At 44.5% G+C, this 58,747-nt stretch overlaps 2 protein-coding genes and 1 non-coding gene across 6 annotated transcripts in view; 2 read left to right on the top strand and 1 right to left on the bottom strand.

The window, feature by feature from the left end:
- Positions 1 to 5,466, top strand: part of PRRT4 (proline rich transmembrane protein 4) — an 11,591-nt gene extending 6,125 nt beyond the window's left edge. For both annotated transcript variants that reach the window (XM_035254823.3, XM_035254821.3), the window contains exon 5: positions 3,106 to 5,466. In XM_035254823.3, the coding sequence (XP_035110714.2) occupies positions 3,106 to 4,931 (1,826 nt within the window). In that variant the 3' untranslated portion in view covers positions 4,932 to 5,466. The remainder of the gene's footprint in view (positions 1 to 3,105) is intronic.
- Positions 5,467 to 11,317: 5,851 nt separating this feature from the next.
- On the bottom strand, positions 11,318 to 11,379 carry LOC118143966 (U7 small nuclear RNA). The gene has a single exon (XR_004728444.1). It is a non-coding gene; the product is annotated as a U7 small nuclear RNA (small nuclear RNA).
- A 145-nt stretch (positions 11,380 to 11,524) lies between these two features.
- Positions 11,525 to 47,314, top strand: RBM28 (RNA binding motif protein 28). 3 transcript variants are annotated; one of them, XM_009003118.5, is made up of 20 exons: positions 11,525 to 11,771; positions 15,645 to 15,803; positions 16,120 to 16,214; positions 16,633 to 16,708; positions 17,087 to 17,179; positions 18,225 to 18,296; positions 19,369 to 19,567; positions 19,736 to 19,875; positions 22,075 to 22,147; positions 24,467 to 24,576; positions 28,932 to 29,005; positions 30,398 to 30,533; positions 31,987 to 32,051; positions 34,109 to 34,267; positions 37,288 to 37,437; positions 37,658 to 37,732; positions 40,351 to 40,607; positions 41,884 to 41,983; positions 43,127 to 43,274; positions 47,224 to 47,314. In XM_009003118.5, exons 1-19 carry the CDS (start codon positions 11,654 to 11,656, stop codon positions 43,256 to 43,258), a joined length of 2,283 nt encoding a protein of 760 aa, XP_009001366.4. In that variant the 5' UTR covers positions 11,525 to 11,653; the 3' UTR covers positions 43,259 to 43,274; positions 47,224 to 47,314. The 3 variants fall into 3 exon arrangements, with proteins under 3 accessions (XP_009001366.4, XP_002752086.4, XP_035110715.3); XM_002752040.7 differs by lacking the exon at positions 47,224 to 47,314 and having other exon boundaries at positions 43,127 to 43,715; XM_035254824.3 differs by lacking the exons at positions 37,658 to 37,732; positions 47,224 to 47,314 and having other exon boundaries at positions 43,127 to 43,715.
- Positions 47,315 to 58,747: the final 11,433 nt, after the last annotated feature.

A 58,747-nucleotide genomic window follows, 5' to 3' on the forward strand; every position in this document is an offset into this window, starting at 1 on the left:
GTACAGTGAGCAAAGAGGGTGTGGTGAGGGATGACAGCCTCGGGCAGACTTCGGGCTCCCAGGGCATATCTCCCTGCCTCTCTACAGAGCCCACAGAGGCCAAAGAGAGACGGAGCCAACCCAGTCACTTTTCAGAGGAAGTGGTTGGGCAAGGGCATCTGAAGGGACCAAAGAATGAGGAGTGAGGGAGTGTGTACATTTGACCCTTCCATTGCTAGACCCATGCCACCTGATCAGCGAGCTCTCCATTGCCAGCTAAGTAGTTTCTCATTTAATTGATGGCTGGCGTCTTTATTAGTGTTAAGGGGTGGGTAGGCCATCAGAAAGATATTATTTAAACAGAGTTCATAAGGTGAGAAAATGTGTTGATGTTCACTATTTGACTAATTGTCTTTCTAAGCAAGTTTAGGATTTTGAAAAGCTTTGAAAACAGTTGAGTCAAGAACTGGTTTGAGACCAGGTGTAGTCACACTGACAAACACACAAGCTAATGATGGATCAATGATGAACATTAGCTGATGATCATGATAACGACACAATCTTGATTAAAGGATCATTATGCATGAGGCTCTCCAAAGAGTTTTATAACATTATCCCGTTTTCCCTCAAAACAGCCCTATGCAGTACATACTTTTACTCATTTCAGATTGAGGATGTGATGGAATGGGAACCAGGGTGCCTGCTGCCACTTGCAGTTGGGAGTAAACTGTGTATATTTCACGTTTTGGGTGCTTCCTTTCTGCCCTCCCACTTGTCCAATTCTATCTTCCTTTTCTTTCTCTAAGAGCTACCTCTCAGCCCCCTCACTTCTTCTTTTTCCTTGTTCTCAGAACTGTTAGGTGTTTGTTTACCTTTTATGTATTTATTATTTTTAAGAACTGGTTTTTTTTTTTTGAGCCGGAGTCTCACTCTGTCACGCAGACTGGAGTACAGTGGTGAGATCTCCGCTCACTGTAACCTCCACCTTGTGGGTTCAAGTGATTCTCCTGCCTTAACCTCCCAAGTAGCTGGGATTACAGGCATGTGTCACCACTCCTGGCTAATTTTTGTATTATTATAGTAGAGATGGGGTTTCACCATGTTGGCCAGGCTGGTCTTGAACTCCTGACCTCTGGTTATCTGCTTGCCTCGACCTCCCAAAGTGCTGGGGTTACAGGCATGAGCCACCATGCCTGGCTTAAAACTGTTGTGTTTTGAGTGTTCCCTGTATGAGCCAGCCCTGCCTGTGTTTGGGGTTGCTCCTGGCGTCTTTCTGTGTTGTCCAGTGGGGGCATGGCCAGGGCAGGGCCAGGCAGTTGGGGCAGGATCTGATTGTCAGGCACCTTCCCCCCCCGACATTCCACATCTGTCTATTGTCCACCTCCCCAACCCCGCCAGGCTGTCCACATCCTTCACCACCACCTGTTCTTCCACCCTTGCTTGTGGCTGTGGTCCTGCTGAACCTGCTAGGTGAAGGCAGGGAAAGGTTCAGCTTCCAGCATCTTCCCTTGCTGCCTGGCCATGGGGAGAATCCTTGAGTCTAACTCTTCCCAACTCCTCTCTTGCTCCAGGAGAGAATTAAGGATCTTTCTCCTCACCCTCTCTTAGTTGATTTCCCTCTTCCCAAGGGATATGGGAAGGTGTTGGAGCACAGGATAGGGACCCAAGATAGCAAACCCCAGAGCAACTGAGAGGCTCACTTACTCAGATGGCATTTTATCCCTCTATGATGTCCCCAAGAGTTCCTCCCTGGGAGTTCATAAGGGCAGCTTCTGAGACCTGGGGGAGTCCATCTCAATGTCACCTTCTGTACAGTGTGGGGAGAAGCAAGGGGACATCTATATTAAGAAACTTAGACCAATGGCTTTGTGGATGAGGCAGGATGGGGGTGACTGTCATGGATAGGCTAAGGGTTGGCGTATAGCAGGCAGGAAGGCCAATGAATAAGGAGAAACGATGTTTTCCTCAGAGTGCTGAGACAGCAGTGTCTTACCATTCCCCTGCGCTCTCTCTCTTGTGTGTGTGTGTACACATGTGTGGACTTTCCCTTGAGATGGAGACAGGTGGGGGAGTAGTTGAAAAAGGGCGGCAGGGCGCAGTGGCTCACGCCTGCAATCCCAGCACTTTGGGAGGCCGGTGGGTGGATCACCTGAGGAGTTTGAGACCAGCTTGACCAACATGGTGAAACCCCGTCTCTACTAAAAATACAATATATAAATATATATAAATATATAATATACATATATATATATAGCTTGGCTGGTGGCAGACACATGTAATCCCAGCTACTAGGGAGGTTGAAGCAGGAGAATTGCTTGAACCTTGAAGGTGGAGGTTGCAGTGAGCTGAGGTCGCACCACTGTATTCCAACCAGGACGACAGGAAAAAAAAAAAAGAAGAAAGAAAAAGAAAATTAAAAAGGCAGGGGAGAAAATTCCTCCTAGCACTAAGTTGGGGGTTGGGAGTTAGGGGTGCAGAACAAGAGAGAGGCACAGTAATGTGAGAAAGAGGCTTTGGAATCACAGAGAGGGGCTCAGACTGATGTTCAGATCTGGGTTCTAGGTGCGGCTCTGCCCATTTGTGACCTTGGGCAGGTCACTTTGGCTCTCAGAAGAGCTTCAGTATCTTCATCTGGCAAGTACAGGGATTCATTTAATCAATGAATATCCGCTCAATTCCAACTGTGTGACAGAAACTAATTTAAGTATGGAGATTCAGATGTGAGCAAAGAAACAAAAATCCTTGTTCTCATAAAGCTTCGTTTCTGGTGGGAGGAACTGGAGGGGGTGTCTAAAGCTCCTTCATACAGAACTTGTAAAGTTCTGTAGCTTCAAAGAAAAACTCTTTAGTAGAATCACAAACGAGCCAAGCTGGGAGCTGGGGGGCCAGGGTAGAGGGAGAGAAGCAGAAGGAGGAGGAAGGATGACAGCTGAAACTCCAGTGAGGATTTTGAATAGGGGAGCGGGGTGGGGAAGGTGAAAGGCCAAGAGCAGGGATGAATCTCCTATGTAAGACAAGTGTGTCCTGGATGCTTTAGGAGACTCTGACCGGCCTTCAGCCTACTGGCTGTGGGGTGGGTAGGGGAGGGCTGTATGATTGCCTCAGCCAAACGTTCTTTGCCCACAGACCCCACAGTCCCCACCTCTGGCCCAGATGACCTCTCTCCTCCCTCCAGCCTTGGGAACCCTTCCGGGCAGCCAGAGTGTGGGCCAGAGTCCTGCAGCCTGGGAGAATTGCCTGAAAGCGAGGGTCAGCCTCCCGAGGCGCCAAGGCCACTCTTCTTCCTGACCCTGGAGGCCGACTGGGCAGAGGCCAGGGCTCGCTGGGGGCTGGCTTGGGAGGCCCACGTGTACGGGGTAGGCGCACTCTTCGGCCTGGTGGCCCTGCTGGCGCTGCTGGCTCTGGCCCTCTTGCCCTGGCGCTGCCCGCCCGGCGCCCCCTGCCTGGCGCTGCTGGACCTGCTGCTGCTCTCGGCCGGGACCACGCGGGCCTTCCCGCTCTTCTACGACGCCTATGGGCACAGGGACCGACTGCCCGCGCTCGCCTGGCTGCTGCTACAGGACCTTCCGCTGCCCTGCCTGGCTGCCGGCCTGGGGCTGGCCTGTCTGCTGCTGGCCCGGCCGCGCCCGCCGCGGTGCCCCGCCGGCCTGGCCGCACTGCTGCTCCTGGGGCTGGGGCTGGCGGCCGCCGCCGCCCTCGGGAGCGCCGCGCATCGCCCGCTGCGACACCTGCGGCTCGCCTCGCGCGGGCTGCACGCCTTCCTCGCAGCCTTCCTTTCGGGGTTGCTGCTGGCGCTCTCCTGCTGGGGCGGGCGGCGGCGGCGGGCCGGGGTGCCCCTGGGCGGGTCGGGCTTCAAGGGCGCCACCCCCCTGCCGCAGGCGCGCAGCCCCTTTGCCCCGCGGGAGTCCTGGCGACGCGCGGCGCGCACAGCCCTGGTGGCGGGCACCTTCGGCCTGCTGAGCGGAGCCCTGCAGGGCTATGAGGTGCTGCACGCCCTGGGCTACGGCGGCCAACCCGGCCTGGAAGGGCCCTGGCCCTGGTGGACGTTCCAACTTGGTCTGCGCCTGGGCGAGGTGGGCGTCGCGCTCCCGTTGGCGCTGCTGGGCCTCTACCCCGCGCTCTGCAGTCCACGCGTGCCGCCGCGCTGCTGGGCCAAGCTCTTCCGCTTGTCCCCGGGCCACGCGACCCCGCTGCTTCCGGGAGGCTGGGTCACTGGGCCCCCAGACAAGGAGTCCCTGGGGAGCGCCATCGCGCGCGACGCCGAGCTGCTGCAGCTGTGCGCGCTGGCAGGGCCAGGCCCGGATCTCCTACTCCAGGGCGGAGGCTGCCGGGGCTTCGAAGGCGCGGCGGCCAACCCGGCCCCGTCCCCTGCCTCCTCTCCCTGCAGCGATTACACCGTGGACTTCCGCCCGCCCTCCCCAATCAACCTGCGGCGCAGCATCGAGGAGGCCCTCTGCAGCGAGGCCCTGCTAGCGCCTGGCCTCTTCCAGGGCCCTGCCTTCGACGACGCCCTGCCTAGGCTCGGCCTCTACCGCACCGCCTCGCTGGGGACGAAGACCCGGGGCGGGCCCAGTGAGAGATCAGGGGAGGCCCCTGGCTCCCCGGCGCCCCCGGATCTCCCCTCCCCCGGGGCTTGGCCCGCAGGCAGCAGTGCCTCATCTGGCTCTTTGTGCGGACTTTCCCGGGACAGCTCGTCCATGCTGCTGTGTTCCAGCCCCGACAGGGCCCCGCGCTGTCCTCTGGTCTGCGTCCTCAGTCCCCCGCGGCCCTCAGGAAGCAGCCCCAGCCTCCCGGCCTCAGGATCCTACCACGCCCTGTCCCCACCCTCTCGCGACTCCCCAGAGCCTGCTTCTGAGCTGCAGGCGGAGGAGGCCTTGCTGCAGGAGCAATTCCTGGATGCCTGCCGACAGATCGACGAGCTGAGCATGGGTAGCGACACCATAGACCTGTGAAGAGGTGGCCACCTTGCTACCCTGCGATACACCCCTTTCTGGCACCTGCCCTGTCCGAGACCTGCACACTGTAACCCTTCCCCAATCCTGCCTGGCTCAGATACTTCTCCAGATTCCTTCCTCATTCAGGGGCCCCTGGGTGGGTGGGTTAGCAGCCAGGCTCTATTGATTGGGAGTCAGTGCCACCTTCTCTGGAGCCCTGAGTGCTGATTCCTCAGCTGCAATTCTAGGCTGGCAGGGGTCCCATTTTCCTTGGCATTCACCAGCAATAAAGCTCCAAGGTGCTCCACTCCTGACCACCACTCCCCACTCTGGTGCTGAGTGAGAGGGGCTGTCCTCAGAGGACCCCGGGACCTGCCTCAGGCCCCCTACCCACCTCTGCCATGACTAGGAATTCTATCCCTGTGTGAGTGGGACTCCCTGTCCTCCATGTGACACCCACAGGGGTCCATGACCCATCTAGGAGACTTTATAGCAGTTGGGTGGGAGGGGAATGCTCTTAAAGTTAATTTATCAATAAAATATTTTCAGAGGACCAAGGTCTGACTTTCTTGGGAAAGCTTGATTGAGCAACAGCAGCAGATATTCCATCACAAGTGGAAGAGAAGCAGCTCTTGGGTGGGGTGGGTCCCAGGGACCTTCATATAAGACCAATGAGTCTTGTCCTGTATCTGGAATGAGTGGGGGTCCTGGGAGCAGCCCCTAGAAGCCCTGTCTGAATCACTGGGAAGTGGCTTTTCACAGAGATGGGACATGACCCTGGGAGGTGAGACAGAAACTCTACTACCGTCATCGATGGAAATGCCTGCATTCCTAGGAGCCTGCTTCAGGTCCTTGTGGACAACTGGCTGGGACTAGTTAGGGGTCAAGTTCTTCCTGGAAATATTGAGACATATGTAAAAGGGCCTGGTCGCCTTGAGCTGGGATCCCCAGCAACCTCCCTGTTCCCGCAGTTTGGGCTCCACAAAGAAACTACCTTTCTACCTTTTCACCCATCAACAGACAGTCTTCAGGGCCGGGATCACAACTCCTCCCCTTCTCCTGAAGAACTCTCCTCTCTAATAGGTGCAGATCCTCCCTGGAGAAAGCCTGTCCTGCCCAGCCAGCTCCCAAAGCAACATTCACAGTGCAGAGACCCACAGACTTCTCCAACCACCAGGCACTCTCTAATCCCTCCCTTGCCTGGGAGCATTTGGCTCTGTGCTCTGTGGTGTGTGTTTATCATTTGGCTAAAATGCCGTGGTTCTGAGTGGCACAAAAACAGGTTGTGGATTAGGTTTGAAAACAAAAATCTGACAGTGTTTTGGCAGCTGTCCCCACATCACAGGGAGACCTGCAGGAGCATGCACACTAAGCTCAAAGTGGAAACACAGGAACTTCATGATTTTTCTTTCAACTTTGCCCATCAGCTCCTGGGACTGGAGAAGGGAGTCTTGGAAGCCAAGAGGGAGGCAGGCAGGGAGGCTGGGAGCGGGTGGAGCCCTCAGACCAGGCCCCCTGCAGGAGGGTGGAAGAATTCAAGCACTACTCTCCTTGCAGATGAATGTCTGTCTGTCTTGGCTGAAAGGAGCCTCCTGGCCTGAGACCTCAGATGGAGGAGGGGAATCAGTTGTGTTTAGGGGAGAGGAAGAATCGTTGTGGGGAAGAGAAATGGGAGGGAGATGTTGCTGGTGCAGTGGAGGGATGGGACTAGAATGGTTTTGATTGTGTCTCCTCCATCACCTGGCTCAGCTTGGCTCAGAAATTCTTGCTGCATCCTCACTCTGGGCTGAGGCCCAGAGAACTGCCAACCTCCTAATTACAGGCATTTCTCACTGGTGTCATAGTGGCTGCAGTGGGCCCAGCATCAGAGTTGCTTTGTGTCATGCAAGGAGTGCTTGCTGCTCTGAGCAATCGCTCCCTTTCTTTCCCACTCACCCTTCCATCTGCCTCTCATCTGCCTCTGCTCACACTCAGCTCCTCAATGCCATCTCTTACTCACACTGGTCCTTGCCAGCTCCTCTCTCTTTCACTCACTCTCCCCATCAAGGATCCTTGGGTCCATGCACACACTTCCCAAAAGAGCAATCCAAGCCCTGCATACCCAGCCAGTCTCTGTTGGCCTGTCTATTGCTTTCTCTCTCTCTCTCTGTCACACACATACACACTGCACACACACACACACACACTTGTGCACATACGCTCCTTTGCTGTGTGGCAGCTCTAAATGGATTTGGGTGGGCCAGGAGGGGGCTGATTGAATACAGCTCGTTGTTCACCAGCTCCAACACTTCTTTGATTTTCCTCAGCAAGGATAACCTCAGCCCTTTGACTTCAAAGAGCACAGAGGCCAAGACTTTGGAGGACCCTTCCCTTTTGTCTCATGCCTCATCCCTTACCCAAAGTGGGTTTCCTGGAAGGAATCCAGGTAGATCCTAATGCCTACACCCTTCAGTTCCAAGTCTTGGTATTGTAAGGACTGAAAGACAAGCTCACCTTCATTCATTCATTCATTCATTCATTCATTCATTTATTCAATCAATCTCTTAAAAAAATATTTACTGAATGCTTACAATGTACCAGATGCTGGGAGTAGAGAGGGGAACAAGGTGGACACTAGCCATGAATTTATGGAATTGAAAGTCTTTTGGGGGAAGGCAGATGTTAAACACCTAGTGATCTAAATAATCACAATAGCAAAAGTAATTAATTATAGTTGTGACAATTGCTAGGACTGAGAACTATTCTGTATTATAAGAAGGTTTGGCTTGCTAGGGGGAGTGGAGCTAGAGGGATGGGATCTGGAAGAGGCTGGCTAAGAACAGCCCAGGCCTCTCTTACTTCCTTTCCTGGCTCCTGCACAGTGATGGATGAGGAGGAGGCCAGCAGTTTATTTCCCCTGGAAGCTACACTGCTGGTGTGATGCAGGGTTCCACGGCTCCTGCTGTTTAATAAAGAATGCTGCGTGTGTCTTGGGTAGATGGATGAGCAAATATTCCTGATGAAAGAACCATTGCCTGCCCTGATAGAAATGGATTGGAAGGGATAGGGCTGGGAGACAGATCGGGAAACCAGGTCTGAACCATGGGAAGGGTAGAAAGGGTCAGCTGCACTGTTGTCCTCCCAGAGGGTCACAGAACACTGCACTGTGGGTGGCTGCTGACCCCTGATGGGCATAGAGACACAGTTTGGTTTTGTCCTTTAAGGAAGATTTGGGTCAGAAGTACTTAAAACGTAGCATTTGCGGAGGGTCTCACAAAGAGGATATTGGAACAATCTCAGGATTGCTTTTCTTGTACAGACTGCAGCCTGGATCAGGAAGGTTTCCTCCTAGCTGGGGTTCCGAAGCTCACAATTTAATCTTTGGGGGTGGAATTTTAATTCCTAAGGTGATAGGAGTGGTCAGGAGGGAAGGAGAAGGAAGAGGGAGGATGCGGAATCCCAAACCAACTTTGTTAGATGGTCCACCCATTGCCTTTGTCTATTTGTCTCTCTTCATCCTGGATAGGATTAACATAGTAGCCTTAAAAATCTGTTTTGTATTTTAAAGCTTCCTTTCCTGACGTGTGTCTGTGTGTGTGTGTGTGTGTGTGTGTATGTGTTTCCAGACAGTTTTGCTCCTGTTGCCCAGGCTGGAGTGCAATGGTGTGATCTTGGCTCACCACAACCTCTGCCTCCTGGGTTCAAGAGATTCTCCTGCCTCAACCTCCTGAGTAGCTGGGATTACAGGCATGTGCCACCACACTCGGCTGATTTTGTATTTTTAGTAGAGACGGGGTTTCTCCATGCTGGTCAGGCTGTTCTCAAACTCCTGATCTCAGGTGATCCATCGCCTCAGCCTCCCAAAGTGCTGAGGTTACAAGCATGAGCCACTGTGCCCAGCCCTGAGTTATTTTTTAAAATTTATTCTGAAACTTTTATTGTTGTTGTTGTTTTGAGATGGGGTCTCATGCTCATCTAGGCTGCAGTGCAGTGGCATGATCTCAGCTCACTGCAACCTCTGCCTGCCTGGGTCAAGCAATCATCCTACCTCAGCCTCAGAGTAGCTGGGACCATAGGCACACTCCACCACACCTGGCTAATTTTTTGTACTTTTGGTAGAGACAGAGTTTCATCATGTTGCCCCAGCTGGTTTTGAACTGTTACCTTAGGAGAATCACTCTCCTTGGTCTCCCAAAATGCTGCGACTACAGGTGTCAGCCAACTGCACCAGGCCTACAAGGCATTTTTCTTGCTGACTTTCTGGAGGGCCAAAGAATGATAACATCTGCTTATTGTGAGGGTGTTCTGAGAAAGTTAGCCAAACCTTTAGCAGAAAAACGCCTGAGAGAAAGCTTCAACAGAGAGCCCTTCTCCATCACAGTGCTCCTGCTCACTTTTCTCATCAAACAAGGGCAAGTTTTCAAGGGTGTTAATGGGAAATCATGAGGCATCCACCTTACAGTCCTAATTTGGCTCCTTCTGACTTGGTTTTGTTTCCCAGTCTTAAAAAAAATCTTGGCTGGGCACAGTGGCTCATGCCTGTAATCCCTGCACTTTGGGAGGCCAAGGCAGGTGGATCACCTGAGGTCAGGAGTTTGAAACCAGCCTGACCAAGATGGTAAAATCCCGTCTCTACTAAAAATACAAAAATTAGCTGGGCGTGGTGGTGTGTTCCAGTAATCCCATCTACTAGGGAGGCTGAGGCAGGAGAATTGCTTCAACCAGGGAGGCAGAGGTTGCAGTGAGCCAGGATTGTACCATTCTACTCCAGCCTGTATGACAGAGGGAGACTTCATCTCAAAAAATAGTAATAATAAAAATAAAAATAATAAATCTTTAAAGAGTTTTTTCAATTAGTGCAAAAAATAAAAGACTGCATTGACATGCTTAAATTCCAAAGAACTGAAGTTCTTTATTGATGAACTAAGTGGCTGGTATCATTGCTTACAAATGTGTTTTGAACTTGTTGGAGCTAATGTTGAAAAATAAAGTTTAGACTGGGCATAGTGACTCATAGTGATTACATATTACTGGTGCCTGTAATACCAGCATTTTGGGAGGCTGAGGGGGGCTGATTACCTGAGGCTGGGAGTTCAAGACCAGTCTGGCCAACTTGGTGAAACCCTGTCTCTACTGAAAACACAAAAATTGGCTGGGCATGGTGGCAAGCGCCTGTAATTTCAGCTACTCTGGAGGCTGAGGCAGGAGAATCGCTTGAATCCAGGAGGCAGAGGTTGCAGTGAGCAGAGATCTCACCACTGCACTCCAGCCTGGGCGACAGAGCAAGACTCCATCTCAAAAAAAAAAAAAAAAAAAAGTAAAAAATGGCCTTGGGTACTTTTTTTGTAGCTAGCCGTTCTGCAAGGTGTAGCTGTCTTACACCTATTCAGGTCCTGAACCCAGTGGCATGGCAAACACTCTCTTTGTTCCAGAATCCAGGAGCACCCAGATCTCCCAGCCAGTTAAGCTCTCTCAGTCTTGGGTCTGTCTGATGAGCCGACTTGAGGAAAAGATCTTCTGTTTCTAGGAGGACCTGCATTCTAGGTCTCTGTGTATAAGCTGGATGTTACGTTTCCTTTGAGTGTGTTCAATGTGGTCCTCCAATGTGTGTGCTGTGATTTATTTTTAAGTATTTTTGGACTAATATCTGTCTTCCCAGCAGATGTGGTGGCTCATGCCTGCAATCCTATTACTTTCAGAGGCTGAGGGAGGCGGGTTGCTTGAGCTCGAGAGTTTGAGACCAGCCTGGGCAATATGGTGAAACCCTGTCTCTACAAAAAATACAAAACTTAGTCAGATGTGGTGGTGCACCTGTAGTCCCAGCTACTCGGGAGGCTGAGGCAGGAGGACTGCTTGAATCTGGGAGGTCGAGGCTGCAGTGAGCCGAGATTGTGCCAATGCATTCCAGCCTGGGTGACAAAGTAAGACCCTGTCAAAAAAAAAATATATCTGTTTCCCCCATTAGACTGTAATCTCCATGAGGGCAGGGACCCAGTCTTTTCTTTGCTCACCAGTTTTATCTCAAATGCCTGGCTCATAGTTGGAGCTCAGTACATATTTATTGAAAGAATAATTGTGTACAGTCTGTGTCTATGTGTACTTTAGTAGCAATTTATTTCTGAGGCTGGGGTGACAGAGAGCTAATGTCCTCTGAGAATGAGAATTGTTCAAATGACGTATATGACATACCTATGTCTAGTCTTTGTGTTCCGATTGTGTTTTATGCATGTAATCTGGAAATTTGTGGAGGCGATTCAGAAAATAGCAAACACCCATTATGCATCAGATCCTGAGTTAGGCCCGGGGCAAAAACGACTTCTCCCACTGGTCCTGCTAACTGTGGGGAGGATCTGGAGGTGAGATTTTAATCGGGGTAGAAATTGTTTATTTATTTTCATTTTTTATGTTAAGATTATTGCTTTTGGGGGGGCTTTCTAGCAAAAACCAGAAAGCCTGCCGGGCAAATTCTAAAAAAGCTGTAACACTAGGGTAGAAATTGTTGATGCCAAGTTTAGGGCAGGGGGCGGAGCCTCGCTCCAGAAGCTCCGCCCAGGGCACCATTTTTTTTCATTCCGGAACCTTTTATCCCCCTCCCCACCGTGTTTTCCTCCGGTGCCTTTTGAGCAACGAGCACTTCCGGAGTCTCCCGGCGGGTCTTCCTACCAAAGTCAGCTTCTCGCCTCGTGTGCGCCGGCACATTTGGCTCCCGTGCGCCGGCCGGGTTAGCTCGCGTCCTCACGCACTTTGGGTTTCCCGGTCTCATGGCCGGTCTGACCCTATTTGTGGGCCGCCTCCCGCCCTCGGCCCGCAGTGAGCAGCTGGAGGAATTGTTCAGTCAGGTGGGGCCGGTGAAGCAGTGCTTCGTGGTCACTGAAAAAGGTAGGGGGCGGGGCGGTCGAGAATAGGGCTGGGGTTTCCTGGGAGCGAGATGGGGGCGAGGGCACCTTTCCAAACTTCAGGGAGTCGTATCATTCTTTACCCGCCCCGAAGAGAAGGAACTGGGAACTGAGTTTCTTTTCCAGACTGATTCTGCTTTAGATGCGTTCATAGGGGTCAGTATATGAAAAACAAAGCATTCCCTTACGTTTCTATAGCGCTTTCTGTTGAGTATGCGCGCTATTGAAAATAGTTAAGTAGAGCATCAGTAAGGCTTATTGAGAGTCACTTGATTGCCAGATACAGTGATCAGTTTGATACAGTTTATCTCATTTCATTTTCTCAGTAATCTTACCAGATGGTGAATCTTAATCTCATTTTACAGACAGGAATCTGAGATTTAGGGGAATTTAGTAACGTTAGTAAGTTCGTACAGCTATTAAGTAGTGGACCCCGAATTTGATCCTCAGACCTTTACATCTTAGCCAGAATGCTACCCATTCGTTCATTCATTTATTCAGCAGATACTTAATGAATACCTACTGTGTGCCAGGAAGTGTTGTAGGTCCTGGGGATGCAGCAGTGCACAATACCAAACCAAAAAACTTTGCTCTTTTATCTTCAAGGTGGGGAAGACCACCAGTAAGCCAGTTGTGTAGTGAAAACTGTGTCAAATGCTAAGGAGAAAAATAAGTCAGGGAAAGGGGTTGGGTAGTCTATGTTCATGTGTGTAGTGGGGAGAGGGAGTGAAGAATGGCAATATAGATAAGGTGGCCAGAGAAGGACTGACTGAGGTGAGAGAGTGAACATATGCCTCTTGGGAGGAGAAAATTCCGGAAGAGGAAACAGCAAGCGCAAAGATGCGGAAGCAGAGATATGCCTGGTATATTGGAGGAGTAGCAAGGAGGACAGGGTGACTGGAGTGAAGTGAGTGAAGGGAAAGGGTCAGGAGACAAGAGGGAGAGTAGCAGATCATGTAGGATTTTGTGTGTGTGTGTGTGCGTGAGACTGCTTCTTGCTCTGTCTCTAAGACTGGAGTGCAGTGGAGCCATCTCAGCTTACTGCAACCTCTGCCTCCTGGTTCAAGTGATTGTCCTGTCTGAGCCTCCCAAGTAGCTGGGATTACAGGCAAGTGCCACCATGCCCGGCTAATTTTTGTATTTTTAGTAGAGACAGGGTTTCGCTATGTTGGCCAGGCTGGTCTCTCTCTCCTGACCTCAGGTGATCTGCTCACCTCATGTAGGATGTTAGAGACCATTGCAAGGACTTTGGCTTTTACTCAGAGATAGGAAGCCACCGATTTTAAGCAGAGAGTAGTAAGTATGATCTGACTTTCATTTTGGAAGAGTCTCTGGCTGGTGTGTTGTGAATAGACTGCTGGAGAATAGGACAGAAGCTTAAATACTTAAAATAGAGACTGAAAGTGCTGTACAGTAGTGTTTATTAAACACAGATTATTACCTACTAGTGGGTCTTGAGTGGGTCATGACTAGAGTTTTTTTGTTTGTTTTGTTTTAGAAAACAGGGTCTTGCTCTTTCAACCAAGGTTGGGGTGCAGGGGTGAGATCATAGCTCAATGTAACCTTAAACTCCTGGGCTCAATTAATCCTCCTACTTCAGCCTCCTAAGTAGCTAGGACTACAGGCATGCTTCACCATGCCTGGCCAATTTTTGAATATTTTTGTAGAGACAGGGTCTCACTATGTTGCCCAGGCTGATCTCAAATGATCCTCCTGCATTGGCCTTCCAGAACACTGGGATTACAGGTGTGTGCCACCATACCTGGCCTAGAGTTTTTAACAAATTAAATAGTATAGTAGTAAATCCATATATGGTAAAGTATAAATATTTGTAAAACTTTTAAGTTTTAAATAAAGAATATATGTATGTACTGGGTTTCAGTATAAGTTACATTCCGTACAGCGAGTACTATGCAGTGCCAGGTGATTGTATTCCAGGGAAGAACAGACCATTGAATGGAAGTTCTCCTTTGAGTCCTCAGAATATAGGCTACATGTAACCTTACCTTAAACCTTGTCTACTTGGTCTAAATCCTTAAAAATCTCTTACTTTCTTTTTTAAAAACTATGCACTTTCCTCTCCAGACAGCTGAGATGCACTGGAAAGAGTGCTGCTCTCAGTGAAACGGGAGGGAGGGTATGTGGAGTGAAGTCTTCCTCCATAGCAGTGCAGGTCACTTCCGCTCTTTAAGATGGGAATAATTTCACAGGGTTGTCAGGGACTCTAAATGTATGTGAGCATGCTTTATGCAGACATGTAAAATGTGTGGTATTTACTGTATGTCCTTTTATTTGGGTGTCGAACTCCTTTACATTTTCAGCTGCTTTACTTTTGATAGTACTGATCAGGAAGGGCTATGAATTTTCTTGTTCTCATTTTCTGAAAGGTGAGCAGGCAGCTTTTATGACAGGGGGTTCCAAGAGAAGAGAAAAACTGATGTCATGTTGCTTTAACTAGTTTACGTAGATCAGTGTCCTGCGTCAAAGGGCTTATACCCTAAAGCAGATTCAAATGTAGTGGGAACAGAACCAGAGCAGTTGAGCTCTGTTTCCTTTTCAGGTAAAGGCAGACTGCTCAATCTGTCCTTTTCCTTTTTGATGCAGTAAATTATTTAAAATCTATCCAAAATGTTAAACCAGAAAGGGCAAAGGTGGGTTACAGTTGATATTTGTAATTTTCATCTGCTTGGTCCTCATACTGTTTTTTGTGGAGTCCTATGGAAGAACATGGGGGCTGGTAAGGAGGAGTTAATTCAGCTGCTAACACCGTACGTGACCTTAACCAGTTCACTTACTTTCTTCCGTCTCAAATTATTTATTTGGAAAGGAGTGGTAATATTTGCTTCACCTATTTTGAGGTGTTCTGAAGATAAAATCGATAAGAATTCATAGCTGCTTTGGAAAAGGTTTAATTTGATATTGACAGCTAAGGCATTGGTAATAGTGGTCATAACTTCTACAGTCTCTCTGGGCAGTATTTATTATTTGAGGTTCTTTGTCAGGGCCTCAGGCATTTATTATTGCTGATCTGTTTTGAGGAGTGACTGCATCATTGTGTTCTGATTTTTGAAGCTACCAGACTCTCTTAGTCCATTTTCTGTTGCTTATAACAGAATGCCTGAAACTGGGTACTTTATAAAGAAAAATTTATTTCTTACAGTTCTGGAGGCAGAGAATTCCAAAGTCTAGTGGCTGTATATGGTGAGAGCCTTCTTGTTAGTGGGGACTCTGCAAAATCCCAAGACGGTGCAGGGTGTCACATGGCAAGTGGGCTGAGTATGCTAATGTGCTTGCTCAGATCTCTCTTCCTCTTCTTATAAAGCTGCCAGCTTCACTGTCATGATTGCCCGTTAATCCATAATTGATTAATGCATTCCTGAAGACAGCCCTCTGATCCAAAAACCTCTTAAAGATTCCACCTTTCAATAGTGCTACATTGGGGATTAAGTTTCCAACACATGAAATTTGGGGGACACATTCAAACCATAGCACATACTTACCTTTCTTGCCTTCTCTGATGATGTTTTGTTCTTTGTGATGCTGAGTTCTTTGAGGGCCTAATATATTATGGAACCTCTGTGCTCTTGGGATTATCAGGAAAGGGGGAAGAAGAGGAGCTAACAGCCAAGACACCAAATTAAGAGTAGGAAGGCTAATGGTTTCTAAGCAAAGTGGGAATGGAACCACTGATACCACCCTTGTTTCTTTTCTTCCTGAGACTTTTAGCAAACTGATAGCAAGGTGGGTTGGGAGTATAGCCTCTAGCTTAGACTTTGAGGATTTTCGAATTGAGTTCTCTTGGCTTATGATTTTCTCTCCTTTTCACACTGCCCCTCCCCGCACTGCATTATTCCAGGGAGTAAGACCTGTCGAGGCTTTGGCTATGTCACTTTTTCTATGCTGGAAGATGTTCAGAGGGCCCTCAAGGAGATTACCACTTTTGAAGGTTGCAAGATCAACCTGACTGTTGCCAAGAAAAAACTGAGGAACAAGACAAAGGAAAAGGGGAAAAGTGGTGAGTTCTAGTAATTGAAGGAAGTTTTTCTTCCAGGCTGAGGAGCACTGTGAAACTGAGAGGGAGGCATGGTGATAGCTTCTAGAACTTAAAGCTTTTGGCATTTGTTTTTGATCTCCAGAATCATCCATTGTATTGTGATACTCATTTTAGTTCTTTTGTTGCATCTCAGTCTGAAAAATCTGGTATTCCTTGGTATTGCCACGCTTAACCCTGTGGTAAATGGCATCTGTCACCAGGAGCTTTTGTTCTGTGATGTTCTGGCCTAGAAGTGGGTGATTTTGGAGCACTTATTCCATTACCTCTTATTTTGTAGAAAACTCAGAGGTCCCAAAGAAGGAGCTGAAGCCTAAAAAAGCCAAAGTGGCAGATAAGAAAGCCAGGTTAATTATTCGGAACCTGAGCTTTAAGGTAAGTGAGAGAGAAAACAAACATTGCATGTTTGAAGGCTTTTAGAGCCAGGATGTGATCATTAGTAGAACTCCTCACCAAGATGGTATAATTGGGCTGAATTCCTTCTGGGAATGAACCTTACCCCTGTTGGATTCAGAAAGTGGGCCTGTGTAATACGGGTATTAAGTGTGAAGCTGCTTTCCTTTTTGGGGAAACTACTGCTGAGAAAGAAAAGATAGAAAAAGCTCTCAGATGTCTGTCTTTTCGCCTCTTAGATACAAAGTAAAACGTCTTCTATTTAGAAACATTTGATGTTTCAAAAGTAAAAGAAGTGAACATATTCATGTTTTTCATGATTAATGAATTAGTAATTGATACTTTATGTTAATTTGCTGTGATTGTATTTCTCTTTTTCTTTCTTAACTTTTGGCTTCAGTGTTCAGAAGATGAGTTGAAGACAGTATTTGCTCAATTTGGAGCTGTACTGGAAGTAAATATCCCTAGGAAGCCAGGTACTAATGAACCTTCACTTGATGTGAATTATGTTAGTTGGCATATTACCCTTGAACAAATATGTGTGATACATGTAAAATATATGGCTCAGTGCTTGACAACTAATGAAAACCCAAATAATGGTTCTATCCCCCCAGTGACATTTTCCGTTGGATCACAATTAGTTTCAGAAGACTAGTTAGAGAAAGTGCATTGCTCTCCCCAAGTCCAAGTCAGAGTATACTCAGTAAGAAGATGTAAGCAGTTGCTTTGGGGAATGGGCTGGCCTGCTGGCAGGATTTGGGCCATCTTGCAGGCCCGAATTGCAGTAACTTCCTTCTTAGTATTCTTCTGGCTACCTCCTGCTGCCTCTCACTTCTTTGTACATTTGCACACAGATGGGAAGATGCGTGGTTTTGCTTTTGTTCAGTTCAAAAACCTCCTAGAAGCAGGTAAAGCTCTCAAAGGCATGAACATGAAAGAGATAAAAGGTAAGTTTTCTATTCCCATGTCATTGACCCAGATATTTTTGGTGTCTCGGTGAATTAGTATAGTAACCCACTTTCTGCGTTTTCAAAAGATGTTTGCGTTGTTGAGAGTCTCATTGCTAATATGGTAGCTATTTAGGTGAAATATTCCTGGAACTTGATCTTAGGGTTAAACTTGAAAGAACCCTTGCCAGTATTCTTTCATTTATTTGGTGAGAGTGTCCTTTTAAATCCCTAGTGAAAAATGTCCCTGAAATAATTGCTGATAGATACAGGTTGGTATCTAGGTTCCTTCTTAGTTATGATCATCTGTGGCCTATTTATTAAACTGACTGTGAGGCTACTCTACATAATGACTTATCAGGTATTGTGCCTAAAGAAGTTATTGCCGGCCAGGTGTGGTGGCTCACGCCTGTAATCCCAGCACTTTGGGAGGCCGAGGTGGGTGGATCACCTGAGGTCATGAGTTCAAGACCGGCCTGGCCAACATGGCGAAACTCTGTCTCTACTGAAAATGCAAAAATTAGCCTGGTGTGGTGGCATATGCTTGTAATCCCAGCTACTCGGGAAGCTGAGGCAGGAGAATCGCTTGAACCCAGGAGCGGAGGTTGCAGTGAGCCAAGGTCGCACCGCTGCACTCTAGCCTGGGCGACAGAGGAAGAATCCATCTCAAAAAAAAAAAAAGAAAAAGATATTATTGCTGTAGAGACAGCCTAGCTTCTGAGGAGGTTCAGGTGATTCCAGAATGCCTGTTTTGATTCTTGATACTCTAACTGGGAACATAGTTCTAATTCTTTATGTTTTTACTCCGTCTCATCCCAGGTGTGGTGGCTGTGTAGAAAGGCAAAATTTCTGTTCATTGATAAAAAGGTTAAGGGTTAAGAGGAGTAGGCAGCAACTAGGAGCTTTATTTAAAGACCGGCATTCCTGAATTGACAGTTTCTTTGTCTCTACTGGTTCCATTATTGTCTGTGATGACTAGGGGTCCTTTACAGAGGTAGGGATGTTAAAACCACAGCCTTTCTGATACCACTTTTCTGTTTGACAGGGAGGACAGTGGCAGTGGATTGGGCTGTGGCAAAGGATATATATAAAGATACACAGTCTATTTCTGCTCTAGGTAAGATGTGGTAGTGTTGGGTGAGTGGGGGTGTCGTATAACCTGGGCAAGAGTAGCGAAACAACTGTGTTCATGATAAAAGTGTAAGAAAAAGGCTAGGTGCAGTGTCTCATGCCTATAATTCCAGCACTTTGGGAAGCCAAGGTGGGTGGATTGCTTAAGGTCAGGAGTTTCAGACCAGCCTGCCTAACATGGCAAAACCCCATCTCTACTAAAAATACAAAAATCAGCTGGGAGGTGGCGGGAGCCTTTCATCCCAACTACTTGGAAACTGGGAGTCAGAGGTTGCAGTGAGCCGAGATCACCCCACTTTACTCCAGCTTGGGTGACAAAGCAAGACTCTCTCAAAAAAAAAGTGTATGAGAACTTGCTTGTCAGAGTGAGACTATTGTAGAAGATTAACCAAAAGAGTGAGACTGAGCTTTCAGGGAAAACTCTAAATTCTTGCTGGCTCAGAAGAGTCCACGTCTGTTTGTCAATTCATATTGTACCATCTGGTGTTCTGGTCCCAAAACCTAGGCTCTTTTGAGTCTAAACCCCCTCCTGGGAGTGGCTGTGAGTGAGCCTGAGCTCATTGTCCCCTTTACTTGCTGTTCTTTCCAAGCTTTGCATAATAGGAGTTATGGAACATTAAGAACAGAGAAACTTAAAACTTGAGTTTTATTTAGAAAACAATTGGCTGTTAAGCCACCAGGGTCTCAGAGAATAGAATGCACTGAGATTGAAGTTCATGGCTTGGCTTTGCCCCCTAGTGAGCATTTTGATGGCTGTGGTGTATGAATGGTTGGCTGTTTGCAGAGGCTCAGTTGCCACTTCTTTTAGTCTGGGCCAGATGAACCTTCAGGGTGATGAATAGGACAAATTCTAATGGAATCTGGGTGATGGGAGTTTTGTTTATTTCTATTTTTGCTTTTTTTTTCTTTATACTTTCTCCTGTTATATACAGTAAGAAAAATATATGAAATTCTGTAAAACCAAGGAAACCACCAACTTGGAGTATTGGTTACCCTTGTTAAAATAACATCATTTTGGATATTAAATGAACTTTTTCTTTCTTTACTTCCCTCCATAGGTGAAGAAAAGAGCCGTGAATCTAAACATCAGGAATCAGTTAAAAAGAATGGCAGGGAGGAAAAGGATATGGAGGAGGAAGAAAATGATGATGATGACAATGATGGTGATGATGATGATGACGAGGTTGATGATGATGAAGATGAAGGGGAGGAGAATATAGAATCAAAGGTGACCAAGCCTGTGCAAATTCAGAAGAGGTAAGCAGCTCAGCCTATTCTGAGACAGCAGAGGAAAATTCAAGATTGTCTCTGAGAAGAAAAATTCTCCTTTTTCTGCCTGCATCATTGCAGAATTGACATGTGTAATGAAATTGAATAGGCCCCTCTGTCAGCGCACAGCCTTAGTTCTGATCTGTGCCTTTGCAGAGCAGTCAAGAGAACAGCCTCCGCAGAAAGCAGTGAAGATCATTCTGAGGAGGACAGTGACCTGGAGGAAAGCGATAGTATTGATGATGGAGAGGAACTGGCTCAGAGTGATAGCAGCACTGAGGAGCAAGAGGATAAAGGTTCACTTGGGTTTTCACTTTAAATGGTCTTTAGAAATTACTGAAGTTACTGAAATGAACATGAGTTCTGCTTAGGCCTCTTTTTAAATAGGACTCTGAGGTGGTCTATCAAATTGTGTTTAAATGCAGAAAAGGAAACTTTTATACTCCTTTCTTCCAAAGATTTTTTTGTTGTTTCCTTTTTGTTTTGATTTTTAAATGAGTTTTGGAGTGGTGTTTGAGGGTTAAGATTCTTAGAGAATTTAAGACCTAGCTTAATGGTGAGGTTCTGCCTCTCTCTGGATTGTCCAACTTGATTGAATAACCAGATAAACAGCATCTTACACAGATAATATAGAAGAAACAGATGATATAACAATCTGAATTCCAAGGTAGATTTTAAACAACTCCTTTGAGTTACGGTGAGGATGAAGAGCTGTATAGTCAGCTTGCACTGCCATAACAAAGTACTATTGTCTAGGTGGCTTAAACAACAGAAACTTATTTTCTCACAGCTCTGGAGGCTAGAAGTCCCAGATGCCAGCTGATTCCATTTTGGGTGAAGCTCTCTTCCTGGCTTGCAGACTGCTGCCTTCTCACTATGTCCTTGCATGGCGTTTTCTTTGTGTGCTTGAATTGGGGGAGAGAGAGAACGAGTAACAGTGAGCTCTGGTCTCTCTTTTCTTATAAGCACAGCAGTCCTATCAGATTAGGGTCCCAACCTTAAGAGCAAGCTAGCCGCAGTTACCTCCCTAAAGTCTTTGTTTCCAAATATAGTTACGTTTGGGGTTAGGGCTTCGATATATGAATTTTGGGGGAACACAGAGCATTTCATAGCAAGGAACTCTTTGAACATGTTGTAAAACTTTAGCCAATCCTTATTGCTGCCTTTATTGAGAATAAATTCAACTTGTTTATTGAGGAAGGCAGGTCATTACAGAATGAGAAATGGTTAATAACTGGTTGTTCTTTGATTTGTCTGGCTGGAGATTTTTATTCAGCTATTTTTATTCTGATTCCATTTCAGTAAGTCTGGAATGTTGGTTTGACCATATAAAAACATCTGAGGAAATAAGCTTTTTCTGTGAGGAGAAAATGGTATATGCCTTAGAATCAAAGAAGCTTTTACACTGAAGGGACTATGAGGCTCTGTATTCTATAACCCAGTCAGCTGTCTCATGCCATTCTTTCAACTGAAAAACTTATAGGACAGATAAATGATAATGAGAGAAAGTTAATAAAAAACACAATACAGAAGAGTGTAATACGCAAAAGTTCCTCACCAATCCCAACAATTCCTCGAAGTAATCACTGTTGTTTCTTGTGTATCCTTCCAGATATTTTCTTTGTATATAGAAGCATATATGTCTGTTCTTGAAAACAAACATGAGTCTCCCTTATACCCAGATCATCAGCTTCTTAGGGAGCTTCCTCAGAGACAAACAAGGTTATTTGTTTCTGGTGTATCTAGAGATATTTTAATACATTTATAAGCAAACTGCACACATATACATACATATACACACTCGAAATAGTGGTTTTTTATAATTTGTGTGTGACTGTGTGTGTATGTTTTTCCTCAAAGGTTCCTGTGTCCTGTACAGTATTTCCAGAAAGTTTACACTGTTGTCATAGTGTACGGGAATGTCTTTTTCCCATACCCTTACCACATTGGATTCCATCTGTCTTTTTGATTTTGCAATCTGTTGGTGAAAAATAGTATCTCATTTCTTGTGCTATGTTTTCTTTAATTAAGAGTGAGTTAGAACATCTTTTCATGTACTTAATTGCATGTCCTCTGCCTACTTTTATTTATTTTTTTGAGACTGAGTTTCACTCTTGTTGCCCTGGCTGGGATGCAATGGCTCAATCTTGGCTCACCACAACCTCTATCTCTCAGGTTCAAGTGATTCTCCTGTCTCAGCCTCCTGAGTAGCTGGGATTACAGGCAGCTGCCACCACACCAGCTGATTTTTCTGTTTTTAGTAGAAATGGGTTGTTGTTTTGGCCAGGCTGGTCTCGAACACCTAACCTCAGGTGATTCACCTGCCTCGGCCTCCCAAAGTGCTGGGATTACAAGCATGTGCCTGGCCTCCTTTGTCTATTTTAATTGTTTTTTTCTTTTAACAGTTTATGTAAGATCTTTATGTACAGAAGTTAGCTCTTTGTCATGTGCTTATGCTAGTCTCTTTCAGTTTCTTGTTTTTCTTTTTACCTTAGCTGTGCAAGTCTCAAACAAAAAGAAGAGGAAATTACCCTCTGATGTGAATGAAGGGAAAACTGTTTTTATCAGGTATGCCTTTCTACCTCCAGAATTGCTTTTGTGTTGTCTTCATAGATCTCTCCTCCTCCTTTTCCTTCTCCTTTTGGCACCAGTTCTGTTACCTAGCCCAGAAAATTAGATCAAGCACATCTGGTCCCAGGAACATACCAAACAATGAGAAATGTAGGACAATCAGAACTATAACACAGAAGACAGATAGCATGGGTCCTGACATCATGTCTTCATCTAGATTTCATGCTTTGTAATTGGGTTGGCATCATTTATAAGAAATCAATTCAACTGTTAGAAACATCTTGCTTCTGGCCTTTGTTTTAGGGGGAGTGCTGGGGAGGAGTAACTGCTTATCTCAAATAATTTCTGTCTTTATGCCTAACTTATCTTCCGATGCAGGGTCCACAATAAAGTAAGGCATCTCATCTGTTTCCAGGAAAACGGGGTGGGAGTAGGGATGGAGATAGGCTTTATTTCATGTTGCTGTTGCTGTTTAGCTCTACTGACTGCAACAGATTGCTGCTTTCATAAGGTTAGGATGTCTTTAGTACACCTCATGCATGCCTTCTAGTCTTTCTAAAGTACCAGCATACTAGGGTCATTTGGGTCTGATTTTAGAGGTATATATTTTATCTTCTTATGCAGTCTTTTAAAATTGTTTTTTTTGGGCACGGTACTCAACGCTTGTAATCCCAGCATCTTGGGAGGTAAAGGCAGACAGATCACTTGAGGCCAATTCAAGACCAGCCTGGCCAACATGGCGAAACCCCATTTCTACTTAAAATACAAAAATTAGCCATGCGTGGTGGCATGCGCTTATAACCCCAGCTACTTGGGAGGCCTGAAGCACGAGAATTGCTTAAAGCCCAGAGGTGGAGGTTATAGTGAGCTGGGATTGTACCACTGTACTCCAGCCTGGGTGATAGAGCAAGACTCTGTCTCAAAAAAAAAAAAATTGTTATACAATTTATGTTCATTCTAGGAAATTGATGAATACATGAGCAAAAAGAAAAAAAAAACCCTTTAATCACTACTCAGAGAACACCTATACTACATGCCCACATCATAAACTTAACCCTAACCCTAACCTTAACCCTAACAGAGATGAATTTATACATGCTGTACTGAACCCCATTTTCTCACCTAACTGCATGTCTTTCCATATATTTAAAAAATTGTGTTATTTGTAACTGTCATATAAATAATTTTGTATTTGTGGAGGATCTAACAGGAAGAAAGAAATGTCACAGTAAGGAAGAAGCGTGTGACCTCAGTACTAAGGATACCGTTCCTTATACACCTTTTAAATAATAAAGAACTTAGGAAAATAAAGGGGTGGAAGAGAGAAAACCATGTATATGATGAAGCAAATTAAAAGAAATAATGTAGCTAGGATATGTCTTATTGCAGAAACCTTTTTTATCTGGGTTATCCATGAAATAGAATCATTCATGAGGCTGTTTAGTGCATAGAAGAGAAGTAAAGTCATAGATACTTATTAGGGACTGTTTTTTTTCCTCCTGGAAGGATTAAATAGTTGGGGAAATGAGGAATCTTTATACTGTGTTGCAATTTTAGGACAACAAAATCTCCTTCTAACATTTTTTAATCCCTTCAAGAGAAGTAAGTAGTTTTCTTTTTTTGGACTTAGTAAATTTTACTGTGTTTGCTTTTATGTTACTATTTTGAATAATTTTCTGACTTTTGTAAGATTTCAACTGAAACGTGGATTTAATAGCAACACAGAAGAAAAACTGGCTAATTGAGAAAGAGAATTTGACTTTTTTCACTAGTCTCCTGTGAATCTTCTAGTTTCTAGTAAGAGAAATGAATTTTGGCCAATTTAATTGAAAAAGAGGGTTTCAGAAAAAGTTGCCAGCAAGCCTCAGGAAGAGGCTGAAAATCTGGGCAGTTCTGGGGCCCTAGGTGATGGAGAATGTGGGTCTTTTCTCCGGGCTATCACTTTTTTTTTCTTTTAAAGTATAACATATTCTGTAAAGTACATTAAGCATACAGCTCAGCTAAAATTTTATATGTATTCATCCATGTAGCCACCACCCAGATTAAAATGTAGAAATTTCCAGCACCCCAGAAGTTTCCCTGGCATGGGGCACCACTGTTTTGAAATGAATCTGTACCTACAGTTTGGTGTTTGTATATGTCTGTTTATGTTTTCAGATTCCTGAGAAAGAGAACTTGATTGACAAAGGAAAGACAGTTGGGGCCAAGGGCCACTGGGGGCCATCTCTATGTATTAGTGCTATTTGTGAACAAGGGAGACATTGTCCTGGAACATGTAATTGACCTTTGATGTGATCATCTGGTTGTCTTCCATAGAAATCTGTCCTTTGATTCAGACGAAGAAGAACTAGGGGAGCTTCTCCAACAGTTTGGAGATCTCAAATATGTCCGCATTGTCTTGCATCCTGACACAGAGCATTCTAAAGGTATGTGTTTTCAGCTGGCCAGGCCCTAAGAGAGTTGAGGCCACTGCTGAGAGTATTAACGAGGTTACATGAGAGCATAATGTATGCCATTTTGAGGGGTTCACAGTCCACCAGCCAGCCCGGGTTCCTGGGTTCCATAAAAGTACCAGGGACACTGGGTACGGTGGAGCATGCTTGTAATCCCAGCACTTTGGGAGGCTGAGGTGGGAGGATTGCCTGAGCTCAGGAGTTCGAGACCAGCCTGGGCAACATGGTGAAACCTTGTTTTTACTAAAATACAAACAATTAGCTGGGCATGGGGGTATGCACCTGTACTCCCAGCTACTTGGGAGGTTGAGGCAGGAGAATTGCTTGAACCTGGGAGATGGAGGTTGCAGTGGGCTGAAATCGAGTCACTGCACTCCAGCCTGGGCGACAGAGCAAGACTCCATCTCCCCCCCCCTCAAAAAAAAATGTACCAGGGACATCCTGAGGTTGTCTTAATGGTGTCAAACTCAGCATCTTTAATGGTGCTGCTAGCCATAATTTTGTCTAAGCTTTTTAAGCCCTTTCTTATTTACTTTAGGGTAATGAATTCCATTTTTGTTCTTTGCATTTCAAATGTGATAGTATCTCATGGGTATTAATCACTCCACATTGCTTGAAATTACCAGGATCTTTTTTTTTCCTGTTGCTTTTGTTAGAGGTGGAAGCTGACAGAGAAACTCTGTTGCAGTGGCAGCAGTTAGAAGGAAAACTCTGTGTTGCAGGAGTGCTGCCTTAAATTTTTTTTTTTCTAAAGCTATTTTTTTTGAGTTTTAAGAGTTGACCATTCTTCATTCTAGTATACTGTTGTTAGGTAAACATCTTTCCAACCCATTCATAATCTTTGATTTCATCTGTTGCTGCCATTCTCCTAAAGCACTGAGTTCTTAATTTATTCTGATTCATGATTCCTTTGACATACAGCCATCCTCTCCATAGAAAAATGCTGCTTTGGAGGGTGTGTGGGCTCTCTTCAGCCTATCCGTGGTTTAAGAACCTCCATTCTAAACCTTTTTGTTTTTCACATCGATAGGACCTAATCACTTGATTTTTACTCATCTAAAAAAAGTAAGACCTGGTGCGTACCTGAAATCCCAGCTACTCAGGAGACTTGGGGGGGCCCAGGAGTTTGAGGCTTCAGGGAGCTATGATTGCCACTGCACTCAAGACTGTGAGACAGAGAGAGACCTCCTCCATCTCTTAAAAAAAAAAAGATGTGAATAAGGCAGCACTGTGGAATGAAGTTAGGGGTCTGATTAATCCCAGCTGTGCTACAGATCAACTAGGTGATTTTTGGCAAATCATTTAACTACTGTTGGCTTCGGGTTTTCATCTGTAAAATTAGTGGGTTCAAGTAGAATAATCACTTAAGGTACCTTCAGTTTTCATGCTTAGTTATACTTCTTGAATCTTTTCCATTTCTAAAATGTTTTTAGACCATTTGAATTGCATAGAATGTTCCAAGTTCAGTCCATTAATGTTAACAGAGTTCATGATCTTAATAAGCATAGTTTTAGTCAGTTTTTAAAAAAACGTGTTGTCCTTTCCAGGCTCATTAAATTTTTCTGACACCTTTTCTACCTAGTCATGCAGCCTGGTGCTGCTCCTATAACTCATCCCTCTCAGTATGCCATTTTGCTGCCTGGAAGAGCTAAATATTAACTGCAGTCTTTTAGGGAAATGTTAAGACTGAACCCAGTCTGGAGTGCAGTGGCACGATCTCAGCTCACTGCAACCTCTGCCTCTCGGGTTCAAGCAATTCTCCTGCCTCAGCCTCCTGAGTAGCTGGGATTACAGGCATTCATTACCATGACTGGCTAATTTTTGTATTTTTAGTAGAGAGGGTTTCACCATGTTGGTCAGGATGGTCCCGAACTCCTGACCTCATGATCCGCCTGCCTAGGTCTTCCAAAGTGCTGGGATTACAGGTGTGAGCCACCATGCCCGGCCCAATAATTAAATTCTTACCCATTCAGAGAGAAGTAGCCATTTTCTTCATATTCAATCTAATTAGATTCATTCGAATCTGCCTATTAGAAACATGTTCCCCATATTTCTTTATTATTTGTTTTTTTCTATTGAGTATCTGTTAATGCTGTACACTATGGTAGGTGCTAGGAATATAGAAACACAAGAACTGTGGTCATTTTTCCTGAGGTATTTATTCTGTTTGGGAAGATGTCACCTGAGTGGTGCTATAATAGAGATGTGAGTGGAGGATAGGAGGCAGGAGGGGAAACAGAAGTTCCTGGGTAGTGCCCTTTTTGTTGGCCTGCCACATGAGTCCTTTCAGCTCGTCTGCTGCCATTCTTTTTTTTTTTTGAGACGGAGTTTCACTCTTGTTACCCAGGCTGGAGTGCAATGGCACGATCTCGGCTCACTGCAACCTCCACCTCCTAGGTTCAGGCAATTCTCCTGCCTCAGCCTCCTGAGTAGCTGGGATTACAGGCACGTGCCACCATGCCCAGCTAATTTTTTGTATTTTTAGTAGAGACGGGGTTTCACCATGTTGACCAGGATGGTCTTGATCTCTTGACCTCGTGATCCACCCGCCTCAGCCTCCCGAAGTGCTGGAATTACAGGCTTGAGCCACCGCGCCCAGCCGCTGCCATTCATTTTTATAGAAGGTGGAATTTCTGTAGCTCTAAGAATATGGCAGTGTTTTCATATCTGAGAGAATATTTAAAATTTAAAGAAACACTAAAAAAAATGAAACTTGTATTTCTTTTTTGGAATCTACTGAAAGGTAAAATTACTTTCTTTCCTTATAAAAGTCGGTCATGCCTGTAACCCCAGCACTTTGGGAGGCTGAGGCAGGCAGATCACCTAAGGTTAGGAGTTTGAGGACCAGCCTGACCAACATGGAGAAAACCTGTCTCTCCTAAAAATACAAAAATTAGCAAAGAGTGGTGGCGCATGCCTATAATCCCCGCTAGAGGCTGAGGCAGGAGAATCATATGAACCCGGGAAGCAGAGGTTGTGGTGAGCTGAGATTGCACCATTGCACTCCAGCCTTGGCAGCAGGAGCAAAACTCCATCTCAAAAAAAAATATTGTTTTTTTGTCAATAGCAGAAATAGAGATGGGTTAATTGGCCCTGGATCTAATCAAGGAAAGGCATACCTTGTGAAGATTCTAGAGTTTGAGCCAAGAATTGAGCTCATGGCTTTCTGATTCCCTGCTGTTTTCATATAGTAGAGGACAGAGACTTACTCTGAGAGGCAGATCTGCCTGTATCTGATGCCTCCCAGGTGACTGTGAGCCAGTGAGATCTGTAGTTGAGTTTAGAGTTAAGTGGTTCCTGCTTAATATTTTAGTCTTCTAATAGGTACTTTGTAAGTGGTGCTGAATTAAGTGTTAGGCTGGAATTTCTCTACCATTTCATGTGAATATTTCTTTTTCTTTTTTTTTTTTTTTTTGGAGATAAGGTCTCACTCTGTCACCCAGGCTGGAGTGCAGTGATGATGGCTTACTTCAGCCTTGACCTCCCAGGGTCAGGCCATCCTCCCACCTCAGCCTCCCGAGTAGCTGGAACTACAGGCATGTGCCACCACATCCAGCCAATTATTGTTATTATTTTTTCACCCATAAAGATGGGGTTTTGTCATGGTGTTCAGGCTGGTCTCTAACTCTTGGGCTTAAGTGATCCTCCTGTCTTGGTCTCCCAAACAGCTGGGATTACAGGTATGAGCCACCATGTCTAGCCCTCATGTGGATATTTCTTGTTAAGAGAGATCATGAGACTAAAGTTCTAAGAAGAACTAGAAAAGGTGAAGTAATAATGAAATTTCATTAAGAGCAGTAGTGTCTTTGTCTTTATTTGGTACCTAACATAGTGCCTGTTTCAGTACAGTGTGCACCACTTAACGATGGGGATTCATTCTGCAAAGTTTATTATTTGGTGATTTTGTCATTGTGTGAATGTCATAGTGTACTTACACAAACCTAAATGGTATGACCTACTACACACATCGGCCATATGATATAGCCTGTTGCTCCTAGGCTACAAACCTATATAGTACAGCATATTGTTTCACTGAATGTTGTAGTCAGTTGTGTATCTAAATATTTCTGTACATAGAAAGGATATAGTAAAAATACAGTATAAAAGATAAAAAACACCTATATAGGGCAGATCCACTGTACTCTTACGGGGTCATTGTTGTATATACAGTCTGTTACTTATCAAAACATCATTATGCAAGTACCTGGCTGTACGTGTAGTTGCTACCTGCTCCTTCCACTCTGTGTCAGGCTGCTGCTATTTATAGTGTTGTCTTTGGTTTAGCCATGGGAGTTTGGGATCTCACTGAATTTTGTCTCATTGTGCAGGTTGTGCATTTGCTCAATTCATGACTCAAGAAGCAGCTCAGAAATGCCTTCTAGCTGCTTCTCCAGAGAATGAGGTAAGGAAGATATTTCCTTTACCCTGTAACACAGGAGGTAGTGCCTCTTAGGGGTAACATCTGATACTTACACAAAGATTTATTATTATTATTGTCAATAATACTAAAACTAACACTTATTTAGCACTTCGTATGTGTTAGGCACTGAACTTTACATGCATTATCTTTTTTTTTTTGAGACGGAATCTCGCTCTGTTGCCAGGCTAGAGTGCAGTGGCATGATCTCGGCTCACTGCGACCTCCGCCTGCTGGGTTCAAGTGATTCTCCTGCCTCAGCCTCCTGAGTAGCTGGTATTACAGGCATGCACCACCACGCCCAGCTAATTTTTTGTATTTTTAGTAGAGATGGGGTTTCACCATGTTGGTCAGGCTGGTCTCGAACTCCTGACCTCGTGATCTGCCTATCTTGCCCTCCCAAAGTGCTGGGGTTATAGGCATGAGCCACTGTGCCCAGCCTACATACATTATCTTATTTAATCATTATATCAGCCCTTTGGGGTAGGCAGAATTATTATCTCTACTTCATAGGTGAGGAAATGGGAATAATAATGTATCTGATATTTATTGCTGTCTGTGTGTCAGCCTCTTTCCTAGATTGATAACATGAAAGTCTAGGATAAGAAGGTAGTAAGGTCTTCTAGGAAGTAGAGTAGATGTTTGAGAGAGAATGTGTGTGGGTGTTGGAGAAGTATTCCATTTGTTCTGTAATCGAATATAGTATTATCTAATATTGCTGTTATTTCTTAAATCCTCTTGAGTAAGTAGTCTATTATTTCATTAGCTTTCTTTACAGTACTGGACATTTGCCTGTTTACAGATAATTTTCCTCAGTTTGGGACTAATCAACTCCCAGAAAATAAATTCTGTACTGCTGACTGCCTGAAATACACATGTGACCTTTTGCACAGCTATGCTAAATATTGTGAAGCCCAGTGATCCACTCGTAGCTAGCTGGGCTGAAACCTCATAGGGCTTGGCTTCCACAGCATAATTGGTATTTGCCCTTTCCCTTTCTGTGGTGTTCTTATCAGGTGCTTAGTTTCTAGTTTCTACTCAGTGTCTGTATGTGTGTGTGTGTGTCGTTTTTTTTTTTTTTTTGGTTTTTTTCTTTGGGACAGTCTTGCTCTGTTGTCCAGGCTGGAGTGCAGTAACATGATCTCAGCTTCCTGTCTCAGCCTCCCGAGTAGCTGGGATTACAGGCGCACCCCACCATGCCCGGCTAATTTTTGCATTTTTAGTAGAGATGGGGTTTCACCATGTTGGCCAGGCTGGTCTTGAACTCGTTACCCCAAGTGATCCACCTGCCTCAGCCTCCCAAAGTGCTGAGATTATAGGCCTGAGCCACTGCACTTGGCCATTATGCATTTTTTAGAAGGTTGTGATCTGTTACAGGCTGGTGGGCTTAAACTGGGAGGCCGGCAGCTCAAGGTTGACTTGGCAGTGACCCGTGATGAGGCTGCAAAGCTTCAGACAAAGAAAGTGAAGAAGCCGACTGGCACCCGGAATCTCTATCTGGCCCGAGAAGGCTGTGAGTAGTGGTAGGGAGATGTAACCCAGGCTTCTAAGTAGGTGGCCCTGTGCCATATCATTGATCCAGCAATAGTATATTTGGAAGCATGTTTCACATAAAAAACCCAAATGTTATCTTTAACAGTGTTATATGAGTATTCCACTTTAATAGATGTGGCTTTCTGTTAGGAAACCTTCACTCATTTTTGTGGGTTAACCATCCCAATTCTCTTTTCTGCCTGATTGACTAGTCTTTTTCAATAGAGGATTGGCAAGGCAAACAGGGAGAAAGAACTCAAAATACCTTTGCTTCTTGTCATTTCTAATCAGAGGTTTTCATTATGACTAAAATTACTCTTTTGGATTATTCATGGATTTAAAATATACACCCAGTACTTTCCTTTAATGTCAGAAAGACAATCATAAATTAGCTTTACATTTTTTAGAAAATTCTAGGTCACACAGTATTTATCAGTTCACCTCCTCCATAGCTTCACAGCCTGTACTAGTGTTGCTGTGTTTTTGGGGTGCAGGGGAGCGCTCAGCTTGTTCCCCACTGGGCTCCAGGCTCTCCCAAGAATGGGAGAGGGGACCATGGTGGGCGCAGTACGCTCATAAATACCAGACCCCAAAAAGTGTTTGCAGAAAGCGATTTATTTAGGCAGAGAAAGAGAAAAAGATGAGAAAAAAAAGGCTTCCATGAAGAGTGTGGAAGGGGACCCAAGTATGGAATCCAAAGCGGGGTAGGAGAAGGGGACTTTTAACCTGGAAGGAATTCCCACCTTCTTCAAGCCCCCTCCAATGAAAAGAGTTCCTTTAAACTTCCGCTGGAGTGACTGACTTTTTGGTTCTTCCCTGGCATGTGAAAATTAAACAGACCTGTTAAATCTCCTGGAGGGAGAGGCTTGGGGTGGGGGGCATGGCTCTGGGAAGTTCTTGCCCTTAAGATCACACCCTCTTCTGGACCCAGAAAGAGCACACGTTCGGCCACTAGTAATGTCCATTAGCCTTCAGCACTAGTTGTCTATGGCAACATAACTGTTTTCTGCTGGCTTATTTCACTGCTTAGTAATGGACCTCAAGTACATAAGGAACAGCAAAGTTAAGTTCCAAGGGCAGATTATAGGTGGAACATTGTGCATTCCAAATGCCAAAAATGTATTTATGTTCTATATTTCTTCCAGCCCTTTTTTTCTGACATTGGGCATGTACATGAAGCTTCTTGGAGGGGAGAGGAGGAGAAGAGGAATAAAATCACAAAATGTTCACAATTTTAGTTTTTGAGAGCAGCTCTGAGCCCAGAACTTAGCCCTGTAGCCCATTTCTGGACCTAACCAAATGCCATCATGTCCTGGCCAACATATCCTCTGGGCCCTGTACAAAGAGTTTGGCATCATTCAAATCACATTCCTTTGGTTGCTCAGTGAAAATTCCCTTGTTGATATCTTGGCCTTTTTCCCCTCTTTCTGCAGTAATTCGCGCTGGGACGAAGGCTGCAGAGGGCGTAAGTGCTGCTGATATGGCCAAAAGAGAACGGGTGAGTTGATTAGGCATTGACCTTCAGGTTCTACATGGCCTATAAGTCAATCAAAAATAGTTATGAAATGTTAGATGTGCTCATCAAAGAGCCAAGTATGGTCAGAGACTGTACTTACTGCCCTGTTAGAAAAGCACATAGATGAAACAGCTAGTAACCCAACATTATACATAGTATTTTGTCTGCCTTCTATGCCAGTATAAAATAACTGTGTCTTAGTCTTTGTTTCCTTAGTGCTTGACAGTCAATGTTTGCTGAACACATGTAGACAGAGGCTAGGGCTACATATAATTAGGTGTCAGTATAAGCACAGAATAACTTAAGAAGGGAAGATCAGAACGGGCTGGATTTATTAGGGAAGGAAGAAGGTACACAATCTCCAGATTATAAAATCATTTTAGAAAAACCCCATCTTAAAGACGTTTTCAGTGTTAACTAATAACCGTTATGTTCCTTTGCTGTTTGGTAATGTTCCCAGGAATTTTTACTTTTTCCTGTATAACTTACTTTCAAAAAGCCAAGCCCACCTATAATGGTATCTGCTCATGTACCCCAAAACCTATAATCCAATAAAAAATTAAAAAAAAAAAAAAAAAAAAAGATGCATAACCATGAACAGAATCAGCTATGAAGACGAAGAACAGGAGTGAGAGTGTAGTGACAGCAGGAGGCAGTGTGTCTTTCTGTAGTGCGTCTTTTTGCAGTGTGCACAGGTTCTGCACTAGTGTTTTCAACTTTTCTGGTAGTGAAATCTGGAAATCATGGTATTTGGGGGCATTATACACCCTTTTGTGAGCACAATGCATTAATGACATATTTAATTTAAAACTAATTTTGTTAGCAAAAAGCTGTTCAGTGATATGTATGCATTGTAAATTCACAGCAGGCACAGCTTTTCCTGACAGAAAGAGAGTCTGTTGCACTTAAATATAGCCTCTTCAGATGTTCCTTTGATTGTCATTTTCCAGGGGATTGGTTTATTTTGGGATTTGTTGGTACTTTTACCAAACAAGAAGCAGCAAGACTGAGAAGACTTGACAAGAAAAACTTGTAATTGAAAACTTTTTTTCTATCAACTTAGTTTTGAAAAAGTAATTGGGAGAAGAATGTCATCTTTCATTTCATTTTAGACACAGATCACGCAGGAACTAGGGTTTTGTGGCAGCCTAGTTGAGGATATTGCTCTAAGAACAAAATACGGTTCTGTGGTCATGGATATTCCTTTGCCTCAGGGTGGCAGCGTTGAGACGAGACAGCATTCTTTGAATATTGAAGTATTCTTTGAATAAGTTCCATTTCCTTTTGGAAGGATTAGATAATCAGTTGAGTTGGTAGGTAGATGAGGACTAGGCATATATGTTAACCACAGTATTATTTGTTATTTGCTCTGGGCTGCATTTTGAGCTAGGAATTTTCTTTTCTTTTTTGTTGAGATGGAGTTTCATTTTTGTTGCCCAGGCTGGAGTGCAATGGTGTGATCTCAGCTTGCTGTAACCTCTGTCTCCCAGGTTCAGGCGATTCTCCTGCCTCAGCCTTCCGAGTAGCTGGGATTACAGGCATGCACTACCACGCCTGGCTAATTTTTGTATTTTTAGTAGAGACAGGGTTTCACCATGTTGGCCAGGCTAGTCTTGAACTCCTGACCTCAGGCGATCCGCCTGCCTTGGTCTCCCAAAGTGCTGGGATTACAGGCATGAGCCAGCTTGCCCAGCCTTATATTATCACATTTAGGCCTCACATCAGTGCCAGATACATTGGTCTACTGCTCCATTTCATAGATGAAAAATGGAGGCTTTAAAATTTTGTGTATTTCTCCAGTTAGGGATGGCTCTCCAGAGCCTATGATTTTATTATTACCCACCCACTGTCTTGTCCCCTTGAACTTTTCTTTTCCTGTACTAGACATTGTAAAGCTGTGGTATGGGCAGTTTCCTTCCTTTTTGTATATGTGTGGTTATGGGATGGGGATTATAGTATAGTTCTTTCCTTTTGGAGAGTTATGAGCCTGCCTCTTAGAAAGGGTGGGTTGTACTGTTAACAATTGATTGTTCTTTCAGTTTGAGCTGCTGAAGCATCAGAAACTCAAGGACCAGAATATCTTTGTCTCCCGAACCAGGCTCTGCCTGCACAATCTCCCAAAGGCTGTAGATGACAAACAGCTCAGAAAGCTGCTGCTGAGTGCTACCAGAGGAGAGAAAGGGGTGCGCATCAAGGAGGTGAGACTTGGCCCTGTTCATTGAGAACTTTCCTTCTGATCTTGGCTCAGATCAGGCATTTCCCTCAGGCTGTGGTGCCAGCGTATCAACAGATTTTTTTTTTTTTTTTTTTTTGAGACGGAGTTTCGCTCTTGTTGCCCAGGCTGGAGTGCAATGGCGCAATCTCGGCTCACCGCAACCTCCGCCTCCTGGGTTCAGGCAATTCTCCTGCCTCAGCCTCCTGAGTAGCTGGGATTACAGGTGTGTACCACCATGCCCAGCTAATTTTTTGTATTTTTAGTAGAGACGGGGTTTCACCATGTTGACCAGGATGGTCTTGATCTCTTGACCTTGTGATCCAGCCGCCTCGGCCTCCCAAAGTGCTAGGATTACAGGCTTGAGCCACCTTTATTTTTTTTGAGATGAAGTCTCGCTCTGTCGCCCAGGCTAGAGTGCAGTGGTGCGAACTTGACTCACTGCAACCTCCTCCTTCTGGGCTCAAGGAATTCTCCTGCCTCAGCCCCCTGAGTAGCTGGGACTGTACACAGGCACCACCACGCCAGGCTAATTTTTGTATTTTTAGTAGAGAAGGGATTTCACCATGTTGGCCAGGCTGGTCTTGAACTCCTGACCTCAAGTGATCTGCCCACCTTGGCCTCCCAAAATGCTAGGATTACAGGTGTGAGCCACTGCATCTGGCCATCAACAGACTTTCTTTTGGACATGTGAGCATGCAAGGCTGAGTTCAGCAGTTTCTTGGTTTTGTTCTTTTTTTTCTAAGAATTGTCTTTTACATTTGACCAAATTACAGCAGAATGTGAGGAAGTCTGTCTGCCTGAATTAATTTGCAGGCATTTATTAAATGCCTGTTGTGTGCTTAGCATTATACTTTGTGTTATCATGTGAATTTTCTTGCAGAGAAAATAATCTGCTTTGCTTTTTGGAAGAGTGTTTGACTACTACCCTATTGTCAGAGTCCGCTGTGCTCTGTGGTGAACACAGGAAGTCCCCTATGCCCTGTGGTCAACACCATGTAGGTGTTCAGTTGAATTAGAAAAAAACTGGGTTCACACCAACTTGGTTAGACTCTGTGTGAGTTCAGAACTTCTACTCTGCCTCCACATCCCCTTTTGCATATTTCTGTCTTTTCTTCTTTTTTTTTAGTGGTCTTGGTCTGTTACAGGCTGGAGTGCAGTGGTGCCATCTCAACTCACTGCAACCTCCGCCTCAAGCTCAAGCAGTCCTCCTACCTCGGCCTCTCAAGTAGTTGGGACTATAGGCGGCATACACTATCATGTCAGGCTAATTTCTTATGTTTTTGGTAGAGACAGGGTTTTGCCATGTTGCCCAGGCTGGTCTCAAATTCCTGAGCTCAGACGATGCCCCTGCTTTGGCCTCCCACGGTGCTGGGATTCCAGGTGTGAACCACTGGGCCTGGCCTTGCATATCTCTATCATACTGCTTACTGTTACCTTGGCCTGAAATGATCCATCAGTCACTTCTCCCCACTAGACTGAGTTTTTGAGGCTAATATTATCTCATTATCCCCAGTCCTTAGCATAGTACCTGGCACATAGTACTCCTTTGGTCCGTATTTATTTTAAAAGTGCCATTGCCAGTATTTTGGGTCTGCTTTACTCTGTTTCACCAACATAAACTAAAACCTTTTCAAAATGTATGGATTGGTATTTGGGAGATTACATGAAAGAATGTGAATATATCAGCACATATCTGACACCACTCTTAGTAAAACTGCTCATAGGGGACAGTTGTGTCATTTCTCATATCATCCAAATACTTAATGTCTGCACATTTAACACCTGTCATAATTTAGAGAAATTTATGTGTATTCTGTAATATTTGCATTATGTTGAATTTTTTTCTTAATTCTTTCCGATGGATACATATAGTGCGTGTCTCAATGAGATAGTAAGCATCTTGAGGACAGGACCTTCATTATATGCTTCTCTTGATTCCTTATGGTATTAGACAGTTCTAGGCACAGAATGGACACTGGACGTAAACTAAATGTGGCATCCATGTGTCCCTGATACTTAGCCCTCTCCATTACATGAGAATGACAGCTTCAGTAGTAATAATAGCATGTAAATGATCCATTTTCTCAAAAAATCATACCATACTTTGGTGACCCAGATGTCTACTACATCTGGCTTAATAGAGACGATCTGAGCAGCAAGCAAATAGAGCTGAAACTTCTTTCTATACTTCTGAGGCTGTATGTTGGAGAGGCTTTTTCCTATGCTCGAAATGTCTTTCTAATCTAAAGCCATCAGGCCTTCCTCTTTCCGTTCTTCAATAATTTCCTTCCTGAGGGCTTTTTTCAGTGGTCAGATCTATGGACAGTACTCCATCCTCGGTGATAACTTGTTACACAGCTTAAAATACCATGTACCTCTCAATTTGTATTGTGAACAGTTGTGTTTGTATTGTGTTTCATTTTTTTAAACATTTTTAGGTCTCTATTGATGTCTGTAAATCAGTAGAAAGCAAGAAAGTATTATTTTAATCTGTTTTGTGCTCTTAGTAGGTGAATTCTAATAAGATGAACACACATAAGTGTTATTCCAGTGTGATTTTTGTGATGATAGTATAAACAAAGACTATGTTTCAATAACCTGATTTTTTTTTTTTTTTTTTTTTTTTGAGACAGGGTCTCACTCTGTTGCCCAGGCTGGAGTGTAGTGGTGCCATCTCATGGCTCACTGCAACCTTGACCTCCCCAGGCTCAGGTGATCCTCCTGCCTCAGCGTCTTGAGTAGCTGGGACTACAGGCACATGTCACCATGCCTAGCTAATTCTTTATTTTTTTTGTAGAGATAACGTTTTGCCATGTTTCCCAGGCTGGTCTCAAACTCCTAGTCTCATGTGATCCTACCTCAGCCTCCCAAATTGCTGGGATTACAAGGCATGAGCCACCGTGCCCACCCAGTAACGTGATTTCTTACTCTATTAAAGCAGCTTATATCAGGCAAGGCTTCTTGTTCTGTAATTAACTGATTTTTTTCTTGCTCTACTCATAGTGTAGAGTGATGCGAGACCTCAAAGGTGCTCATGGGAACATGAAGGGTCAGTCCCTGGGCTATGCCTTTGCAGAGTTCCAGGAGCACGAACATGCCCTGAAAGCCCTCCGCCACATCAACAACAATCCAGAAATCTTTGGGCCTCAGAAGGTAAGCCTCGTCCTCTGGGAGACTTGTTCCCTGAGGACCACTTGCAGGAGACCAACCTTCTTCATGCCTAGTGTCCTCTGACATTTGGCAGGTGGGAAAGGGTGGCAAGTGGATAAAAAAAAGGGTGGGTTGTGGGAGGATGTGTAAAGGGGAACAACTCAGCTCATTGCGTGCGTAGATTAAGAAGTCTAATGAATGTCATTCTGTCTCCCTCTGTCAGAGACCAGTAGTGGAGTTTTCTTTAGAAGATCGAAGAAAACTTAAAATGAAGGAACTAAGGATCCAGCGCAGCTTGGTACAGAAATTAAATGGTCCATTTATTTAAGGACATAATTAAACTCTTCTATTTTGTTCAGTTTGTGCTTCTGCCCTCATAGAGTAGTTCTCCCCTCAGTTAGGTTTTTTGCTCCCAGTTCCTTTTACTCCCAGTTCCCCAAGCCTCTCCAGGCCATCGTCTTATCTGCTGACCCATGTCTGATAGCTCTGCAGCAGAAGGGAAAGGAAGGAGAGAGGAAACAGACTAATGCTATTTTCAGTCAGTAGTTCTTGACAGTGTTTGGTGATAGTACATGCCAAAATAAATAGTTGAGGTTAAGGTTTCCCATTACCTGTAGCTTTCAGATATCTCTTCCATATTTTCTCTTATTGGCTCCAGAAGTGTGAAGCCTGATAGTTTTAGTACTGTTTTTAATCTGGCATGGTATAGAGGGTGGAGCAGGGACTTTAGGAATAGGCGTACTCATGCTCAGACTCTGGCATTGTCCTTTTTTGCTACCTGTTCCTTGGCACTTATTACTGCTCTGAACTTCAGTTTGTAAAATGGGTAAACAATTCCGGCTCACATGGTTGCTGAGGACTAAATGAGATAATACGTGTCCATCATCTAGCATACTACATGGTCAGCATGCAGTCAGTACTCATTCTCTTACCCATCTTCTCCCAGGCCCAGATTATTCTTGACTCTCATTCTTGGAGCTCTCATACTATACAGCAAAGCTAACTTGCATATAGAGCAAACATTTGTAGTCTTTGTAGTGTATACCAAGAGTGTTACCAACAGATGAGCCATTCTGGTGGTTAATGCAATGGCACTGGGTCAGAAAATCTGGGATCTGAGGATTGGTCAAGGCAACTTTGTTATCCTAGATAATAGAATTGTTTTTTACCTTTGGCCATTGTTCCAGAGGTGATTCTGAAGCTACCAGTTTTGTTTGTTTGTTGGTCTGAGATGGAGTCTTGCTGTGTCACTCAGGCTGGAATGCAGTGGTGCAATCTCAGTTCACTGCAACCTCCACCTCCTGGGTTCAGGTGGTTCTCCTGCTTCAGCCTCCTGAGTAGCTGGGACAACAGGTGTACACCACCATGCCTGGCTAATTTTTGTATTTTTTTTTAGAAGAGATGGACTTTCACCTTGTTGGCCAGGCTAGTCTTGAACTCCTGACTTCAAGTGATCCACCTGCCTTGGCCTCCTAAAGCGTTGGGATTATAGGTGTGAGTCACTGAGCCCAGCCTTGTTTTTTAACATCCAGATTATTTGTTGCTGGTATTTATATTCATACCGTTCTTTCTGTGTAAAAATACCTCTACTCACTTTGCATATTCAGATAGAATGATCCCTTTCAAGTAGCATTCCCCCACCTCTCTCAAAAGATATAAGGCCCTCTTTACTTGACTTTCATGAACTTCCTTAAGCTATGTAGTTTTTTTTTTAACTTTGGTTTATTTGTGTGTGCATCTCTTATCTCCACCTGGCTGTGAGTCCTGAAAGGTAGACACTATTTTTTTGTATCCTAGAAACAGACTGGCACACAATAGGCATATAATATATGTTCTTTGTATCAGTGTACCTCTCTGGATTTCTAAAGTGAAAGGGAAGAACAACACACACTTTTCATTACATTAATTTCACTTGAATCTTCTGTTTCTTCCACTTCAGCGCAAATACATCTGTAGCATCCTCTGCCTTCCTGCCCACAGCATCTTTTCCTTGTTGTCTTCAGCTCATATATTCCATTCCTAATGTTCTTCCTTTCTTGATAACGATCCGAGTTTCTGACCTATGTCATTACTTCTTCTCTCTGAAGAAATTTATTTAGTATTTCTTGTAAGACAAGTCTACTGGTAACAAATTCCCTCAATTTTTGTTTGTCTGAGTAAGTCTTTTCCCTCACTTTTGAAGGATAAGTTTGTTGGATACAGATTGTAGGTTGGTGACTTTTTTTTTCTTTTAAAACTTTAAATATTAAATATCTCACTTCACTCCCTTCTTGCTTACATGGTTTCTAAAGAGAGGTCTGGGGAATCTCTCTGAAACTCCTCTGGTTTGGGAGGCTGCCTATTAAAAACAAAAGAGAGAGAGATTTGATGTAATGTCATCTTTGTTCCTCTATAGGTAAAATTTTTCCCCTGTCTGGCTTCTTTCAAGATTTTATCTTTGATTTTCTGCAGTTGGTCTGTGAATTACTAGTTGTCAATTGGTTAGTATTTATCTTATTTGGTCTTCTCTGAGTTCCTAGATCTGTGGTTTAGTGACCGTCATTAGTTTTGAAAAATTCTCAGCCCTTATTACTTCAGTATCTTTTCTGTTGCTGTCTCTCTTCTTGCATTCTCCTTCTACATAGGTTACACCTTTGATAATTGTCCTACCTACTGGCTTTGAATCTTGGGCATGCATGCTCCCTTATTTCTGTTATGGGAAGGGGAAATGGTTATTTTGTGCCCCCCACCTAGGAACCGTCTGTGACTATGGCAGGGCTTATGAACTACATGTACTCACTTTCCTTGAGTCTCCAACTGTGTAGGGGAAGAATTCCTCTTCTTTCATCTAACTCACATAAAGCCCCTCTTCTGCTGAGTATTTGCAGCAAGCAAAGCTCATCCAGAAACCAGATGGCATTTTCTTGTTTTATGCAGCAAAAAATGAGATCCAAGCCTGCAACTGTTAAGCCTCAGAAGGGGCAACCAGAGCCTGCAAAAGACCAGCAACAGAAGGCAGCTCACCACCACACAGAACAACAAAGCAAGGCGCTTCCAGAGCAGAAGAGGAAGACAGGCTCTACCTCATGGACTGGCTTCCAGACCAAGGCCGAAGTGGAGCAGGTGGAGCTGCCTGATGGAAAGAGGAGGAGAAAGGTCCTGGCTCTCCCCTCACACCAAGGCCCCAAAATCAGGTGAGATGCAGGAGGGCAGTGGCATAGAGCAGTGGGTGGCTTCTAAGTGGGTTTGTTTTTGCTGGGTTCTTTTCTCTTTGTGGCATTTGTTTGGCCGAAAGGGATGTTTGGTGTATACATTCCCACAGGGTTAACATGTGGGTTTTCAACACCATCAGAGATGTCACTCTTAGTTCAGTGGCAGAGGGCCTCCTAGGGCAGGCTTTTGTGCCCCTTTTTTCCTCCTTTGAAGAGTTTCCTTTTGTCCAGATGGCCATCTCTGCCAGCTGAGGCCGCATATTTGAGGTTCAGTTGTAGTTTCTATTTGGGGCAGCAGATTAGCACTGTACAAAAGTAAATCTTTACAAAATGTTTGTTAAATCAACGAAGGCTTTTGAGATACCGATAGGGTTTTATTTATTTATTTTTAGAGACCGTGTATTATTCAGTTCTTCTGCTATAAAGAAACCTGAGACTGAGTAATTTATAAAGAAAAGAGTGGTTCCACAGGCTGTACAGAAAGCGTGACAGCACGCTGCTCGTCTTCTAGGGAGGCCTCAGGAAACTTAACAATCATAGTGGAAGGCGAAGTGGGAGCCAGCACTTCACATGGCCCAGAGGAAGGCGAAGGAGCGTGGGAGGTGCCACCACTTTTAAACAACCAGATCTGATAACTCTTTCGCTGTCATGAGAATAGCACTGAGGGGATGGTGCTAAACCATTCCTGGAGTCATCCCCATGATCTAGTCACCTCCCACCAGGCCTGGCCTCCAACGCTGGGGATTACAGTTTGACATGAGATATGGGCAAGGACACAGATTCAAACTGCGTCACAGGGTCCTACTCTGTTGCCCAGGCTAGAGTGCAGTGACATGGTCATAGTGTACTGTGACCTCAGCCGTCCACCTGCCTCAGCCTCCTGAGTAGCTGGGACTTTTTTATTTTATCTTAGTAGAGACTGGGGTTGCTATGTTGCCTGGGCTTGTCTCAAACTTCTGGCATCAAGCAGTCCTCTCACTTCTACCTCCCAGAGTACTGAGATCATGGCATGAATCACCATGCCTGGCCTCCATGAGGTTTTAAGCCAAAACAAAAACAAAAATACCCGTAAAAACAAGTATGCAAATATTGAACCTTCAGAGGGTCTGTTACAGTATCCCTTTTTAGAATGATCTAACTTATCATGGGCTTGGGAAGGGCCAGTGTACAAAGAGGAATTTTACTTCTTGAGCTAAGAGAACCTAAGGATGCCAGTTAGAAGAAGGACTCAAGGTGACACTCAGCCGTGTTATTTCAGGTTGCGGGACAAAGGCAAAGTGAAGCCCGTCCATCCCAAAAAGCCAAAGCCCCAGATAAGCCAGTGGAAACAGGAGAAACAGCAGTTAGCTTCCAAGCAGGTGAGTTCTGCAGGACATACAGCGGTTCTGCCAGGTTGTAGCCATGTTTGTACCTTGGTTAGTTGAGCAAAAAAGAAAAAAAAAAGACTTCTGTGTAGTACTGTAGCTTTTAAAGAATGTTGATGTATACAGTCATAAAAGTGGAGAGAAAAAAGTAAAATGAATCGCCATGTATCTGTTTCTGTAAAGCAGTCTCCTTGTTTCACATATTTCCCACAACATGCTTTCCCCACTAGAGGATAGTAAAGCAAAGCCCATTTCACATGTAACTGTGTCTCATATGAAAATGAAACATATTACTCAGAAAAACCTGAGTGCATCTCTAGCTGCTCAGGCCTTAAACACACACACATTATGTCACTATAATATCTCATGAAATTAGTAAGAAGCCCTTAATATCATCTGCTACACAAATGATATATTAAAGCCATATTAAAATTTCCCCAGTTGCCCGAAGAATATTTTTATACTTGGTTAGTATGAGTTGGGGTCCAAAGTCCCACATTACACTTGGGTTTTTAATTTCTTAAATCACTTTTTCTTCTATTATATCCATTTTCCCTTATGGCGCATTTATTTTTCCATGCTGTTCATTTATTGGAGAAACCAGGTCATTTGTGTTACATTTTGGATTTGCTTCCTAGTGGTATCATTTAACTTATTTCTGTGACACCCATATTACTTGTAAACTGGCAGTTCAGTCTGATGGCTTGATCCAGTTTAGTTTTCTTTTCTATTTTTTTTTTTTTTGTTTTCTTGAGATGGAGTTTTGCTTTTGTTGTCCAGGCTGGAGTGCAATGGCACAATCTCAGCTCACCACAACCTCCGCCTCCCAGAGTAACCTCCCGAGTAGCTGGGATTACAGGCATATGCAACCATGCCCAGCTAATTTGTATTTTTAGTAGAGAGGGATTTTACCATGATAGCCAGGATGGTCTTGATCTCCTGACCTCGTGATTCACCCGTCTTGTCCTCCCAAAGTGCTGGGATTATAGGTGTGAGATTTCTCTAGAAACCTACCCCACCCTTCCTGGTAGACATGATCTCTGTACCTACTAGTTACTTTCTCTCTTGGGTGGCCGGTAAGGTGATACATGGTCTCTGAAATCTATTATATTATGTTTATTTTCTTTTCATTTATAGGTATCTAGGAAAACTAAGGGAAATAAGTCGGAAACCCGCTTCAACCAGCTGGTTGAACAATATAAGCAGAAATTATTGGGACCTTCTAAAGGAGCACCTCTTGAGAAGAGGAGCAAATGGTTTGATAGTTGATGATGCCAGGGGCTGGGTAAGAAGCTGAGTTGTGTACTTTCTGGTGATGTTCCTGGGCTCCTCCCCATCCCCCATGGGTCTTACTGAGGGAGAGAAAATCCCTGAGGGCACTGCTGCTGTGCTGGGAGGGGCCCTGGACTGTGTACATCTGAACTTTGGTCCATCCTTTGATATGTGGTTCATTAGCCACAAAGAGAAATATCTGAAAGATATTATGATGCCTCTCACATATTATCCAGATTATTGTATGAAGCTGTGTCTATAATTATTACCAATTTTTATTCTTTATTTCTCAAATGGAAACATTGAAAAGGCATTCTGGAGTGCTGAATTTTTAAGATGTATCTTTTGTTAAGCATATTCTCTAAGTGAAATATTGTGTGGCTTTTTTAGTGACAATGTCATTTCTAGTATGTGTGACTCCTTTATTATTTGTAAACATTCTTGACATTCCTAATTCAGCTGTGTAGTCTTTCTTACACACTGCAGGAATTGACTGAGAGCAGAAAGAAATGCTTTCTAACCTAATCACTACAGGTGGAGACACTGGAAAAGAGTGGGGGGAGGTGGGTCCTGTTAGAGAGCGGCACTTATGTGCTTGTCAAATGAGGGGATTTCCAGTTGACTGGAACTCAGTCTGCAGTGGCCTAAAGACACTAGCCTGGTTAGTGATGACCTGCACTTCTCTCACAGAGTACCTCCTTTTTCATCATACCCACAGCTCTCTAAGTCCTCCTTAATGAGGACACTTGATTCTCATTAAATCTGCCCCTTAAAATGGTTTCACACCCACTGAAAAACTCCAGGGGTTTGACATCTCACTTTGATTGAAATCTTGTCTTCCCTGGCCTGGTCACCTCTCCTTGTTTTTATCCACTCTCTTCATTTACATTTGGCTACACAGACCTTCATTTGATCTCTTGACTCTTGACCACCTCAGATCCTTTGTATCCATTCCATTTGCCCGGAGAGTTCTTCTGTTGCTTGTTTTACTTGTCCTGCAGAGCTCCACTACTTGTCGCCTCCTCCTGGAGCTCTTCCCAGACTATCTAAAGTAGGGCATTTCTTCCCCTCCCCTCTCTTTCCCCCTTGCTAAAATCTGCTTCCCTGTTTCTTCTTCTTCTTTTGAGTCAGAGTCTCACTCTGTTACCCAGGCTGGAGTGCAGTGGTGCTGTCTCAGCTCATTGCAACCTCCACCTCCCAGGTTCAAGCAATTCTCCTGCCTCAGCCTCCCAAGTAGCTGGGACTACAGGCAGACACCGCCACTCCCAGCTAAATTTTGTATTTTTAGTAGATACGGGGTTTCACCATGTTGGCCAGGCTGGCCTTGAACTTCTGACCTCACATGATCTGACCACCTCAGCCTCCCAAAGTTCTGCAATTACAGGCGTGAGCCACCATGCCCGGCCTGCTTCCCTTTTTCTTTCTAGCACTAATCTCTGTCTGAATGTATTGCCTCTCCAGTTAGAATGTATGCTTTGTGAGAGGGACTGTATTCCTCTTGTTTGCTCCTGTAGACACAGCACCTAGTACTGACCCAGGCACATAGTAGATATTGAATAAATATTTGTTGAATTAAAAAAATCGGAAAGGAAGAAATAGTACTCAGTAGTCAAGAGAAAAAGTTGGGAGCATAGCCCAAAATTCTTGATTCCTTAGTCTAGTTGAGTGTTACAGATAATGCTTTGACAGAACCATTGCTGAGCTAGAGACATGGTTATTTCATTGCAGTATCTTGGGGAACCCATGAATGCTCTGAAATGCCTCTGGTTGGTTTAGAGATAGATGAAGGAGAAGCCATAGAAATTTTTAAACCTTTTGGAGAGATCGTAAGGACAGGTGACTTATCTCCAAGTTCACCTTGAGGCAGCATGACTTGGGCTGTCACACATGCTTGCAGTAGCCTGGCAACATGTCTTTCTCAGGCTGGTCTGTACAGTGTGGAGTAGGTAAGGGACTTTATTAAGGGTGTCAGAATAGCTATAACCTGCCAGTCTGATCCATTTTCCTTTGGCCAACTCTCTGTCTGCTCACCACTCTTTTTTTCTAGTACACAAATATCTTATTCAAAAATATGTCTTAACATTTAGGATAGATCAAAATTGGTGTTCATTCAGATAACATTGCCAGATTCACTTAGATCCAGATATTTTTTTTAACAGCTTTAGTAACTCAGTATGTTAAAAACCTCATTCACTTGCTTGGAGAGCTGTTGTACAGTTCTTTAAAGAGTTCTTTATATGAGGTTGATATATCTGACCTCCCTTTGGAACACCTTACCATGGCTATTTGGTCAGCTCCATTGACTCCTTGGCTTGGGAATTTTAGGGCAGTGAGAGTTTTGCTCACTTCTACTTCACTTCAGGGTCTGATGTGTCAGGAAATGGAGTTTTCGCAACAGGAGAGTTGAGTTACAGACTGGTTAAAAAACAACAGGTGGGGCACAGAGTCTCACACCTATGATCACAGCACTTTGGGAGGTGGGAGGATTGCTTGAGGTCAGGAGTTTGAGACCAGCCTGGCCAACATGGTGAGACCACGTCTCTATTCATTTGAAAAACAATAGCAAATGTTTTGTTAACATCCAAGACAAGGCCACCACTCAAAACTATCAGATTTTAGTAGTAGTTTCCTTCTCGATTACATAATAGCCTGGCTTAGAGAGATAGAGAGATGACCTGTAAGTGGAATCTTAAGATGAGGTCTAGCTGTTCTTTGCCTTATTTATTTGTTTGTTGGTTAGGTTGTAATTTCGAAGAATCTGCTCTGTTTAGCTGTATAGTTCCTTCTTCTGGAGGTAACGTGTGGCAAGGATTATGTATCACCTGTCACAAAAATGAGATCTCTGCCTTCCTCTATTATAAAGTTAGGGCATGTGATTAATTCTTCGAAATGCTTTGAAATGTACTTTGGTATGTTTTTGTCTTGAAAAGAGGTTTTCCAGCTAGAAATTCGGAGCCCAGAAGGTCAAGGCTCCAGAAATACCCTGCTCATTATGCACTTAGCTTTCAGTTGTCTGAGGAGGCAGGGGATCACATGTGTCACAGTGAGTGCCGATTCCCCAGAATCTGCAGTCTTAAGCTCTCCTGCTGACCCACACAGCCAGTTCTCTGTTTCATATCCGTGTGTCTCGCTGTGAAGTGACAAGCAGCTACCAATTCTGTCATATAAGAAGCAGCTCTGCCTATGCAACTTTGAAAGTTCCTGTACTTCTCCATAGACTGCTCCTTCATGAAAATAACCACATCATCACACTGTGGGTGCCTACACTGTTTTTCATTTTGTCTCCAGTGATGCCCACCTCCTTTTCAACTCAACTCTAATTGGCACTTTAAGGGTCAGGATGAGGTTTCTCTTAGGCCAAGTTGAGATTTCCAGACGTCCGTTTTGTCCAACCAAGGCTGACCAGTTTAGAAGTTATCCACATCCTTGTTTTGGTTCTTTCATTATGTCTTGATACCTCTCTCTCTAGGATTATTTACAGTTTGTGATGGCTTATTCAGTGACCAGATGTGGGGTGAGTTACTGGTATAGTCTGTCATTACCTTGGCATCTGACTTTGACTGGTCATTGGCTGTACATGAGTTTTTGTGCTGGTAAAGGAATATTCTGAGAAATTGGAAGGCACAAACTGGGAACCAATTCTGAGAAGAGAACTGCTGAGTCACTGAAAGACCTTTTGGATCGCCCCCAAATGGAACATCTTGATAAATGGCAAATCCAGTGTTTCTTAGACTTGTCCACGCTGTCCAGAGCCCACTGCCTTTTATCAGATGTGAGACTTCACTGCCACAGAGTCATTCCACAGTCTCCTTGCCTAGACATTTGATAGAAGGAAAATTGTTTCTTGTCCTTAAAGCAGGGACTATTTTTTGCACTTTTCCACATACTCCACAACACCCAACACTGATTTACTCGTAGTAGAGTTTAATACTGTTAAATTCTCTAAAGGCCATTTGTTCCAGGGCCTAGCTGGACTTGTGAAGGACAACAGAGTCATTTCCTAAGGACCCCAGAAGACAACATGAAGGAAAAAATAAACTGCTGTTCACAGTACCTTGAGTGTACCGTCTGTGTACTTTCTGCTATGCCTTGTCCATTCCAATCTGGACAATCTCTCTGCCCCTCCTTTCCACTCCAGTGCCATCCAGCACTCAAGTTCTGGCTCAAGGCCCAGCCTCTCCCTGGGGACCTCAAGCATCCCAGGGCATTGTGGTCCCTTCCTCTAAGTCCCGGCACACTTACTGATTGTTGTCCTCTCATTCGACAGAGCATATGCTATTGCAGCTTACTTGTCATTTCTTTAGGTTTTGCCTTCCCAAGTAGATCGTGAGCCCCTTGTAAGAACTAGCTCCCATAGTCCCAGCCCCAGGGCTGGTACGTGGCTGTGCTTAGCGACTGGTTACTGAGGATAATGGTGGTAAAGGACATACTAGACGGTCATGTGCTGAAGAGATGCTCAACAGTCTGTCCTTGTTTTATATATTTTCTTTCTTGCATAGCCTCATTCCTTTCATAGTAGCTGCTCTAAAAATGTCAATTCCTCTCCCTCTTCCACCCCTTTTTTCCCTCTCCCCTGCACTGTCTGGGCATCAGTCCACTAGCAACTCCCCTCAGATGTTGCTTAATCTGCCTCATGGCCAAATCCAATCCCCTTCCTGCCCCCTGCTACCCAAGGGACTCCCAGTCTGTGTGCACAGGCCTGGATGGTGAAGTCTGGATGTGCAAGAAACCCGGCTGTGAGAAACGGGTTCCCTGGACCTGGCATGGTGGCTCATGCCTGTAATCCCAGCACTTTGGGAGGTCAAAGTGGGAGAATCACTTGAGCCCAGGAGTTCAAGACTAGCCTGGGCAATGTAGCAAAACCCCATCTCTACAAGAAAAAAGAATCAGATTCTCAAATGTCCCTTCATCTCCTTACTCTCGACCTGTCTCCCCAGTTCTCCTCCCCCTTTTCTTCTCCCTTGGATCTGACACTACATTGTCTGCATGCACTTTTCAACTGAAAGAGACTCCAATGGCGTCCTTCTGATGAAGTTTTTGCTTTGGATGCTACTGCAGAAAAAATGCTATCTTATTTTCTGGTCCATGGCGGAGAAGACCCTGTTGTAGAACCTGGCACCTCAAATGGAGGGAGGGGCCAGAACATTGTTCCTCTGCTATTTATAGTGAGGTGACAGGATTGGTGTGCAACTTTCTTTCTTTTTTTTGAGACAGAGTTTGGTTTTTGTTGCCTAGGGCTGAAATGCAGTGGTGCGATCTCAGCTCACTGCAAGTCTGCCCCCCAGGTTCAAGTGATTCTACTTCCCCAGCCTCCAGAATAGCTGGGATTACAGGTGTGTACCACCATGCCCAACTAATTTTTTTTTATTTTTAGTGGAGATTGGGTTTCACCAGTGTTGGCCAGGCTGGTCTCGAACTCCTGACCTCAGGTGATCCACCCACCTCAGCCTCCCAAAGTGCTGGGATTACAGGCATGAACCACTGCGCCTGGCCATGATACACAACTTTCTAATAACGTACGTTTGAAAGTGCCCTGACATACATCCCTCCTCCAGTACCACAGTGGCCATCAGTTGCTGAGAACATGAAGTTGTCTAGCTCTCAGGATACTACCAGCCCTACAGCAGGATTCTGAGGAGCAAAGCAGGCCTGCTGTGCTTCAGAGAGGTAATGCCACATAGTGAAGAACAGCTCTCAGAGGCAGAGCCCCTTGGCCCCGTCCAGGCCAGCAGTGTCCACTTGAAATCCAAAAGCAGCCTCCCTCACCAAACCAGCAAGATGGAAAAACCTCCCTGGGTTGGGAAGTGGCCCTGGGAAGCACATGTACCACCTCTGTCAGGAGAGCAGTGGAGAGGTATCATGCCAGTGCCAGCTCTGCCCACCCAGATGGTACTCAAGACTCCAAGCCTGTCAAGGGGATGGAAACTTTCTGGCATTTTCCGTGAGAAGGGTGAGTTAGCACTGAACCATCTCATGTGTCCTTCCACTGACTAACAGCCCATGTCCATTCCATGAAATGAGTGACTACTTTGCTGACTCAGGTAGTAGCAAACATTTATTTGTAGTCTGGTTGTGTCATACTGTGGTTGAATTGCAAACAGTTTGGACACAAGAGTCAACAAAAATCAACAAAAGCATTCTGTAAAAAAGCTTGTCTAGAATTACAATAAATGGCACTGTATATTTTATTTATAAATTATGTACTGCACATCCTCTTTATCAGTGAAATTTATAATAAATTTCTGTACATATGTACATACATACATTTTTATCAGAGAGCCAGTTGTTAAGCATTTACCAGCCATAAATGCTTTTTGTTTCCTGCTTATACAAGCTCTGGGAGTGGCTAGCTCACTCTTTGGAATGTCCCCACTTCCTTTTTCAGTTGTCCAAGTAGTGTTCTGCCCAGCCTTCCAGACTTTCATATTCTTCCCTCCAAACTATTCTGTTCCTTATGCTAAAATACTTTCCAGTCGTGGGAGCTTTGCCGTAGCCCTTGGCCTTTCATGGGTAGCTTCTGTTGCCTGCCTGGGTGTTAACAAAGGAAGTTGACCCTGCCTGGTAAAAATAATGACCTATGGAGACCTGGCCCTTTCTCAGCTCCTCAAAGTAACAGCTGTTATGGGAAGTTCAGGCGTCTTGACATGGAAAGATACATTGTTTATTTTCTTTCACTATTTTTCCCCCTAATCACTACACCAACAGGGATGAAAAGATACTTTTTATTTGGAAGGAATTTTGAGCCCTCAGACTACACCTGGCACAGCTGCCTGTGCATGGGCTTTGCACAATCTCATCCTGGGAAGGGAGGATCAGCCAAGGACCAGCTTTGCAAAATTGTCATCACGAGACCCTGGTTGTGTGCTGGGCTGGGGCATTGCACCTTTCCGTGAATACAGGCCAAGCAGGGCTGCCTGGCTTAGGCTTTTGCATCTTCATTCAGCACCCTTTCACTTCTCTTATCTCAGGTGATCTTCACAGCAAGCCTGTTGAAGGTCGTTTAGAGGCAGGTGTCACCACCTAGTCTTACAGCTGAAGAAAGCAGGATGTGGAGAAGTCCAGAGCCTCGGGCCGGGCGCGGTGGCTCACGCCTATAATCCCAGCACTTTGGGAGGCCGAGGCGGGTGGATCACGAGGTCAAGAGATCAAGACCATCCTGGTCAACGAGGTGAAACCCTGTCTCTACTAAAAATACAAAAATTAGCTGGGGCATGGTGGCGCGCCTGTAATCCCAGCTACACAGGAGGCTGAGGCAGGAGAATTGCTTGAACCTAGAAGGCGGAGGTTGCAGTGAGCCAAGATCGTGCCATTGCACTCCAGCCTGGGTAACAACAGCGAAACTCTGTCTCAAAAAAAAAAAAAAAGTCCAGAGCCTCTCCTGAGATCCCTTGGCCACCTGAGCTACTACCAGAACAAAGTCCCACCTGGCCCTGAGCTCTGTCTCTAGGACCTATTTCAGGAACTGTCTCATATATAAGAACAGAACACTTTTTGCCAGCTATACCAAATGTTTTTGGGATTAAAAAAAAATAGTTTCTCTTTTCCAAATTAGATGGCAAGAAAGGGAAGAGTATTTTCATTCTTATATTCTTTGGAAACGTTTTAAAAACTTCAAGCTGGGATTGGTGGCTCGTACCTGTAACCCCAGCACTATGGGAGGCTAAGGTGGGAGGATTGCTTGAGGCCAGGAGGTCAGGACCAGCCTGGGCTACATGGTGAAACTGTCTCGCCAAAAAATTAAAAATTAGCCTTGCATGGTGGTGTGCGCTGTAGTCCCAGCCACTCTGCAGGCTGGGGCAGGAGGATTTGCTTGAGCCCAGGAGTTGGAGGCTGCAGTGAGCTATGGTTGTACCACTGCACTCCATCTTGGGCAACAGAGTGAGACCCTGTCTCAGAATAAATAAATAATAAAGAATTAAACTCTTTACTTGACCAACTTCTTTTCTCTCCCGTTCTACCACAAGCCAAGTGTACATACGCATACTAATAGGTGAAAAAGAGAGTTTGAGAAGGGAATTCATTGTGTGATTTCCTAGGCAGTAGCTAGGACTCGCTTTGAGGTTGCTGATAGGGAAAGGGTGGGCTGGCTCTACTCAGTTTTATAACTGCTTTTCCCTGAAATCTTCATTCCCCTGGAGGTCAGATAATGGCTGTTTATTTTCTGTAGCCATGAAAATCTCTGGGGAGAGCCATGGCAATTTGACGAGGGCTATTAAAGGGACATATTAGGGTTGAAGTGGCTGCTCAGGCAGTCACATACCCTTGGTCCTCATCTGCAGGGACAGCTGCCAGCACAAATGAGCCTAGCTCTCCTTCCCTCAGCCAGCTGCATGTGGGTGCAACTGGCGACCAGCCACTGGAGTGAGTCCAGGGAAGGGGACAGATTCTTAGAATCACCATTTGTCTCTGCTCTCTCCCTCTCTGCAATAGGACAGGCACTCTAAACTCACATAATGGTTAATAACAATAGCTAACAATTACCAAGCACCTACTATGTGTCAGGCATGTGCTGAGGATGATCGCATCAAGTAAAATGCCTATCCCAGGCCCAGAGACCCAGAAGAAGAGACAGAATGAAATCTGTGGGAGGCAAGCATTCCATTTCCTCTGCTTGTAGACCTTTGGTGACGGGACACTCACTGCCCCTCTTGCATTTTCAAAGCATGGGACACACATTCAGGGACTTAACACTTTGATAGAGTGAGTACTCTCTGGGCACCTAAATTGCCTCAGGCAGGACCCCTCATCGGAGCCACGGATAGTCTGTTTCTGGACCTGTCCTTCCTGTGGGGGTGTCTTTCCTTCTCTTGGGCATCCCCAGGGATTCCTAGTCGAGGGTGGGCACTTAATAGCCAGTGCAATGAGAGTGGTCTGTGATGTCTGGGCCAGTGCGAGGCTGCCAAGTGGGCTCCCAGGGACCTGCCACAGAGCCTCTGGGTTTTGAGCCCTTCAGTGACCCTTAGGCAATAGCTGGGTCTTAATGAGGGATCTTGTCCTTTCCTGGATAGTCAGGAGTAGTGAGGTGTTAACTGATTTGAGCTGCTCTAGGAAGGCAAGGGACAAAAGCAGGAACCAGAGAAAGGCTGAGGCTCCTCCCAAGAGACTTCGAGTCCTGAGGGCAAGAAGCAGAGAGCATTGTGCTGGGTCAGGTGCTGCCCCATCGGTGCTGACTGACAGGCAATAGAGAGGCCAAGATGCTGCAGCCCGGGGAAGCTGAAACTCACCCTTCGCCTACTTTCACAGCCATCTTCCCAGGAGGCTGTGGTGACACAGGTAAAAGCGAAGGATAGAGGATGACCCTGGACAAATCACTCAGACCCTTCAGTTCTCTTTGCTCATTTATAAAATAAAGGCAAAAAGCTCCCTAGTATCAAATGAAATAGCTATTTTCATAGAGCACGGGAGATCGGGTCTGGGATGTCTTTTGTCCCCAGTGCCCTGAGTGAATTCACAGGAAAGGGGAGAAGGCATGGTTGCCCACTTCCAGGGTGATTGGCTGATTTCAGTTCTCTCCTGCTAGGGGTGAGAACACACGCCAGAATCCTGAGAAGACTGTATGTCCTAGATAGCCTTGCCCCACATCCAGCCTCTGCAGGGATACCAGGATATGAGCCAGGCTCTGCCCCCCGGCGGGGGTGACCCGCCTTCCTCGGTGCCCTTTCTTCCCTCACAACTGCAGGCAGAAGGAGAGTGTGTCTTGTCTCTCTGAGGAGCTGGCTATGCCATTTAAAGCAGGCCCTAGGGTTGGAGCGCTGTGAAGAGAAGGCACCTGGGCCCCGTTCCTGCTTTTCTAGAGCAAACACTGCTAAAGGATCATGACACTCCCTGCATCCAGCCCACACTGGGCCTTGGGAGGCTTTTGACATCAATTCATGCAGCCACACCCAACAATTGGAGTCAGCATGGGAAGTGAGACCCACTTGCCAATTTTGCTCTATGGGGACAGCCCTTTTTACCAAAGCATAACACAGCATTGGTGACGGTTGTTTCCAGGCATCATAGAAAGCATTTAGTGGCCATAAACATCTTTGATCCTCACCACACGGTCAGGGGGCAGATGATGTTAGCATGCTCACTGAAGGATCAGAAAAGCCAGGCTCGAGATAGGTCGAGCTCTGTGGCAGGTACCTGGGAGCCTTCATTCAGCCAACCGGTATTAACTGAGTATTAACTGTGCACCTCTTCAGTTGCCAGCCCCGTCCAGGAGCTGCAGAGGGCCCTGAGCAGAGTGAGCTCCTGCCACCCGAAAGCTCACATTCCAGCTTCCAAAGCCGACTCGTCTCACATGTTTGATCCATGCTGGGTCTTAACCCTTCCCTGCTCAGAGCCCGCAGAGTTCAGGCCAGGTAGAACCCAGACCAGAGCCTCTGGCAGGAAGGAGGTTGCATAGTCCTCAGGCTTCATGTCCAGAGATTATTCCTCCACTTTGAGCTTCTTTGTGAAAACCAATCCAAAGAGAGGAGGATGTGCTTCCGAAGCCTCTGCCAGGGTTGTAGCAAGGAAACCTGGACTTCCAGGAAAAGTCAAGAAAGGGCCTGTATTAGTCAGCTGGGGCTACTGTAAGAGAGTCCCACGGGCTGGGTGGCTTAAACAACAGAAATTGATCACCTCACAATTCTGGAGGCTAGAAGTCCAAAGTCAAAGTGTTGGCAAGGTTGTTGAGGCAATTCTTGGCCTAGTCTGGCATACAGATGCACCACTCCAATCTCTGCCTTGTTGTCACATGGCCGTCCTCTCCCTGTGCTTGTGGGTCTATGTCCACATTTCCCTCTTCTCATAAAAACACTGGTCATATTGGCTTAGGCCCACCCCAATGACTTCATTTTTATTTGATTACACCTCTGCTATGGTTTGAATGCCCTCCTTCGAAAATTCAGTTTATTGCTAATATGATAGTATTGAGATGGGGGCCTAAAAGAAGTGATTAGGCTATAAGGGTGCCTACCTCTGAAGGGAGCCTCATTGGATGGTATCAGTGTACCATAATTTACTTAACCAGTTCTTTATGTGATGGAGAGCTCATCCAAAGGTTTCCAACCTTTGCTATTACAAACTGTTCTGAAGAGAAACTTTGCACATATGTCATTATAGAAATCAGGTACTGTTGTTTTTATGATTCATTTATTCTGGAGATTCTGCCCCTCCCAGGGCTAGCTACTTCAGGGAGATAGTAAACAACTTGTGTGAACGAGCATGCCTTTCATATGCAAACCAATCAATCCAGAGCCCATACCCCCAGTCACCTCCTTTTTCAAACTCTGACACACCAAGCCAATATTCTCCCTTCCCTTAATTACTCCAGGGCCAGGTATGGGACAACTAGGAATCATCCCTATAGCCAGGGCCTGCCAAAATTATTCAAACTAGCCCATCTTAGGCCTGCTTCCTGCCTTGCCTTGCCTTTCTGCTGGAAACTACATTAAAGGCTCTGGGCCATGGTTTTCCCTCACTCCCTCTGCTATCTGGCTGACCCAGGTTCTTCCTGTGTGGCTGGACCTCCAAGGTGTGACATACCCCATCTCCTGGGAACTGTGTGTAACAAACTCATCTCGCAAAGATAGTTTTCTCTGTGTGTGTCATCTTACCATACCTGCTAGAAACAAATCCTGGGTACATTTTTTTTTTTTTTTTTTTTTGTGAGAGGGTCTCACTCTGTAGGCTGGAGTGCAGTGGTGTGAACACAGCTCAGGTTCTGGTGATCCTCCCACATCAGCCTCCCAAATAGCTGAGACTACAGGCACACATCACCATGCCCAGCTAATTTTTGGTGTATCTGTTGTAGAGATAGTTTCACCATATTGCCCAGGCTGGTCTTGAACTCCTAAGCTCAAGTGATCCACCCACCTTGGCCACCCAAAGTGCTGGGATTACAAGTGTGAGCCACAGAACCTGGCCATGAGTTCATTTTACAGCAGGCATTTTGTTCGTGCACAGCTCTTGCTCTCAGTTAACGGGAAAATGAGTGATCCTTTGTATGGCTCTAAAGGAGCAGTGCTTTATATGTAAAGAATATATTCTTTATATTTAAAGAAAAGCAATGGGAGGCATTTGAAAATAAATATGTTCATTTTTTCTGATTATAAAAATAATACATGTTCAATAAAGAGAATCTGAAAAATACAGAAGATTAAAAAATTTTAAAACCAACTAAACAGAAATATCATATGATTCAGCAATTTCACTCTTCAGTATGTACCCAAAAGAACTGGAAACAGGGATGTGAACATAAACTTTTACACTAATGTTCATGGCATTATTCACAGTATTTACAAGGTGGAAACAGCCCAGATGTCCATCAACAGATGAATGGACGAACGAAACGGGGTATTTAAGTTACGTACAATGGAACATTATTCAGCCATGGAAATGAATGAAATTCTGATACATGCTGCAACATGATTGAAACTAAAAACACTGTGCTAAGTATTATAAGCCAGACAGGGAAAATATAGTATGATTCTACTTGTATGAAGTACCTAGACTAGGCAGATGTGTCAGAGACCGAAGGTACAATAGAAGTTAGCAGAGGCTTAGGGTAAGGGGCAGTGGGGACGGAGGTATTGTTTAATGGGTACAGAGTTCCAGTGTGGGAAGATGAAAAGTCCTGGAAGATGAAAGAAAAAATTCTGGAAAATTATAGTAGTGATGGGTTACATAATATTGTGACTATACTTAATGCTACTGATTTATACACTAAAAAATGGTTGAAGTGGTAAATGTTGTTATATATATTTTATCAGAATGAAAACAAAACCATCTATAAATCACACTATCCAGAGGAAACACTAAGTTTTTCACACTTTTTTTCCCCTGTAGGCATGTGTTTTATAAAATTTGGCCAATAATACTATGCTGTTTAATTTTACATTTTAATTGTGAGTATTTTCCATGTCATTAAATACAATGAAATCACCACCTTTAATGCTTGCATAATCTGTTACATGGATGTACCATGATTCCCTTTGGACATTGAGGAAGTTTCTAATTTTTCATTATTATAAACAATGCAGTGATTTACATGCTGGGATTACAGGCATGAGCCACTGTTCATCAATGAACATCTTTGAAGATAAAGATTGGCATAAATTTCTATTAAATCCTTGAGACAGATTTTTTTGAATAATTACTGAGTCAAAGGGTATGAATTTTAAGAAGGCTCTTTGTACATAGCACCAGATTGTATTCTAAAAATTGTAGAAATTTATACTGTGTCTGGTATTATGGAGGGGGACACAAGGATCCAAGTTTTACCGTACCCTATCAGGATTAAGTTAATTTGAAAGGCAAAAAATATCTTTTATTTGTATGGATTTGATTACTAGCAAGGTTGGATCTTTTTGATGTTTATAGTCATGTATATTCTGTGAATTGTCTGTTTTCTTTGCCCAGTTTTCTAGTGGGGTTTTAAGGTTCTCCTTACACTTTAAGAATCGTGGCCATGCTGTCATTTTGTAGCAGTTCTATTTCCAAGCTTGCTGTTTGCTTTTTAGTTATGGTAAACCTATTTTTTAGATGAAGCACTGATTTTCTCTTTGGATTTTTTCCATTGCTTTTAATGCTTATAAAGTTCTTACTGCTTTTAAAAAATGTATTATTTTTATTTATTTATTTATTTTTTAGAGGGAGTCTCACTCTGTCACTCAGGCAGGAGTGCAGTGGTGCAATCTTGACTCACTGCAACCTCTGCCTCTTGGGTTCAAGTGATTCTTCTGCCTCAGCTGGGACTACAGGCATGTGCCACCACACCCAGCTAATTTTTGTATTTCTAGTAGAGACTGGGTTTCACCATGTTGGTGAGGATGGCCTTGACCTCTTGATCTTCTCACCTCAGCCTTCCAAAGTGCTGGGATTACAGGCATGAGCCACCGCGCCAGACTTAAATTTTGTAAGACTCCTCTTGCTATCATTACTGCTTTTGCAAGTACACTGTACACATTTTTTACCTGTATTTCCTCTGAATTTGTAACATGATTCTATAATTAGACATTCGTATTTGTGTCCTCGGGCTACTGTAGCAAAGTGGCACAAATTGGGTGGCTTAGACCAACAGAAATGTATGGTCTCACAGTTCCAGAGCCTGGAAGTCTGAGATCAAGGCTGCTCCTTTGAAACCCATAGAGGAAAGATCCTTCCTTGCCACTTCCAGCTTCTGGTAGCCCCAGACTTCCTCGGCTGGTAGCAGCATAGAGCTCCGATCCCTGCCTCTGTGTCCACATGCCGTCTTCCTAAAGCATGTAAGTCACATTGGATTAGGGGCCCACTCTACTCTCCTGTGACCTCAGTTAGCACAATTAATTGCATCTGCAATGAAACCATTTCCAAATAAGGTCACATTCTGAGGTGCTGGGGGTTAGGACTTCAACATACGTTTTTATCAGGGGTACACAGTTCAACCCATAACAGCATTTAACTCTTTCATCCACAGGGAATATACTTACTTGAATGTGAGATGGGAGACAATTTCCCCCAAAATCATTAATCAGTTTTCTCTGTGCCACTTATCTTAAGGTGCACCTGTCCTCACAGCAGCGTGATTCCATCTCCATCAGACACCAGCCTCTTGCACAGTAACTCCTGTGTGTAGATATGACCCCACTGGTGTGTCTGCTAATTCTTGCATCATTGCTACACCATTTTCATTATCTTAGCTCTGTTGTATGTTTCATAACTGATAAGGCAAAATTCCTCCTCATTCATCTTCACACTTTTTTTTTTTCTCAGCTATTCTTGCCTATGTGTTTCTTCTGAGTAAACTTCAGAATAACTGAGATGTGCTTAACAACAGCAAAGCAACAAATCTCCTTGGATTTTAATTGGATTGTGTTCAACCTATGGGTTAACTCTACAGCACAGGCAGCCTTTCCATTTGGGAACATGGCATGATTTCCCATCTAATTCATTATTTCATGGGTTTTCAAAAAGTCTACAAAGTTTTAAGGAATCGTTTCCATTTCTAACACTGGAGCAGCAGATCTGAGGTATTTTTGTTATTGTTGCTATCTCTGCTCCCCCATCCACCCACCCCATTATATCTTCTAATTGGTTATTGCTAGTTGATGAGGAAGCTATTGAATTTTACATCCAGCCACTTTATTAAAGTCGCCTGTTAGGTCTAATAGCTTTTCAGTTTATTCTTGTGTGCTCTCTGGAGCTTTTTGCGCAAACCAATTCAAATGAATAATTAACTCTCCAGCTGAATCAGTGACCTTCCCTAAATCAGGCCTCTTGTGAATTTAGGGAATTTGGCTGAAGGAGAATGCCGTGTAAATGTGGTGTGCAAAGGGGCCTTGGAAAGTCCTGGTAGCCTCAAGAATGCTCATGTTCCTTAATTCATCATTTCACTCAAGTGATGAATCATTTCACTCAAAATCTTTCACTGAAAAAAGGGATCAGAGCCATGGTGCAATGGGGCACATCTGTCATTCCAGCTACTCAGGAGGCTGAGGCAGGAGGATTTCTTGGGTTCAGGAGCTCAAGACCAGCCTG

This window comes from Callithrix jacchus, chromosome 11 (genome assembly GCF_049354715.1).
Source record: "Callithrix jacchus isolate 240 chromosome 11, calJac240_pri, whole genome shotgun sequence".
Classification (NCBI taxonomy): Eukaryota; Metazoa; Chordata; class Mammalia; order Primates; family Cebidae; genus Callithrix; species Callithrix jacchus.

Excerpts from the sequence above, each read along its gene's own strand:
- RBM28 (XM_009003118.5), top strand. The coding sequence starts at position 11,654 with ATGGCCGGTCTGACCCTATTTGTGGGCCGCCTCCCGCCCTCGGCCCGC. Across the intron at positions 37,438-37,657 it reads AAATCTTTGGGCCTCAGAAG|AGACCAGTAGTGGAGTTTTC; the intron begins GTAAGCCTCGTC and ends TCCCTCTGTCAG. Across the intron at positions 37,733-40,350 it reads TAAGGATCCAGCGCAGCTTG|CAAAAAATGAGATCCAAGCC; the intron begins GTACAGAAATTA and ends TGTTTTATGCAG.